The sequence below is a fragment of the Artibeus jamaicensis genome, unplaced genomic scaffold (assembly GCF_021234435.1).
Source record: "Artibeus jamaicensis isolate MK-2021 breed Jamaican fruit bat unplaced genomic scaffold, CSHL_Jam_final contig_525, whole genome shotgun sequence".
NCBI classification, from domain to species: domain Eukaryota; kingdom Metazoa; phylum Chordata; class Mammalia; order Chiroptera; family Phyllostomidae; genus Artibeus; species Artibeus jamaicensis.
In genome coordinates this window covers 328,960-396,910 of record NW_026521874.1, presented here as the reverse complement: position 1 = coordinate 396,910, position 67,951 = coordinate 328,960, and the positions used below count along the sequence as shown (strand labels likewise).

Genomic DNA, 67,951 nt, shown 5'->3' with positions numbered 1-67,951 from the left:
CTGACCCTTCTTCCCCAGTCACCAAAGCAGGAACTAGGCAACACCAGGAACTGACCTTTAAAAACTCAAGTTTCACTGGCCAAAACAGGTCATATGACCAAGCCCAGCCTCAGGGGAGCAGGAAGCTGAGCTGACCACGTGTCTGGGAAGGGAGACTGGTGATTCATGTACATCAAATGACCTCTGTGGTCTGCCTTCCAGCCAGTGAATTCTGCCCACTCCCCTTCATGTGTCCACTGGAGAAATGAGCCCACATTCTAGCTGGGGACTCTGAGCGATGCCCAGGGAGGCCCGTACCAGGTGCACACAGGTGCCTCTGCACCTGAAGAATTTTGGTTTTATCATCTAAAAAGATAAATCATTTCCTCCCATGTGCTGAATATTTGATGGACAGGACAGGACAATCACAGAAAAGATAGGAAGGGAGGGAGGTGCAAAGCCAACATTGCTGGACAGACATGCTGAGCCCACCTGCTCACAACGGTGGCGTTTCTCACAACATCCAGATTTGGAGGCTGCCCAGAGCAGCGTAGAGTGAGTTTCCCAGACAACTTTGAAGTCAGATTGGTGGGTAGGAAGTGGGAACTTCTGCCATTCATCACAGTCACAGGCTCCGCCCACTCTATAGGGGAGGGGTCACACCAGGGAGTGACCACCAACAGGTGGGGATCTTGGAGCATCTGGAGGTGCCCACACAGAGGGCAGGAGCAGAGCTGGAGAGCGGTTGGGGGCTGCTGCACCAGCCACCCCCGGGCACTGGTGGTGGCCTCTGTGCTGGGCCCAGTGGCTGACTGAGTTAATTGCCCTCTGAAAGGGGAGTGCGAGATGCCTTGGAGGCCCCCCCCCAGCTCCTAAACCAGCTAACCCTCCCACTTAATCCTCTTTAAGGACAAAGGCAGTGGTAATCAGTTTTTAAGCTTCCAGAGGACAGCCCACTCCAGCGGTTGCCCAGGGCAACCTGCAGCTGAGCCAGGCCTGAGATTGGGTGACTCCTGAGGACGGTTCGCCTGCTCCTGCTGGGGCTGTGCTGTCGGTGTGTGGACGCAGCAAGAATTGATGTGGGGAGAATGCGCACGATGACAGGAATAACCTCTGCCCTTGTCAGCTTCCTCATGTACCTTTCCGTTCAATGTACGCCCCCAAACTGCTGGTCTCTGATAAGGATCTCCCCAGGGGCACCCTCACGGCACCTCTCCCAGGGAAGACAGGGTCCCCCGGGTAACCCGTTCTCCAGGGAAGAAATTTGAGGCCTGAGAAGACATAAACCTCCCCCAGAGTTCCAGGCTCCGAGGACTGAAAACCCCCGGGGGCATTGAGGCCCCCTACCTGTCTCCTCGACCCTGCCTCAGGGCCTTTGCACCTGCTGGTCCCATCCCACCTTTCTGTGTCTCACTCCTGGGTCCTCGTTCCCAGACCTCTGCTTTCACATCACCTGCTCAGCCTGTCTTCCTAGACCACCCTGCTGTGGTGGCCCCCAGTCACTCTCCTGCACCTCAGGACACTTGTCACATCCTGAAATGGATTCCTCGCCTAGGCCCCAGCTCTGTCCCCAGACTGGAAGCCCCAGAAGTGGCCCTGTCCTCAGCACTGGATCTGACAGCCCATGGGAGCCGGAGCCCAGTGGCCAGACATGTGGGGGCACCCCCCACAGGACGCCTGTGCAGACTCAGTCCATCCCACCTCCACCCAGCTTCAACACCCCAACCCCGCCCTGCCGTCTGTCCCAAGCTGGCGGGGAGGGGAGGGGGGAGGCAGGGGCCTGCGCCTGGATGGAGGGCAGGTGCTGAAGGGTCAGGCCTCACAGGAGCTGACCGGCTTTCAGCAGAAGGTGCCTCCCATCAGGGGACGCCCTCTTTGTTGCAGGCAAAGGGTCAAGACGCCTCCAGCCCGTGCTCTGGACGTTCTGAATTCTTCCCAACAAGTCCAGTGCAGGTGAGGCAGAGGTGAGGGAGGCTGCGGGATGGGTGCCAGGTGGGGCCAAGCCTGTGACTCCGGAGACGCCCCAAGGGCTGGGCTCCGGGCAGGGACCACTCCTGGGTCCACATCCTGGGCCTGCTGGACCAGGTATAGGAATGTCCCTGTGCTGGGCCAGTGACCACCAGGTGGCAGTGTGGGAACATCCCACCTGGGGCCCAGGGCCTGTGCCCCAGCTGGGCGGGGACAGGCTGGGTGGGTGGCCAAGGGCTGAGGAAGCTCCCCTTCCCTCTGCTTCCTGGGCAGGTGGTCCTAAGGCATTAATGGACCTGCCACACTAGACCTCAGGCAGCAGGAGTCCAGGGTATGACCTGCTGAAGTACCTGCAGCCCTCAGCCTGGCACCGGCACACCTGTACATACACCTGAGCACGCCTGCTGACCTCCTCACTCGCAGCCTCCCTGTCCACATGGGTGTGGGCTCCACCCCTGTGTCTCCATGTTGCCGGGAACAAATTCAAATTACCTAACCTCTCGGTGCCTCGGTTTCCTCTTCTGTAAAATGGGGTAATAACAGTGCTGAGGGTGAAGCGAGATTGTGTGTGTCTCAGGGACACTGCTCATCCGGTGCCCGAAGGGCAGTTCCTGTGGTCATTCCACGGCCCCCACACCTACAGCTTACAGCCTGCCCCAGGGTGCCCAGCCTGAAGGCAGCCATGCCACCCGAGGGCAGTAGGGAGGGGTGGGGACAGGGAGTCAGGGCAGGAGCCCACGGAGCTGCCCACTCATGGCCATGCCTCCTGGTCTTTCTGGAGAAACTGGAAGCTGGAGTCTGGGGCACAGACCCCAGCCACCGGAACATCTTGCTGGGCCAAAGCAGATGTGTCTGCGGGTTGGACGTTTCTCAAGAGGCCCTGCAACGTGACATCTGTTCAGGGTCCAGGTGGCCTTTCTGCATGTGCACGGATCAGATCGCATCCTGATCACAGAGCACCGTTGGCCAGCAGGCCTGCTCACAGCTGCTCCACGTTCTTACCCTCCCCGCCAGGAGGCAGCTGCAGGGTGAGGATGATGGTCCAGGAGGAGCAAACCAATTCGTGTCTGCGAGCACGGGCCCTGCACCCAGAAGCCTAGGTTTGGAGCTCACATCTTTTCCCAGGTCGTAGGTAGTGTGAAAAATAGTCAAAGGAAATCCGTTAAAGCAGAGCCTTGGGCCACAAGGGGGCGCCTTTGCGCACGAAGGTGTTGATTGCAGACCCAGGCAGCCTGGGACCCAGGAAGGGACACGCCGTGCAGGTGGATACAACTTCACCGCTGCTACAGCCGCTCAGCCGGGAACATCCACGCCTCCCTGAGCTCTGCTCTCCCACAAGCACTTTTGTTCAGAACAGCCCCCGCAATTTTCCCCTTTTTCTCTGTAAAGTAACATTCTTTCCCCTTTGCTTCTTCCACTGGTCTGCAGTTTTAGTCGGGAATTGCAACTTCTCTGTCCTTTCTGAATAAACTCATTTTGCTGGTAAGATATCTGGCTGTTTTATTTTTTAGGTCAACAGTAGATTGAATGGAAAAGGGCCAACCCACAATTTTTCAGCCACACGTGCTGCTCCTAAACCTTGCCACCCCCACCCCTGGCACTGAACCAAGAGGTGGAGCTCAGTCGCCACCCTCTGAAACCAGATGGGCAGGCTGGGTGGCCTGCGTGGAGGCGGCGCACCTGCTGAGGCTCGGTGGCCCAGGTCAGAGTGCCCGCCCGGCTCTGTCTCTGCTCCAAGGCAGCATGTGCACCCGGAACCAGCCACTGTGCCGTGAGGAAGCCCCAGCCGTGCCGACAGGGCCGAGTCTGGCTAAGGTCTCAGCTGGCCCGTCACACCTGGGAGACGACCGCCGCCCCGGCACCTGCCAAGTGGAGAGGCGACCAGCTGTTCCCACCAGCCCCTGCCAAACTTGCAGACTCATGACAGAAATGAATGCTGCTAGTTGCCACCACCACATTTCAGGCGGTTTCTTGTGCAACAACTGACAACTGGAAAGAGTCTTCTGAACCTCTCTATGCGAGTCCCCGTGCCCGTGGTGAGAGGCAGTGCGGCGCCAGCTCACGGGACTGTGGAGAGGACCAAAGGCCCGTGTCCCACTGAGTTGAACAGAGTCCCCAACGAGACAGTGTCCCCAGTGTGATGCTATTTGAAAACAGGGTCTTTGCAGATGCAACTGGGCGAGATGGGGCCACACACCCTGAGTGACAGCGGGCCCGGATCCAGTGGCTGGCGCCCTCCTAGGGAGCCAGAAGTCCAGAGACGAGAGCCTTGTGAAGGTGGAGGCCAAGGCTGGAGTGACACAGCACCAAGGACCCCCCCCAACCCCCCAGAGCTGGGGGCGGGGCTGAAGGGCGGTCCTGGAGCTGAGGCTCTGGAGGTCTGTGGAGGACACGCCTGTGTCTGCGCGTCCAGAGTGCAGTGACTCGTCGTGAGGCTGGGCCGCTCACACCTGCGTGAAGGACCAGGAAGGCGCTGGCCAGGGTGGAAACATTAACTCTAACACGATAAAGAAACCCCACTTCCTGCAGGCCCGTGGCTGCTAGCAGGACTCCAGTGGTGGAATCGTCTAAAAAGCACACTCCTCCTTGGTGTGGATGCTACCACCAAACTCAAGGGGTCTGCTGTGTGTGTGTGTGGGGGGGGGTGTTTATTGGAGAGCGAGGCACGGCTGAGCTTCACTTGCGGCAGGGGGAGGAGGCGGGACTCACATCCGGAGCTCAGTCCCCAGGAAAGGGAGGCTGCACCACGTGCCCGGGGAGTTCCTGTCAGGTCCACCCTGTTCACAGCTGCATCTATAAATACTGAGCCCCATTTTGACGTTTAGCAAGAATAGCATTTGGTGATGACATTTAGAGCTGCCCAGACCTGAGACCCTTGTCCTGTCCATCAGTGGGACTGTTCTGGTGTTTGTGGAATGTGGGCGTGGCGGGCACTGCGGGCCACAGAGGATACTGAGGCCCCCCCACCAGCCTGGGGGGCGCCCTGCCACTGCCAGGGGCCGGTCTGCCACGCCCACCACCACCACGGAGCCCAGGGCCCTGCCTGCTGGGAAGCTCGGCTGCTCCGCTGGGCGCTGCTCCAGAGCCCCCACCGCGCCCTGGGGGGCCTGGGACCTGCTTCCTGGGCTCCCGGGGGGCCTCACACTTGCAGCCCCTTAGGCAGCACGTTTCTTTCAGAAACCCCAAAGCAGAGCCTGCAGCTGCTGGAGGCGGTGGGTGGGGTGGACTGGGCGGGGCTGCAGCCGCTGGGGCCTCTCCCTCCGCACCCTCCCTTCTCAGCTCTGGGGTCGTGCCAAAGGCATTTAACCCATGAGCTCTGCCCCACCCCCGCCTCCAGAACAGAGCAGTTGTTCCATCCACTGGGGCGCGAAGGCGGCAGAGCCGAGGCCAGGCCCCGTCGTTCTCGGGTCTGTGTGTGCAGCCTGTCTGTGCGGACGTGAGCGTGCTGCGCAGATGCACGTGGGGGCACCGCGTGTGGCCCGTGTGAACACATGCAAGGAGAGGCTGTGTTTCTGCTTGTGCACGCTGGGGTGCACGTGTCTGCGGGTTCACATGTGTGTGTGCTCTGCTTCCAGACACAGAGGCCCATGTGTGTACAAGGTTCCCTCCTGTTTGTCCACAGGGGCTGGAGTTAAATCTGAATGTGAATCTGGGCACCCATGTGTGTGCGTACAGGAGTCTAGGAATGAGTGCCCGGGCCTGGGTGGATGTGTGTGTGCACATGTGTGCGAGTGTGGATGTGTGTGATTGAGTGCACGTGTGCATGCCCGCTCACACTTACCTTGGCATGTTTCTACCTTTGACGAGCGTGTGTCTCCAGTCCCACATACACACGTGTGTGCTCGAGGTCTGTGCAGGAAGCGGGTGCACCTGCCTGGGGCGCGTCCTGCAGGGCCAGAGGCTGCCCTGGGCTGCCACCGGGAGTGGACTGGGCACAGACTCTCCTGTCCTGCTTGCCCTGAGGACCCACAGGCGGACGTTTCCCCAGTGGGTGTGCGGGTGGGGTGGGAAGGTGGTCCCAACCAGGGCGGCCACAGGGGGCTCACAGCCCCGAGACCTTCCCTGACCCCCACTGGGTGTCCGTCTCTCTCTGTCCCCGAAGCTCAGGCTGCAGAGAAAGAACACAGAAGACCCTCAGAGGTCCTGCCTGCCCTGCCTGCCCCAGGCCACTGCCAGGCCAGGTCCCAGACACAAGGCTGTCAGCTGACTCCCCTTCCAGGCAGTTGATGTCTTAAAGCCGCTGCTGCGGGACCACAGGGTTTTGCTGTCTCCTCGGAGCTGTGGCCTTGAGGCTTGAGGAGGGGCTGGGGTGTTATAGGAAAATGAAGCAACCAGACACCGAGGGATTCTGGAGTACGAGGTTTATTATTAACGTGCACGGGCTCAGAGGAGTCAGTCTCCAAATTCTGAGCCCCGAACAAAGGATTCTTGGGGGTTATATAGCCTAGGGGTCTTCCTGTCTTACCTGGCAAACCGGGATACAGAAGCGGAATGCGGTAATTAGTTCTATCTTCGGGGCAGAAGCAGAGTACAAAGGCTAAATGTGAAAATTGGTTCTATCTGCGGGGGTGCTAGCCCCAGTCCTAGCGACTATCTGGCTATTTGCTTTTCCCAGACGGCCTTATCGTTCTCCTAAGGCGCCTGGGGTCTTGGGTGAGCAAAGGTCTCCTAGGGCTTCTCCCTTCAGCGGGGCTGAGTCAGAGATGCAGAAAAACAATAGAACGATGAGTGGTTAGCATCTCAATGCCTGCTGATCCTGTGTGATTACCTGTCCTCAGGGTTTGGGGGGTGGAAGACCCGGGCCAGGGCCATCTGCCTGAGCTCTGAGGGGGCCTTGCCCTCGACCTGTAGGGCATCTGATGGGGGGCTGTGGGGGGGACTTCTGGAAGCTGGATTTGAGATCATGGGGACGCTTCTGTTGATGTCTATCTAAGTAACCACACCTTGTCCCCCAAAGGTGCAGGGAAGCCACCCTGTGGCTGGGGTTCGAGGTCTCTTTCCGCCATGTTCTCCCCGAGAAGCCGCAGGCCCTGCGGGGGCTCGAATGTCTCCTGGGGTTGGGGACTCGGTCCACGCAGAACCTGCCCCACAGCCCGACCCTGCCCCTGAGCAGCAGCACCTCCCAGGCCCCCCCGCCCCCGGCCCCTGCCCTGGCCCCCAGCATGTACAGGACTCCGGCAGGACGTGCTCGCTGCCCTGTTACTTTAAGACAAGCAAGGTCCCCGGGCACATCAGCACGTGGCCTTGGCCGCGCGTCTGCAAGTCCTCTGTGGGCAGGGCAGTCGCAGACCCAGCGGGGCTGCACGGGCTCCACCACGGCCCTGAGCCTGGACCCCACAGACCCAGAGGGGAGGGGTCCCCACTCAGGGCCTTGTCCTAGAGACCGAGCGGACGTCCCCATCCCCTCACCACTGCCACCGGTGTCCCCTCGCCGCTGATGTCAGCGCTGCCGTGCTGTCCCTGCGGTGCCTCACCTCCTGCTCCAACCTCACCCTCCCAGGGAGACCTTCCCAGGTCACCGTGGGGAAAGGGCCACCTTCCTGGTGCCCCCTGGGCCCCTAAGGAGGCGCTGGCTGTCCTGTGATGAGGCCAAGACCGCAGGGCCCTGTCTTCTCTGCTGCCCCGCCCGGAGGGGGTGTGTTCCGTGGCCCAGGGGCAGCCACGCCCACAGCCTGGCTCCCTGTGACCTCTCCACGTACCCAGCCGCAGAGGACGGCTGCGCTGAGTCCCCGGAGCCCCGAGAAGAGCCAGGAAATTGACACCTGCAGCAGGTGGGGCTGAGCGGAGCCCGCGGGCACCTGGGCCTTGTCACTCACCCACCAGATGCGAGCGCTGATCGGAGCCTGGAGACCAGGGGCCTGGCTGGGCTGCGGTTCACCACCCGGCCCCGGGCAGCTGGGCTGCGGGGACAGCTGGACGGCGGGCATGGGCACCCCCAGGCCCCACCCCAGCCTGCAGGCCCCAAGGATGAGGGGAGCGTCCAGCCAGCCCTGGCTGGTCTCTCTGGCTAATCCTCAGCCCGAGAGCAGAGGGTCACGGAAACATCTGGCCTGCTATTTAGTTATTCCAAGTTCATCTAAGGGGCTTCCCGGGAGACGCATCTGCCGATTGGCAGGTGGAGCCGGAACAAGGCTTGGTCCGTAGGGGGACGGAGACCACCAGGCAGAGGGGTCGGAGCCCCAGGCGAAGCCCAGGGCAGCGCCAGGCTGGCTCCTCCGAGATGCCGGGCAGGGGGGCAGGGTGCTCGGCCTCCAGCCGGCAGCAGGCAGAGTCCTCGGGCAGAGCCAAGGCCTGAGGAGGCCACCTGGCCAGAGCCACATGACTGGGCCAGGGGGCCGTTGACAAGGACTTTGGCTTTTATTCTGGCAGGTGGCGCGCTGGGTCAGTGGGGTCCCCAGAGCCGCCCGATTCTCTGACACCCAGCTGCCCCAGGCGCCCAGGGCCTCCTGGGCAGGTCTGGGCTTCTTTTGGAGGAAGGGGGAGGGGCCTGAGGCAGAGGTACACCTTTGCAGGGACAGTGGGGGCGCCAAGGCCCCCCAGAGCCTCACCCCCCAGTCTAGACACCTGAACAGGGCCCAGCTGTCTGTGGACGGGGTCAGGAGCCAGGGTGTCAGTCCGGGGCCAACCAGAGGCGTTGGTGCCCTTGTGAGAGCAGAGGCTGCTGGTGGGGGGCAGGGGTCTGGGCGGCGCCACCCAAGGGAGCAAGCTGTGCAGAAAATGGGGGGCAGCAGACCGGGGAGCCCCCAGTTTCCAAGAAACCCAGGACTGCTCAGAGAAGAGGGCAGGCTGCCAACCAGTACGGGGTCCCACCTCTTCCCAGCTCAGAGGCCCAGGGCAGGGGGCGGGGATGTCTCGGGGTCGGCCCCGGGCATGGCGGGCGGCAGGAGCAGCCTGAGGGGCCGGCTGCCCTGGCACAGCTCTGACAGGTGGCCTGTGGGCAGGAGGACCATTTATTTGGAAGAAAAATGTGTGTCCAGGGCTTTAGGGGGTTACAGTTTTACAAAAAACATTCCGAGTCTGTGTGTGGTATGTGCACGTGAGCGCCTGCGAATGCTGGTGTGTGTGGACGTGTGCACACGAGTTTGAGTGTGTGGCATTCACTGCGTGTGCGTGTGCACACCCACGGGACCCAGCTAACACAGTGGTGTGTTTGGCAGACCCTTCCCGAAGGCCAGGGCGCCAGGCCAAGCAAACGGCTGCTGAGGGCCAGGCGAGGGTGCGGCTGGCTGGCGCCTGGGTGCTGGTGGGCGGTTGCCAAGGCAACTAGGATGCTCCTGCCCTCATGCCCCACCCAGTGCGACTCTGCTGTCTTCCCAATGGCACAAGGGATCTCCATCCCCACCCCTCCAAACCAGGGCCAGCCTGTGTCCTGCCTTGGCTGTTGAGTCAGGGGTGAGTCGTGTGAGTTCGGGGCCGACCTCAGGGGCAGCCGTGGGGAGCCAGGGGGCAAGAGGCTCCCAGACAGACAGTGGCCACAACCAAGGACCTGGGGGGCTCACAGCCACCACACTGGGGGGTCCCTTCCCAGCCAGGCAGCTGAGGGCGTAGTGCCCCTCAGCGGGGACGTGGTGGCTCCGTGACATGCCACCCACAGAGCAGAGTGCTGACAGCTGACACGCTCATCCCAGGACTGGTTACGGGTTGGAGTGTCCCCGTCACCCCAGGGCCCGTGAACACGACCTTGTTTGGGAAAAGCCTTTGCTGGTGTAACTGAGTCAAAATGGGGTCTCGTGCCCGGAACCTGTGGACATATTAGGTCACATGGCAGGGGGAGTAAGGTCACAGGTGGAATTAAACTTGCTAATCAGCGACCTTAAAATGAGATTATCCTAGATTATCCGGTGGGCCCCGGTGTTCACTGGGGCCCTTAACTGGGAAAGGGACCCAGGGCCAGACAGACGGAGCTGAGAGAGGCATCAGCCCTGCCCAGTGTGACAATCAAACACCTCACCAGACGGCAGATGCCCTGGGGGCAAAGTTGCCTCCCCTGAAACCTGCCCTGGTCCGAGCGCTGGATGGATGAGTGGATGGATGGATGACGGATGGATGGATGGATGGATGGATGGATGGATGGATGGATGATGGATGGTGGATGGATGATGGATGGATGGTGGATGAGTGAATGACGGCATCAGCCACTGCTCAGGCTCTCTCCTACTGCACCGGCACCTTGTGCTGTCCCTCGTACCACCCTGTGCTGTCCCCACACCCCAAACATGCCCGTGTCCCTTTCCCGCATGTCAACTATGCTTCCTGTGGAACTTTCTCCCAGGACGCCTGGAGTTTGTGGCCCACACGCACCAGGAAGCCGAGTCCACTCTCACTACCACTGCGGGCAGGGCGGGCGCCTCACCCGGACTGGCTGGCCCGCCCTCCAGAGCAGGGTTGGGGTCTTCGCCTGCCCAAGGACAGTGACCTCGCCCGACACATTGGGGCTGGTGTCATTTGGAAACTGTTATCTGTTCCATCGGCCAAAACTAAGACAGATTTTCTTCTGCCTTCATTTACCCCTGCTCTGCCCTCTTCCCTTCCTGAGCCCCGAGTCCGGAGCCTCCAACCTGCGCGGCTCCCTCCACCTGACCTTCCTCTGGAGGCAGGTTTCCTGGTGCCTGTGTCTCATTTTCAAAGTGTCCCGTCAGGGTGTGGACTGATTCCGTCTTGTTTAAGCTCAGGACTCCAGCAACCCCAAGGCATGGGTGCCGCTCTTCCCATGCTACAGATGAGGAAACTGAGGCCCAGACTGCTGTGTGAACTCAGGAAGCGCTGAGTCACGGGGGGCGTCCTCACCGCAGTGACAAGTCCCCTCCCAACCCGCCCGACCCGGCTCCCTTCCTTAACCGGTCGCAGGATGAGGCCTCTCCTGCTGGGAGTGGCTCCTGAAGTGGCTGCTGAGCTTGTGCTGGCCCGGTTGTTGCCACGGAAACGGCCAAAGCGTGGGTGCCTCCTGGCGGCCTGACCACCTGCTCCCCAGGGGCCCCCAGCCGGACCGTGGCCCAGCACGCAGGTCAGATAGAACAGGGCACCTGCGCCTGGAGCCTCTGGAGAAAAGCCGGAGGCCTTCCCCGGGAGGGCGGACGGCACAGGGCCCAGCAGTAGCCCCTTTGCACAGAGAGGGGCTCTTCCCACCTGCCTCCCCCCGCCCAGTGCCAACAGCACCTCAGCCTGATTCGAGGGGCACCTGCCCCCTCACTTGCAGGGGGCCCGCCCTCACCCGGTCAAACCTGGCCGAGACGCGACCGGGTCTGACCAGCCAGTGGCTGCCCATCTCCCTCCCCTGCCCATGACAGAGGCTGGTTCAGGACCGGGAAGTAGCCCGAGTCCTGGGGCTCCCTGGCTGCACCAGCGCTTGGCAAAGGCACACGGCTGAGCTGACCCGGGCGTGCGGGCCACACCTGACGGCAGCCTCCCTGGTGTCTCCGCCAGCCACAGGAGCACGGCTCCGTTTTCATCCACACCTCCTTGGATGGGTTTGTGTCACTGACGCCCTTTGGCTCCTGGAAAAATCCTGGCAGGTTGGCTGTGTCCTGGCCCCACCCTGACAACCCCCGCTCCCCGGGGCATTGGTCTGTTCGTGTCCTGGGGACAGGTGCTCACCAAAGACCTCGCTCTGGCATCCTCCACTTCGGTGCCTTTGGGACCCCAAAGGCCTTGTTGATAGCAGTCACCTTCCCACCTGCAGGCCGGTGCTGGGACGCAGGAAACCCAGACAGGCTGAGCGAGTCTCTGAACAAGTTTGTGCCTCCTGGGCTGGAAAGGCCCTGTGTGCACAGCCAGCCAGATGTCCGCTCCGCGTCCATCCTGTGTCCTTTGTCCTGGGACTCATTCCTTGCCCAGTCCTGCCTGCAGGCATGGCCTCTGGGCTGGCTTCTGCCCAGACTGGCCAGCCGGGCCTCCGTGGGGAGCCTGTGGGCCCGTCCCCCTGGGTGGAAGCACCTGCCCCCGGGCAATTCCGCCAAGGCGCCGGCGTGGCATCCACAGTGAGGCTGGAGGGCCTGGGAGGCGTCCCAGCACCGGGGACCCTGCCCCGCTGGGAGAACTCTATGACCCACCCCCCTGCCTGTGGACCACGTCCTGTGTGGCAGCCCCTCCCATCCCATCCAGTGAGACCTGAGGTGTGCAGTCCGTACAGCCGTGCCCTCCCTTTCCAGCTACGTGAGTGCCAAGTCCTTTCCTCCCACCGAAGCCAGAGGGGCTGGGCTTGGATCTTCCCTGAGGAACCGGGCCCACTGGGCCCTGAGGGCAGGCGGGAAGGAGGTGCCCAGCACCTGAGAGCGAGGCAGCTGGGAGAGGAGCCCCGGCCCTGGGGTGGCGGCAAGTGCCCGGTCCCCTCCCGACTGCGGTCACCCCCCACACAGGCTGTGCATGCTGGGCTCTGGGAGGTGCCAGCGTCCGGCACGGAGACTTTGCAGCCCGTGCCTGGAATGACAGCTTTCAGCCTGAGTCTGTCAAGGTCAGCTCAGGTCAGGCTGAGTTGTCATTTGGGAGATTCTGTGGACGCACCTGAAACGAGGCCTGAAGCGTAACCTGACCTGGGAGGTAAGGAAATCCAGGTGCCACTGATACCTGTGGAGACTGTAGGGATGGGCAGGTGACAGGTCAGTGAAGCCCGGGCGTGGGAGGGGGTCAGGGGTGGTGGGGACTGTGGCAGGGGGAGGGGTCTTGCCTGCCTGAAGGTAGTCGGCTGCCTTGACGCGTGACCACCCACCTGCCAAACAGGTGAGCCCACGGCAGGGTTCGGATCGGGTTTGGGATCTTGAAACAGAGACTCTGTGCCTGAAGCAGCAACGGTGTCACGTCTCTGACGGTGAGCCCGGTGCAGGCAGCTGTGCAGGGACGCCGTCCCGGATTAACCCACGGCGCGCGCTCTCGTGTGGCCTCGGAAGGTCTGGAAAACGGCCCGTCTGAGTCTCAGAGTCGCAGCCTGCGAAGATGACAACGTCCAGACACGCCCTGCACTGCCTGGGTCCCTGCCTGACCATGTGGGCGGAGTCTCTTGCCCACCCTCGTGTCTCAAATGAGTGGTCTGTTGCTGGGCGGTCACTGCACCCCCTGAGCCCACCGTCACAGTGCTGGCAGCGTCCACAGGGACGGGCGGGTCCTCATGGGTGGGATGAGGTGGCGATTGAGAGCTGGGCTGGCCCCAGGGCCCGGGAGGGGGTGAGTTGGGGGGCCCAGGACTAGGGGGCAGTCAGAAGGGGCAGGACATAGAGGTCATCGAGAGCCAGGCTCCAAGGGTAAGGATCTTGTGGGGAGTGGGGGCAAGGACCCAGGAGCGGTTCTCGGGGACACTGGTGGCTCCCCTGGAACAAGACCTCCAAGCCCCTCTGTGCTGGGTGCTGTTCGGTTCGTAAACCTGTGCTTCCCAAACTGGTCCCCAGACCGGCAGCTTCAGCTGAGGGGAAGCGCTAATTCTCGAGCCCCAGGTCGGACTGGGGCGGGCCCTGCAAGGTGTGTGAGTGACCCAGCGGCCCCCGCGCGCCTCCAGCCCCTTCTGGGTTGGAGAACTCAAGGAGCCTTTGGACCACCTAGTGCGGGGAGCACCCCATCACCTAGGGAGGGGATGATGGAGGCAGAGGAATTAAACAACTCGCCCCGTCTGACCCGTCAGGAGTGAGGTGGGAGCCCGGGCTGCCTGCTTCTGGAACAGCCCTGCCCAGCGTGGTAGCCACTGGCCACCCGGGGCTAGTTCGTTTCAGGTTAACGTTAATACGTAAAAGGGACAATTCAGTTCTTTAGTTGCACAAGCCACATTTCGAGGGCTGAAGGGCCTTGCACGGCCCCTGGACTGGACGTCCTGGAGCTAGCAGGTTCAGTCACCAGCGCTGGGCTCGGAGCTGTCCCTTAACCACTGCGGCCTCCACGGCCCGAAGGCCCCTCTGGGAGGAAGGGGGCGAATGGGTGCGCAAGCAAAAGAGTGAAAGCAAGCAGCTCAGCACCCTGCTACCCGTGGACTGTCGTGCACCTGCAACACCTGGGACTCCTAATGAAAGGGGCAAGGAGCCCAGAGAGGAGAACCCACCAGGCGCTTGCAGGAGCCTCCGTGTCCTTCACCTGGAACAGCCAGAAACGCATCCGGCGTCTGTGAGGCCAGGTGATCAAAGATACGGTCCTTTCTGTGCTTGGCGTTTCCCAGGCCGCATCCTGGGCCTTCCCAAGCTTTGTCCCTGGAGGGGGATCGACCCCGTGGGGCCCACCGAGACCCTGGAAGCATGGAGCCTGGAGGCGGCCAATGAGGGGGCCTGAGGGCCTGTATCCAGCTGAAATATTGTCCCTGGGACCCCGCAACACCCACGTTTTCTGGCCTTCTGTCCTCAGAGAGAGTCGGGTTACAGGAGCGTAGAGAAATGGTCCAGGTTCCATTTCCCGTCTTCCTAACAAGGGCCTTGAAATCAAAAGGGATGATGCTGGGGGCGGTCAAAAAGTTTTCATGACAAAACTGGACTGAGAAGAAGGCTCAGGGGACCCCGGCCCCCCCCGGGGGAGGGTGGGAGAGGGTGCAGGCAGTGCTGGAGTAGACAGCCAGACTAGATAGAGGGGATTGCCAGCTTGGGGAGCCAAGCGCCCCACCCGTGTCAGGAAGCTTGGAAAGTCACCTTCCCAACTGTGCCCAGGGACAGCCTGGGACGCCCAGACCACAGCTCCCTGCCCTGCCCACACTGTGGCCCCAGGCCCTGCAAGGGTCAGGGGATGTGGACCGAAAAGCCCTAGGGACCAGCCCCCACCCACTTAGCGTTGCCCATCAAGGAGAAGCCCCCGGAGCTTTGCTGTCACTCAGCTCACTGCCTCAGGGCCTTTGCCTGGCTGTGTTTTCTGCAGGAAACAGGGTTTCCTCTTTTTCAAATCCTCACCTGAGGATATGTTTACTGATTTTAGAGAAAGAGGCAGGGAGGCGGGGGTGGGGCAGGAGGGCGGGGAGAGAGAAACATTGATGGGTTGCCTCCTGTCCACTCCCTGACCCAGAATTGAACCCGAAACCTTAGGTGTGTGTGCCCAGCTGGGGATTGAACCCATGAGATTCCGGTGTACAGGATGGCGCTCAAATCCCCTTAGCCACTTGGCCAGGGCAGTGCCTTCTCCTTTGCCGGGGCTGCTGCTCATCTCCTGATAGGTCTCAGCTCAAACCATCACCCCTCAGAGGCCTCGGGGGCCACGCGGTGCCCACTCTGTGCCAGCTCCCTGTTCAGCATTCTCCGAGTCACCCCTTGATGTTACTTGGCTCTGGGGCCAAGGTCTCCCCCACCCCCACAAGGGCCATCTGAGGCGCCTCACCAACACCCTGCGCACAGGGCCTCTGAAAAATGTCAATGAATTAATGACCTGGGGATCTGGGGAAGACAGCTGGCCCCTTCACAAGAGGAGGTTTGCCTCGAGATCTAGTGTTCTTTAAATTTATTGATTTTCGAGGAGGGGTGGCATGGATTTGTTTCCACTTATCTGTGCATTCATTGTATGTGCTCTGACCCACAACCTTGATCTATCGGGTCACCAACAGAGCTGCCCAGCCAGGGCCCAATCTAGCTTTCAACTCTCCAGCCGACCCTTGGCAAGGGTTCCTGGTTCCTGCCCTGCTGGCCCTGGGTGGGGAGCAGCCTCTGTGCCCAAACCGCTGTCTCTGTGCAAACCAGGGCCTCCCATCCAGAAGAGCAAAGGGGTTCTCACAGGGAGCATGCTGGGAGCGGGACTCTGGCCTTGGTGCAGCTGCCTGATCATAAAAACCTGGGAACCAGGTGCCGGGGAAGGGGGCCACTTCAAACTTGAACAGGGGGCTGACCAAGCAGGGGACAGGGAGAGCGCGCAGAGCCGGGTTTCTAGGGTCTGGAGAACCAACCCCAGCATCAGAAGCGGGGATAAGGACGCCTCATCCATGCCCCGTATCCGTGTCCCCCCTAGAGGTAGTGGCAGCGTGGATGTCCCATCCATGGCCCCCCATCAAGAGTGGGGACGAGGACTCCCCATCCTTCACATCCCACTGCAACCCCCACCTCGAGGGTGACAGTGAGCGTGACTCTGCGTCCACGTGTCTGGCTTGGCTGAGAGGCCGCCACTTCCGTGCTCACGTGCTCTCAAGTAAACATTTTTCGGGAGAGAGACCCTTTTCCCCCCCGCACCCAGGCCCCCAGACCGGCCCTGTCAAGGGGCGCGGCGCCCCGCTTCCCTCCCCCCGGGGGGCGGGGCTTACGGGGAGTGGGATGGACTTGGCTGAGCGGAGAGCGGGTGGGCCGGGGCCTGAAGGGGTGGGGCCTCGCCAGCCGGAGGCGGAGCGACTAAGAACGGCTGGCGTGCGCGCGCGCGCGGATGGGGGCCTGGGCGTGGCGCGGCCGCAGGAACCAAGCGGGGCCGGGGCGGGGCCGGGGCGGGGCAAGGGCGTGGTCTGGCGCGCGCTGGACTCTGCTGGAGCGCTCACTTCCTCTGGCGCTGGCTGCCGGGCGGAAGTACGTCAGTTGTTATCTGCTTTGGTTCCCGTCGCTGCCGTCGCCGCCTTACCATCCCAGGCGCCTCAACCCAGTCTGCGCTCAGACCGCCCACCCGGCCCGCCGCCTGCTTCCCGCGGCACATGGGACGCGGTCCCGAGGAGGCGGCCTGGAGCCGCTAAGCGCTGGCCGCCCCGCCGATGCGCGCGGCCGCCCGCGCCGGGGCTCTAAGGCCGCGCCGGGCCCGGGTTTGAGGGCTCCCCGCGCGGTATGCCCGGCCCGGCCCGCTGCCCGCCGCCGCCCAGCGACCTAGACCGCGCGGCCCGCACTGAGCCCGGCGGCCACGCGTAGCGCAGCGGCAGCGGGAACCCGACGGCGCGGCAGCAAGGTCACCGAGCGCCATGGAGGCCAAGGTCCGCCAGAGCCGGCGCTCGCGCGCGCAGCGGGACCGCGGCCGGCGCCGAGAGGCAGCCCGCGACGCCCGCGACCGGAGCGCCTCGTCGGGCGACGAGCCCGAGCCCGGGCCCGGCAAGGAGAACGCCGGGCTGCCCCGCGCGCCCCCGCCCCGCGCCGCTACCGCCGCGCGTCCCCAGCGCCGTCGCCGCCGCGAGTCCAGCTCGCAGGAGGAGGAGGTCATCGACGGCTTTGCCATCGCCAGCTTCAGCACGCTGGAGGCCTTGGAGGTAGGTGGGGCGGCCGGGCGGGGCTCCCCTGGAAACGCCAGCCCTTGGGCGTAGGCACACACACCCCTTAGGGCTCCCGGGCCGCATCCTGCGCCCCAGGCGGGTCGCTGCCGGAGGTCTCAGCAACCAGCAGCGGGTGCAGGGGTGTCTGGGGTGTTTGCATCGAACTGCAGAGGAGAAAAATCTCTTTAAGTTACATTACCCAAAGGGGGTCCGCGGCTGCACAGTCTTCCCAACTGTGTTTTTGCCAAAGTATCACTTTATTGGGCTCAGGATGTGCTAGGGAGGTGTGCGCCGCTGGACTTGGTGGAGGCGGTGATAAAATAGTTACATTGAGGTTCTTCCTGTTCTCTCTTTCCCCTGAGGTTTCTGTTTAGACTGCTGCTTGCAGCATGGTTAATAGGATGACAACAAATATTGCTTGTCTGGCTGACTTATCATGGACAGTATTTGCTGAGCAAATACAGCCCTGCTTGCCTGGGTCCCCGGGAGTGGAGAGGGAAACGAATAGAGTTGGCAAGTGGGGTGAGTGGGAAGTTGGCCTGAGCGAAACTGCTGACCAGCCCCTGGGGTCCTGGGAGCCTCCACCCTTAAGGGGCCCGGTGCAGCACTTATTTTGAGGGGCCAGCATCTGCGCTGCTTGGGGTCCCAGAGATCACTCAGTTAACAGCTCCCTCTTTCTAACTGGGGCTTGGAGGCCATTGGCCTGTTACGCCTCCCCCATCTCAGAGTCTGAGCTTTGGGGTAGGAGAAGTGCCCACACCGCAGGTCCCTGCAGGGAGCCCTCTCCCTGTGATCTGCCCAGTCTGTGGAGAGCTCGGGGTCAGGTGCAGGCAGCCAGGGGGAGGCGGCTCAGAGGCAGGTTTGCTGCTTCTCGCCTGGGCAAGGCTGGTGCACAGGTGGGAGGGACACTGCCTTGGAGCTGGCGCACACCCCACAGCCCTGGGATCTTCTGTCTTGCACATTTGCGGGGCCTGAGATGGTTCCTGGGTCCAGGGGTTCCAGCTAAGACACTTCAGTGTGGTATGGTGGCGATGCCTCAGCTCTGTGTTGGGAAGGGGGGCCCCAGGGCTGAGTTTTTTGTCTTCCCACAAGCTGGACCCTTCCCTGCAGCCCCTGAGGGCAGTGACACCACCCTCCTTCCAGCTGGCCTCTTCCACCTGCATTGTCTGGAACAGCATTGCCGGCCCCTCTCAGCCTCAGTCCTGGCCTCTGCCTAGGTCATAGTTGGGCAACTTCAGGTCTGGAAGCAAATGGCAGGCATCCTTCCTTCCTCCGCTGTTGACCCTCTGTGGTATTTATTGCACACTTTCCTTCCCGCCTGGGACCTGCCCGCTCTCTGTTTGGTGGCCGTCCACACCACACTTGTGAGCTAGAAGTGTCTGGGCTCCACCTCTGTCTCGTGTGCCCGCTGTGGGGCCCAGTGTCCCGTGCCCCTCTGTGGAGTCAACAAGTGGATGAATGAGAGGGGAGGCCGGGGTTTTGGGAAGGCGAAGGGTAGTCAGCGAGCCCTGAGCCTGTGGGGTCCCCGTGGGGCTCCCGCCTCTGGGGTCCTGAAAGGGCAGCCTTGGTTGAGGGGAGTTCTGTGGGTTTCAAGGGGCCTCGGCTGGGTCACCAGGAGCCCAGCCTGCTCCCTGCTCAGTGCTCTGTCGCCCCAGGCTGCTCCGTGAGCCTTCCTCTGCCCTTCTGAGCCAGGAGGGGCCACCTGGTACGGAAAGTACTGGGCTTCTGCACAAGTCGTGACTTCTAGGTTCGCACTCTGGAGTGGCCTCACTTCTTGCTAAAGTGTAGTGGTTTCCCCCCCAGACGTTCATGGGGGCGGCTGGCGTGCAGTGAATTCCTGTCCGCCTGCACAGGTGGGTGCATTGAGGCCCAACGCGTGAGTCAAGGCCCCTCACCCCTGCAGCCGGAGCAGATTCCCTGTCCCCTTGCCCTGGGGTCTCTCCATGTCCTGGAGAGACCTCCCTACCCTCCTGCCCTCACCCCTACCCCAAGACAGGTCCTGACCCCCAACCACATGCACCTGTATCTGCCCCTGAGGCAGGATGAGCTCCTGCCCCTGGGGTGGCTCAGAGGCTCCCGGCCACTTCTACTGAGTCCTGCAGTCCCAGCAGGCAGTCCGGGATGTGTTGTGGCTGAGGAGGGGGCCCTGGGTGTGGCCTGGCTCAGAGTGTGGGTGTGTCTGAGGTCCCAGGGGACACTTGGCTGGGCACTGGCCCTGCCAGCCAGTGAGTAGTAGCTCATGCACATGTCAGTCCGCCTGTGGGGGCCTTGACCCACGGCCCACCCTACTCCTCCACGGAGGCTGAGACCACGTGGGGGTCAGGCTCAGTGAGGAGAGCCGGTCGTGGAAAAGCCTCTGTGCTAGGGCATGTCCCCCAGCCTGCCTCCTGCTCTTCAGATGGGGAAACTGAGGCCCAGAGAGGGCGGGCACTTTGCAGTCACAGGATGGGGTGGGGCACCAAGCCTGGGACCCTCAGCACAGCGTTGGGCTGCTCCCTCACCCTCTGAGGACCCACCGCTGTGCGAGCTGCTCCTCCAAGGGGCACCCCCCCAGCAGGAGAAAGCAGAGCCACTGCGGGCCTGGGAGGCCGATGTGGGTATCGCTGTTCCCTCCAGGGCAGCAACGGAATCACCGACCGTGGGGTAGGAGCGTGGGCTGGGGTCCCCACCCTGTCACCGACGGCCACAAGGACATGGTCCTTGCACTCTGGGCAAAAACGTGAGGCCCGAGGCGGGCTGTTCAGGACCCACTCCCTTTAGCCCCTTAGGTCTGTGAGGTCTCCCTGAACCGTGCTGCGTCTTCTGGACGCTCCTGGGAGGCACCTGAGCTGAGCGGAGTGTGTGGTCTGCAGACACAGTGGAGGTGCCCACACACCTGGGCCCGCTGCCCCTCTGAGCACCGTGGACGCCCACGCTGGTCTGCAGAGCCCACAGCCGCACAGTCTCGGGGCATCTGCAGTGTCTCCTTCCATCCCCACACGGCGCTGTGGGTGGTGGGGCCTTGGGGTGAGCGCTCACACGGTGTGGCCGGCTGTGGAGGTGCTGCGGCCCTGTGTTTGCCGGCCGGCTGGCTGACGCGTCCACCCCTGGGCACGTGTGGGTGGGCAGGGACTGTCTCCCGGGCTCTGTCACCGCAGCCTGCCTCTCTCCTTCACTGTGGCTGGATGTCATGTGCATAGTGCTGTGGCCTCTGGGCCTCAGTTTCCCTGTCTGCCGCTCACATGGCACCGCGGCACCTGCTGGCAGGGAGGGGGCAGATCTGGCTGTCTCCCCACCTCCTCCCGAGCACCTGGGGGCAGCAGTGCCCAGGGAGGGGGCAGTGCCGGGAGGCCCAGCGTCGCTGAGAGTGGGGTCCCGTGGGCACGGCCCCCCTTTCCTCTGTCTCTGCTCCTGGTTTCTGGGTGGCGCTGCCAGTCCACGGCCTGCGTATTTGTGTGCTGTGTGTGTGCACGTGTCTTTGTATGTGTGTGGGCGTTGGGGCCCTGCCTCGGCATGTGGGCAACCACGTTGGGACCTTTGTGGGTCCCAGCACCTCTCCCTCCGGTCTTTGTCTTCCACGTGTCCCCTCTGTGCTCCTGGCCCTGACCCGCCCTGTCCTTGCAGACACCGTGGGCCCCTTGGCTGGTGTCGGTGGCCTGTGGAGGGCAGGCTCACACCTTGTCCCTCAGCCACACTTGGCAGAGCTGCTCCCTGGAGCCCCCAGGAGGGCCCAACTGCCTTTGTCCATGTCGCAGACCAGCTGCAGCACAGGCAGGTGGTCACTCCTACTGTCCCAGCCCAGGGGCAGCAGTGCTCCGGAGCTCCCCGAGCTGGCCTTGCCTGTGTCCCTCCAGCTCTGAGCTTCCCACTCAGTGACTGTGTGCTGTCATGGCCCCCCTGGGTGCCCACCCAGCCCTCCCCCGGGACCCCTGCAGCTGCTCGGCCCTCTCTCAGGAGGTTCTCTCCCTGAGTGTCGAGCGCTGAGGGCCGGGGCGGCTTACTCTCTCCTCCCCCCCAGGCAGGGATCAGACTCTCCCTGGCCCCTGGCGGACGCTTGTAACCCCTGCATCTGGGCCCCGAGGGACCCTCCTAGCTGGTCCTCTGGGCCCTGGTCCTCGGCAGGTCAGGCTCCGTCCTTGGTCTCCGTGAGGACCCTGGTGGTGTCAGGCTGCGCACAGGTACCTCTCCCGACCCTGGGCCTTGTCGTACCTGTGATGATTTTCTGACAGAAACTCCCAGATCAGGGGTGTCCATGTGCCATTTTTGTGGGGTGGGGAGGCGGTCACCCTTCTGAGTGATGGTGCCAGGGCTTTTCCCACTGAAGGTCTGTGTGTTCCGCTGCCCATCCGACACCGGAGTGTTCCACTCTGTCCTGGTTGGTTGCTGCTCCACCTTGGTTATGCCTGGGCAGCGGGTGGTCTTCCCTGCCCCCGGGGTCCCTCCTTTAATGTTCCGTGGCCCCCACGTGGGTGCCCAGCCCCTCCGGTGAGGCTCTTCTACTCCCCTCAACTTGGGGTGCGCACCTCTTCACGCGGACGCTCTCCTTCCCAGGAGGCGGCTGAGCTGGCCTCACAGGCGGTGGTATCAGGCTGTCCCTGGCTCCCAGGACCAACCCTGCCAGCCGTGTGGCAGTGTCCCTTCAGGATGCCTGGCTGGAACTGTAGCTGGGTTCGGGCCCCGAGTTTCTCAGTGTCGGTGGTCTGCATGGTCTCGCCTGGCTGGTCGTGCTGCATCTCTGCCTGTGCCCTGGAGCCATCAGGGCCGGAGGGAGCCATCAGCCCTCGACACAGGAAGAGCTTCGGGCCCTGTGTCCAGCCCCTGCTCGCTGGTGCCCAGTTGGAGACCCCAGTCAGCTCTGTTTGCAGGGGGAGGCAGGTGGTGAGAAAGGAACGGCGGGACCAGCAGCACAGACCCTCCCTCCCTCCCTCCCTCCGCCCGTGGCTGCGCTTCTCCCCTGACTGCTCTGCTGCTCGCTCTTTGGGGCCCGTGTGTGTCGGTGGCCCTGGTCGGTGGCCCTGGGGCAGGCCGTGCTGACGTGTGGTGTTGCTGGGTCTGGGGAAGGGACCACTGGCCGGCAGGCTCACTCTGTTCTCCCTCCAGAATCCCTGAGTTTTTACTGAGCACTGACAGGCGGGCCTGGTGCCTCTGCGGCTGTTTAGGCCGAGGAGGCAGACGAGTTGCTCGACCGGCAAGTGCTGGTCAGAGGTGGCGGCTGTCCTGACAGCCCTGGGGGGCCCCGGGGAGGCTTTGGCTGGGGCCATCGGAGGAGGGTGGTGGCGTCCTGTGGGGGGTTCAGGTTGGCCGGCCCGGAGCGGGGCCACGGGGCACTGCTGGCGCTTGCTTCCTCTGGGGCTGGGATCGGAGACCCCGGGCAAGCGTGGGTCCTGGTTCCAGCTCCGTGTGGCGGTGGTTCTGGTGCCCTGGTGGGCCCGAGTCATTTTAACCCCGTTCCGCTCCTTGGGCTCTGGGCCGGGCTCTGTCTGAAGGCGCCTGTCAGGGACAGCTGGTCCCAAACCCTGGTGCGCAGCCCCGGCCTCACCTCTCAGGAGCAGTGCGTGTGCTCTTGGGGGTGTGCACGCATGTGTGCCTGTGTGGGTGTGAGTGTGCCTGTGTCAGGGGCATGTGTGCTTGTACGTGGAGTGGACCCCCTGGCAGAAAGCGGAGGCTGGCCCGGCAGCCCCGGAGCGCACCCCCGCACCCCCGCCCTCCCCCCAGACCCCGGCCTGGTGAGCCGTCTCCCAGGCCCGGCTCCGCCTCCTCCCTGGAACAGCACTTTGGGCAGGTGCTGCTGCCTGGGCCCTGCACAGGTGGTGGGCGCAGAGCCGCACACACTGCCCTGTGGGCCCAGACAAGGCAGGGCCCCCTGTTCTTGTGAGCAGTGGGGAAACCGCTTACCTGTTGGGCGAGACCTATATCCGGGAAGGAGCGGGGGTGGGGCCGCCAGGTGTGGCTGATGCCCAGAGTCATGGAATTGGAAACAAGGCGTCAGGGTCAAGGTCAGGGCATATGTGTGGTGTCTCTACACCAGGTGAGGTGTTAGCTGACCTCATCCTCCCAGCAGCTCCTGCAGCGGGAGTTGTGCTGTTCCCGTAGTTTAGACAAGGAAACTGAGGCACGGGTGTGAGGCTCCTTTCTGTCTGTACAGCTGACTGATGGCCAAGCAGGACAGGAACCAAGCGTGGGGCGTGGTCTGTGCTGCACCTGGGCCTGGGCTCAGAGGCCGTGGGGGCCCAGAGCAGGGGGGCAAGGCCCACCCACCCCGCGTCAGGCTGTGGGCGGCTGGCCTTCCTGGCCTTCCAGGTGACCTTCCAGCTGCATGCCAGCTGGATACTTGGCCCCGTGGGCACAGAGTGCCCCGCCTGGCCGGGGCTGCCCTTCCCCGAGGCGGCCCTCCTCCGGGCCGCTTAGTTCCGTGGTTGCCTTCCGTCTGTCCCCACCCAGGGCGGCCCCGTTGACCCCTGCACGTGGCAGCTGAGCAGCTGCTGTGCGGCTCCTTGCACGCGGGGGAGCAGGGACACGTGGCCTGGATGTCGGGGGCTGAGCTGCCGGCCCAGTGTTGGGGCGAGAGGCTGGGAGGGGCAGGGACTGACTTCACAACCTGTTGGGACAGTGGTGGGACTGTCCCATCCTGGGCGAGTGTGCGCCAGAGGGCAGCCTGGGCGGTCAGCGCAGGCTCACAGTGAGGGTCCCCGAGGGGGAGTGGGGAGCCAGCAGGAGGTGACCCGTAGGGACCAGGCTGAAGTGAGGCAGGACCCAGAAGCTTCCAGGACAGCTGAGGGGTCAGCAAGTTCTCTGGGGCAGTGTGACAGCCACACGCCGGTGGGGGAGGAAGGGGCCTCTTGGGCAGGAGGTCTTACCTGGGGGTCGGCACACTCCAGGCCTCTTCAGGGGGTGGGCGGAAGGAAGGTGGGAGCGTGGCCATGTGTGGGCACCAGCTGTCCTGCCCCCGAAGGGCAGTTGGAGGGCCACCACACAGTGTCCCCACGCCAGGGCACGGGTGTCAGCACCTGGTAGGGGGGCCTTCCTGGTCCTGGGCTGGGAGTTGGGCCAGGCAGAGGGGATCCTCCACCCCATCTTGGCTTCTGGCACGTGGGACCAGGAGGGACTCCTGATTTTAGCTCTCTCAGTTCCTTGTCTGGGAACCTCAGTCTAGGCAAGCAGTCCTGAGGGTGGGGTGAGCCCTCTCGGGAGAGGCCCTGGGGAGGGAGTCCTTGTAGGGTGCTCCGTGCCCCAGGGCAGCTCTCGGAAGGTGGGCCGGGGCTAGGGTGCTGCAGTTGGCGGGGAGGTTTGAGCCCAGCCTTACAGGTTAGGGTGGTGGGCCTCAGGGGCGTCGGCGCGGAGGGGACCGTGGTCACACTATCCCCTCTCCTTGCACAGGGCCCGCACGGTCACCCTTGGCTGCAGCCTGGGGCTGGCAGCCCCCCCACCCCCACCCCCCGCCTCTGTCGTTTGCTGGAGCTCCTGCCCTGGGGCCTCACCTGCCGCTGTAGCCAGGACACATGTGACTGGGTCAGACCAGAGATCCAGGCACTGATGCCTCAGGCCCGCGATGCTCTCGTGGTTTCTGGTTCACAAAAGAGGAGATGGGTTGGGACAGGTGCATCCTCTCGGCCACAGTGGGGCTGGACGTGTCTGGAGAGGTGGGCCCTGAGGCCCTTCGGCTGCAGGGTGTGTCTGGGCGGTTTCTTTTTCACAGGTGCTCGTTAGAAAGTGGACCCCTGCCCGGCCACCTGTCCCGAGGGTTGGACACATCCAGACACACATCCATTCGTGCGCTCACCTCCTGACAGACTCAGGGGTGGCCCCACCCTCATCCCAGGCTCAGGCCCAGGGCTGCCCTGGGCTGGCAGCTGAGGCTTGGTTCTTGCTCTAGAAGCACGGGATTCCTGCTCTTTTCTTGGAATGGGCGGCTTCCTGTAAGAAGGGGCCTGCCCCTCTGGGGCTCGGGAATGTGTGTGCGTTGAGGGTCAGGTCCAGACAGGGTGGTCCAGGAAGACGCAGAGAGGACTCAAGGCTTCGTCAGCACTGGGTGCTCCGGGCAGCGCCTCGCACCTGCCTGGAGCCCCTCACGCCTCGGGGCCTCTGCGCACTCCGCCCTGCTCCTGCCCGGCAGCTCCAAGGGGCCATGTCCCTCTGCTTCCCCACGGGCAGTACTCTCTCGTACACGTGGGTGTTGTGAGAACTTGCCTGATGGGCCCGCTCCCTTCCGGGTCGGTCTCTGGTCTCCAGTGCCGGGAGCTGAGTGGGCGCACAGCTGGTGCTCACTTCCAGTTTGATGCTGCAGGCGGGGGGCGTGGGGGCCAGGGCGCAGGGAGAGAGGCCTCCCAGGGTGGAGGCGGGCTGTGCCCCGTGTGCGGGTACCTGTGGGTGCCCTGGGGCCGAGTGCAGGGATGATGTGCTGTGCATGCAAGACGCTGGGCTCCTCCCGCTGCTTCTGGCTGCGTGGCGCAGGCGACAGGGTCACCCCTGAGGACTGACCAAATTGCAGGCCGGGGTGTGAGCTTCCTCGTGGGGAGGTTTCCAGCCTTGCCGATCGGCCCGGTCGAGTGCCTGCCTGGGCCCTCACAGGACTGACCCTCAGGCCTCCGTCTGGCTGGCCCACCTTCTCGGGTGGGTGTGTGGAGGGAGCAGGGATGCAGGATGAGCCCCCCACGCAGGGTGGTGCGTCCACCAGACCTCAATGTGGGCCAGAGAGGTTGGGCAAGTGTTCCAGTGCCCTTGCCAGACCTGGGTCCATGTGGCCGTGGGTCGTGCCTCTGCGAGAGGTGCAGGGTTTGTGGGCCCCACATGCAGGGCCGGGGAGGGGGGGTCAGTCACCCTGCGGTTGGGCACGGGCTCACAGGGTGGTGGGCAGTGGTGGGGGTCCTCTGCCTGGAGGATTAGTCGGGCAGCCTTGTGGCCCCTCTGAGAGCAGATGGAGGGGCGTGGGGGGCGTCTTGGGGCAGCTGCTGGAGCTGTGTCAGAGGACCCGAGTCAGCAAGCGCAGCGCACTTCTGCCCCCGCTTCCAAGCCAGAGACCCCAACAGACGAGGGCAGAGGCAGCTCCGGGAGAGGCTGCCACTGGCACTGCCGGCCACGCCGGCCAGGTCCCGACGTCCTCAGGACACACTTCCTGTGGGGGTGTGAGGGCATCACTTGGATGTGCCATCACCATCCTTCACCTTCCTCTTCTGCAGCCCAGGAGCGGACTCCTCCCGCCCCCCAGCCCATGGACCCAAGCGGGAGACTGGCGGGTGGCACTGCCAGCAGTCCGAGGCGCCATGGGGCTCTGAGCATGGTGCAGGGGGTGGGGGGCAGCCAGGACCAGCTCTGCACATGGTGGCGCGAGGGAGGCTTTAGCATGGCCCGCGTCGGTGCACCGGTACCTGTTAAACTCCCGCTGTGTGTCAGTTCCTGCCCTGGGCACCGGGTGCTGCAGTGAGCAAGGCAGACACAGGTTCCTGCCCGGGGAAGGGGCCTGGGGTCCTCACAGACGGGCACACCTGGCTGAGACGGGCCGCGTTCTGAGCCAGGCCTCTGTGTCAACAGGATGCCAGGCTTTGTGGCATTGGGTGGGTGAACCCACACGGGCGGCTCAGGACCAGGGACTGTCCCTGCTTGTGGCCAGCTGTGCAGGGATGGCCCCCTCCCAGGAACCCAGGGGGCGCCCCTGGGAAGGGCCGGGCCTCAGCAGGGTCAGCCTGGGCACCTGCTTCCTGCTGAGCTTGGGCCGGTCCCGCGCAGGCCGAGGGGCTCCTTGGGGAAATCTTGCCCCTCCTTCACCAACTTTGTTCAGCGTCACTCTCCCGAGCCCCAGTCCTGCCCACGCCCACCTGACCCCTTTGCCCGTCACCTCCCCCCTCCCGTATGGCCCTCCCAGCAGGTGGTGCTGCATGCCTGGGACTCAGGCGTGTCACTGGTGGGACAGTGTGTGCGGCTGTGTGTCGCTGTCCACTCACCGGCTCTGTCCTGCTGCCTCCACAGAAGGACATGGCCCTGAAGCCACACGAGCGGAAGGAGAAGTGGGAACGCCACCTCGCCAAGAAGCCCCGAGAGGCAGAAACCTGTCCGTCTGCAGAGCCGAGTGAGAACGGCCGGCCCCTGGGGGCAGGCAGCCCCGAGCAGGACCTGGAGCCCCCCTGCGAGCAGGGGAGGAAGGCCCCGCTGCAGCCCGCTCAGCAGGTGAGCGCTGGGCACCCCCTGCACCCTTGGTGCTCTAACACCTGGACACCACCCGTTGGCACCTGGGCCTGCTGGGCGACGCATCCCATCACTGTCGGGCCAGGGGTGTGGGGAATGTGTGGCCTGGGGTCGGCAGCGCCCACCGTGAGCCCGGGTCCTGGGCACAGGCAGGAGACCTGCTGGGGGGGGGTTGTGCTCAGCAGGGCCCCAGGCACCGCCACAGGCTGGCCCCGCCTCCCGTCGCGTCTGTCAGGCTCCGCCAACCCTGGGCGCCCAGTGTGTCCGCCGCTCGCAGGAGCAGGCTCGTCGCTGGGGCTCTGCCTGCTGAACTGAAGCACAGTGCGGGGGCAGGGGGTGTGGGCCGGTGGTCTGGGCACAGGAGCATCCCTACCCCCGCCTGGGAGCTTCCAGCTGGTGGGAGGGGCCGTCCTCCTGGATCCGAGCGCGGGCAGGGCTCTGTCCGGGCGCCACGGGCTCCGCACAGCGGCTGCTCTTCCCTTCGGGGCTGGTTTGCGCCTTCTCTCAGGGAGGGTCCCCTCCGTGTCTCACGTTCCCCTTCCGCCCACCGGGGGCTGGGCTGCTGGTGCGGGGCAGCATGTCTGGGCCGGGCTGGACGGGGGGTCTGCAGGCACACTGGCCCAGGTGGACACGTGCTCTCTCTTCCATGCAGGTGTGCTCCCCCGAAGGGGGGCCTCTCCCAGCCAACCCCTGGGACCAGACCGGCCCAGCCCAGCGCCCGCAGCAGCTCCAGCCCAGCCAGCCCCAGGGGTCACTCCCAGCCCCGTGTCAGCGCTGCCAGCCCGGCCGGGCGGTCCCGGACCCCGGGCAGCCCTGCCAGCCCCAGCAGCCACTCCCGGGTCAGCGCGGCACGCCCCGGCGGTCTCTTCTGGGCCCAGGTCAGCCCTGCCGGCCCCGGCGGTCACTTCTGGGCCCGGGTCAGCCCTGTCGACCCCAGCGGCTGCTTCCGGCCCCAGATCAGCACGGCCGGCCCCAACGGTCGCTCCTGGCTCAGCCCTACAGGCCACAGTGGGCGCTCCTAGGTCCCAGGCAGCACTGTCGTCCCCTGCGCTCCCTCCCAGCCCCCTGCCACCTGTGTCGTCCCTTGCGCTCCCTGCTGGCCCTCTGGCACCACTGCTGGCCCACGTGGTCCTGCGTGGCCCCGTGTCTGCACAGCCAGCCCAGCAGGGCATCCTCTGGAGAGCGCTGTGGGCCCCTGCAGGCCCTGCCCGCCCACTGCCCCCGCTGCCAACCCCCTCGATCACTCCTCACGCTGCGTCCCCGCCGCCAGCCCTGCAGCTCCCTCTCAGGCCAGTGCTGCTGCCCCCGGCAGGCACTCCCAGCCCCGTGCCAGACCCGAAGGTCCCTCCTGGGCCAACCCAGTCACCCTCAGCGGTCCCTGCTGGGCCTCCGTCAGCCCCAGCAACTAGTTGAGGCCCCAGAGAAGAATGGCCCCCCCAAACCTTCACTGCTGAGCTCCACACAGCCGCGCCACCAGAAGCAGCCACTCATGGGACCCGAACAGCCTCACCCACCCAAGCGGCCACTCCTGGGCCCAGAACAGGACTGCCGACGAAAGCGGCCCCTCCTGCACCCCAAACAGCCCTGCCAGCTCTCGCAGTCACTTCTGGGCCCGAGCCCGCCCTGCAAGCCCCAGCCTTTGATCCCCATTCCCAAGCGCCCCTCGCTGCTGGGACAGCCCGCCCCGCCCCGCCGGCCGCTCCTGGGGCCCCTGAGCCAGCCGCGGCGGCGGTCCCTCCTGGACCTGGTTCAGGGCCGTCAGCCCCAGCCCTCGCTCCCGGGCCTGGGCCGTCCCTGCTGGCCCCTGAGGTCACGGCGGACTCGATCCTCCACCCCCTCGGTGGCCCGCCAGGCCCCCTATGTGAGCCCGGGAGCCTGATGCCTGCCACCCAGACCACCCGCCTGTGGCTGCACGGGGCAGGCCTGGCCTGGCCGTCACCCTGTGGCCTGAGCTGTGTGGCCACCTGGTCGGTCTTCTCCGGGCAGGCCAGGCTGCGTGCACTTGGGAACCGAGGCTCTGCAGAGACGGGAGCCCCGGCCGGGCCGCCGTCAGTAAGAGAGCAGAGGACCCCGTGCCTCCCGCCTCCCCTGCCCCGCTCCCGTGCCCGCCGCTTTGTGGCGTGCACACCCCAAGGGGAGGGGCTGCTGGGGTCCCTCTGTGTCTGTGCCTCTGAAGTGCCACATGTCCTTGTACGTTGGCATCTGTGCATGCTGGCCTCAGGTGTGCAAGTGGGTGTGTGCGTGGGTGTGGTGTGAGCTGTGTGTGAGCTGTAGACTGCTGTGGGCCCCTCCCCCTCTGGTCAGTGTGGTGTGTGTTCTTCACCCCCAGGCAGAACCAGGGCCCTGTCAGCCTTCCCTCCACCTCCAGGGTCTGGTGGCCGTGGGGAGGGGCACTCAGGACTCCTGTGGTCAAGTAGAAGCTCCTGGTAGCAAGGAGTGTCTTCCCCAGGACTCCCCAGCACCCTGTAGCCAAGCACTGGAGCCTGTGGGGCCCTGCCGCTCCGCTCTGCACCCAGAGTCTGCAGGGCCTGGGCCTCTGCAGCCCTCCCACTGTTGGCCTCACTGCCCCCGGACGTCCCCTGTTGGGACAGACCTCACACTACAGAGTCCCCTGGCCCCTGCCTCGGCACAGAGCAGGCCTGCCCCCAGAGCCCCAGGCAGGAGGCGGAGCTTAGCTCGGAATGACCACATTGTGGGGGCCACGGCCCCTTTCGGAGTAGCTTTGCCACCTGGGCTGTCCTGGCCAGGCTGCTGTCGGGCCCCTGAACACCTGTGTCTCTGGCTGTGCTTGCCATCCAGAGCCGACCCTGCCCACAGGGGCCCCCGTCCGCCCTCCCTCGTGAAGACCTGGCCCTGTGGCAGTCGCCACCCTCACCGGGTGGCGTCGACCCTGCCACCCGACGCCCTGGGCCTCCCCCAGGACCTCCCAGGGACGTGGGGCCTATTTTTCTGATTAAAGAGAATAAAAAGTGCCATGCCATTATTTTTACAACTGTATCAGTGTTTGTGATTTACAGACGGGGGTGTGCGCGCGGCGATTCTCTCCGACCAGTGACTGCACCTGGGCTCGGCTCGCCCGAGCTGCCCTGGGAGGGGACCCCGGCTGCGCGTGTCCTGCCCTGAACCCGCCCGGCCTGTGGGCGGTGTGAGGATCTCCATGTTGGGTGCCACCCAAGAACAGGCATGGAGGCTGCGACTCTGCCTTTCTTTTCTTAAAAAGGCTTTGTTTTTAGAGGGGGAGGGAGGGAGACACACTTCAGTGTGAGAAACCCTGACTCTCGCCTCTCGTGTGTCCCCCACTCGGGCCAGGCCCGGCCTGGAACCCAGGTGTGCTCCTGGACTGGCAGCTGAACCGTCAACCTTTTGCTTTGCAGGATGACGAGACACTGGCCAGGGCTCCCTAGTGCCATTTAGTCGGGGTTAGGGTGAGGAGGGGCAGAGCCCGTAGCTGGGGCCTGGGCCACCCGCTTCATCCGCATCCGGGACGCCCCTGTGTGAGCCTGAGCGGGTGACTCCTGGGCCTTCATTGCTCCCTGTGCGATGATGGCTGGCTGAGTTCCCCCCTGAGAGCAGAAGGGCTGCCCCCATGACCAAACTGCCGCAGGCTCTCGGTGCCGGGGCCCTGCAGGCAGTGACCAGGGGCAGGCGCCTGCTTGCCGTGGGGAGACCGCAGGACTCTGCCCTGGGGTGCCGTGCTGGTGGGGGGCACGGGCATGGGTGGCCCCTGGTGGGTCAGCAGCTCCTGGTCCTCAAGGCGAGTCTGTGCCCCACACCTGGTGCTGCCCACGCCGCCCAGGCCAGGCTGGTGGGATTCCTGGGAGCAGCCCATCTGCCTCCTGGGCGTGGGGCTGCTCTGGGGGCCTGGCCTCCAGCGCCTGTCCAGTCCCTCTGGACAGGTCCTGCCCTTCCATGTAGTAAACACTTGGGCGAGATGAGCCCCTTGACAGCTGCCGAGGAGTTTGCCATGAGAGCCACCGCCGCCAGGCAGTTCCTGGCCCTGAGTGGGTGTCCTGAGCAAAGCTGGTGCCCTGGCCAGCGGGGCCCCTGTTTAAGCAGCAGACAGAATGTGGTTCAGTCGCTCGGTGTGGGAAGAGGCATGTGTGTGGCTGCCAGGCCAGGACACTGGCTGGGCCCCTCCCTGATGGGGAGACATGGTCACCCACAGGCACCCTGGCAGGTGCCCACAGCCAGGCAGTTGTGAGGAAGACGGCCGGCCACCACCCTTTCCCGGGGGCGTTGGCAAGAAGTGTGCCCCAGGCCTGCGGGGAGCAGGGGGGGGCCCCGGGCTGAGGCCAGGGCTCTGCTTAGCAGCCAGCCTGAGGCTCCGACCTGCAGGGGGAGCAGAGAGCCCTGTGTGAGGCTTGGGGCTCGGCAGCCACGCAGCTGTGGGCGCTCCAGGGGCCACATAAAACAAAAAGGGAGTTTCATCTGATTTCTTCTTTTTTAAAGATTTTATTTATTTGTTTGTTTGTTTTACTTATGTTTTATTTGTTTATTTTTAGAGAGAAGACAGGGAGGGAGAAAGAGGGAGAGGAACATCCATATGTGGTTGCCTCTCACACGCCCCCTACTGGGGACCCAGGCATGTGCCCTGACCGGGAATCCAACTAGCGACCATTTGGTTTGCAGCCTGCGCTCCGTCCACTGAGCCGCATCAGCTGGGATGAGAGAGATTTATCTCCGTGTTGTGTTTCAACTCCCCAGACTGAGAATGGTGGCAGTGAACCCGTGCACAGGGGACCTCACTGGTGGGATGTGGACTTGTTCTGTGTCTGGTCTCCAGGAGGCCTGAGGGCCATGGCCCTTCTTGGTCTTGAGGGACCTGTGTCTGTAGCGACACTGACCTGGTACTGGCCCGCACTGTCTTGCCCCCAGCCCTCCGTGGCTCCCGCGCTTGTCCCCGGGAGGGGCTTGCGACAGACGCCTCGTTTGTCAGATGAGGATCCGGAAGCAGCTCGGGAACTTGCCTGAGGCCGGCCTCTACGCCAGGCAGCTCGGGTCCAGAGTCTGTGGCTGTGGCCTTGACCCTTCCCTCCGGGGACACAGCGCCGTGGCAACTGCCGGCCTCTCATCTCCTGCTTCCCTGCCCACGTGCCACAAGTCTCCTCTGAGTGGCCCATTTGTTCTGGAAGGTCCCTTCCACCCTCAGTCCTGAGTCCGGGACGTGCCCCACAAGGTCCTCGGGGCCTGACCCCTGCTCCCCCAGCCTGGGTGGTGGTCGTCAGCCCGTGTCCCACCTGCGCCCCTCCAGGCCTGTAGCCCCAGCTGGGCCGAGAGGCCAAGACGGAGAGTCCGGGGAGCTCCGGAAGTGCGTGTGTTGGCCGTCTGTGCTGCCTGCCACGTCTGTCTGCCCACCCAGCTCGTCCACCACGTTCGGGGTGTCATCGCTCAGGAGGCAGATGGCAGATGGGCTGGCAGAACCTTCCAGAAGGGTCCCATCCCCCGGCAGGCACACGTCTGGCCAGGAAGCAGTCGAGCTGTGGACTGGCTGTGGCCGTGCGGGCCACCCTCCTGCAGCGCATTTGGGGTTAGTGAGTTGGGTGGAGTCCAGTCTTCGAGCCACACTGGGACCCACAGCGTGTCAAAATCTGGTCGCTACGAATGGGAACGGTGCCTGTCCCCAACTCCTCCTCACGCCCGGGCTGTGGCCAAGGGCTGCAATGGGACTCCCAAGGGTCCCCCCTGCTGTACCCTGCCTCCTGTCCCCACCATGGGCCCCACCCGTGGGCTCGGCCGCTCGTGTCTGTCCCAGATCCTCTGCTGTGGGGGTGGTAGTGACACCGCACATGGGCCCAGGTCCCCCGTGGGGCGGCTGTCCCGGCAGGGCCTCCACCCACAGCACTCAGACACTCAGTGTGTCTGATCTCCCCGGCGCCTGGGGCCTGCAGTCGTGGGCAGCAGCGGGCTTGGTGGTGGGGTGCTTGGGGGAGGCTGCCCACGGTCCTGAGCTTCTTCCCCGTGTGGCCTGGACAGGGAGCACAGCGTGGGGGCACCCGCCCGGCCCGCCCTTCGGGGCCGGCTGCCACAGCGGATGGGACAGGCGGCAGTCCCAGCCCACGAGAAGCTCAGCTGCCTGGGGGACTCGAAGTGACAGCAGGCCTCCTGGGGAGGGGGCGGGTGCCCGGTGCGTGCAAGGGTGTGGGGCGGGACCCTGGGGCCGGTCGTAGTGCGGTGTCCCTGCCTGGGGACCACTGCGGAGTTTGGAGCAGCACAGTGGTTGAGCTGAGGCATCGTTTGCGAAAACTCGTGCTGGGCGAGGGCTGGGCTCGGGGCTGTGTGGGGGGCTGTGGGACGGAGGTGCTGGGGGCTCGGACCAGGTCACTGGGCCTTTGGGCAGGTGGGGTAGGCCGGCGGCCCTGCCGAAACCCGACAGAGGATGGAGCCCAGAAGGCCTGCTCTGGCGGCCCGGGGCCTCTGGTCCCCTCTGGGGGAGGACCTGCTGCCACCCCGGCCCTACGTCTGCTCACCCATCTGTCCACCTGTCCGAATCTCAGTGGAAACTTGAGTAATGGAGGGGTGGCCAGCCTCAGAGGGCAGTAGCTTGCTCCCTGACATGGTACTGGCCATGGGGACACGTGGGCGTCCCTGCACACGGCCAGGCCCCAGCCACCAGGCCCCCGCAGCCTAACGCAGGGGACGGAGGCACTTCACTCCGGGGCCTGGGAGCGGGAAGGGCCCTTGGTCCAGCCTGGTGGATGCTGGAGTGGAGGGCACCTGGGAGCAACTTCTGGAAGGAGCTGGGCACACATTTGCACACATTTGCACCTCTGTGCACGCCCCCCATCCCCGACGCCCAGGGCCTGTCCCTCGGCTGGTCTGCGGGGGTCTGTGGGTGGCCTCAGTCAGGGCTCCCTTCTCAGGACTCCCAGGCCCCCCCGCCATCCTGGAGGCCTGACGCCCGCCCCCTCCTGGCATGCGCACTTCCCGCTGCCCCAGGCCTTTCTGTGCCTGCCTGTGCTCCCAAGGGCTCCGCGCTCCAGGCTCGTCTGAGGGTGAGACTTTGCCGGACATCCCCCAGGGCTGAGGAGAGTGAGGGGTACGGGCAGCTCCTTGCATGGCCCCGTTTTCCTGACGCCCACAGCCTGGGGGCTGCCCGAGGCACCTCTGAGCTCTGCCCTTCTCAGCAGGGCCCCTGAACTGGCCGCCATCCACCCCGACCTACGCTAGGGCCCTGCGGGTAGAGGCACGGAGGGTCTCACTGTTCCTGCCCCCACGCTCAGGACCCCAGGTGACCGACGTCCCTCACCCCGAGGGTCTGGTGGCCATGCTGCAGCCACGCTTGTGAGTCTGAGGGAGGGTGGTCCTCTGCCCGCCTTCCGGGGCACCTTCTGGTGACGTACCACCTTGCAGGAGCCCAGGGCCACTGCTGGGAATTTCGAGAGCCTCTTGTCAACGGTCAGTGGCTGCGACCAGCTGGGCTGCGTTTGCACCACAGCAAACCCAGGTGCCAGATGTGGTTGGGGCTCCCCTCTCCAGCCAGCCCCCTCACCCCACCTCACGGCCCACCTCCCCACTCTCGAACCCAGAACCAGTCCTTCTCCCTTGCTGGTCCTTCCTTAGCACCTGGGCCATCTGCTGGCCAGAGATTCTTTGCAGGCATTTTGCTCACTGCCCAGGATGGAGAGAGCTCGTGGGCGCTCTGTGAGGTCTGGACCTAAGTCTGGGCGCCCTGTGGTCCTGGGTGTAGACTTGCAGGCACCTGGATACTGATCTGTCTTTTGCTCTTTCTGGGGACTGAGGCGTGGCCAGCATGGCTCCTGAGCAGCTGGGAAGCAGGCAGGGCCCCAGGACAGCCAGACCGTTTGGGCTCTGGCCTGGCCGGAGACAGAAGTCAGGGCTTCGCCACCCCTGCACACTGGGGGTTGGGGCCGCCTGCAGGCCTTGCCTCCCCAGGGCCCAGGCTGTGGGCAGATGCTGCTCTGTCTTGTGCTTCATGGTTTGCTAGTTACACAGTGCAGGGCCTGCAGCTTTTCTGAGTCCTGCAAACCCATCTCAGGGTCCGAGGGGACCCTGGGGAGCAGGGGCTCTGAGGGGCTTCTGGCGGAGCTTGCTGCTGGGCCTGCAGGAGGGGCTCTGCCACCAGGGGCTCCCAGGACCCGAGAATGGCATTCTGGAGCACCACCAGTGCCCCTGCCGACCCTCGCTGAGCACCCTTGGGTGTCCCCCTGCCGGTCCTGTGGGGCAGGGGACACCTGGGACAGGGGTCACAGGGTGCTGGGCTGGCTGAGAGCCACAGCCCTGGTCTCTCCCAAGGAGGCGTCAGACTGGCAGAGGGAGGCCCGGCGTAAGCGTCCGCCCAGACCTCACCGTGGGGCAGAGGTCGTGGGGCTCCCTGGGGGAGGGGTGGGGCCTGGACTCCAGAGGGCGAGAGCTGGGCCGGGCTGGGTGTGCGCCCCCTGCAGCTTTGCGAGGTCGGCGTCACCTCCAAGTAGAAAGGAAAGGGCATGCGGCACCTGGGTCCACTGCCCTCTGTCGGCTCCTCCTGCGGCAGCGGCAACCCAGTGTCTGGTGCGGCTTCCGTGCGAGGAGCAAAGAGCTGCTCAGTGGGGGACAGCAGGTGACCAGACTGAGGCACAGCGGGGCCCTCGGTCCCACGGGGTCCCATGGTTGTCCATATCCCGGCCTGTGGTTGAAGACAGGGCTGAGGGGGGCGCTGCCACCGGCCTCCCTGGCGTCCAGTGACTGCCTCCATTCCTGGTGTGGCTCAGGGCGGGGCAGCCCTGGGGATCCTTGAAGTCACCCACGGGGCAGAGGAGGGGCCCAGAGTGGCTGCAGACCCCCGCCCTTGGGCCCCGTGGGGGCTGGGTGGTCTCTGGTGTGTCTCCTTCCCCTGAGCAGCGCCCCCTCCCTGCGCCTGCCCTGGGTTCAGCCCCTTCGGGTGGGGCTGGGAACCTGACCCGGGCCGTGCCCCCGCCCGGGTGCACGTGGGGGACTCAGTCTTCGTGCTGAGCCGCCTGTCCTGTCCCCAGATGAAGGCCACTGTGTCCAGAGGGGCTGACTGCAACAGTGAGGACGACAACGTCCTTGAAGCCACCAGCTCCCGGCAGAGCACCTCCCGGGACCAGCTCAGTGACGTGAGTACCCCAGGCACATCGAGTCCGGGGCCAGCCTTCCGCAGACACCACCAGGTGCTATTAAACAGTTTCTCACTAATGGGGACTCCCCGTTGGGAGGGATTTAGAGGAGGAGCAAGGTTTGAGCTTTGAAGGGGCAGGAGCCCTCCAAGGCTGCGCAGGGGGTGGGGGGAGGCGGGCGCCAGGTGGGTGGACCTGTGCCGTGCAGCAGGCACCCTCTGAGCCTGGGACTGCGGGTGGAGAGTGCAAGCCAGGCCCTCCACCCCCTTCTCTTGCCCCCGGGACAGCGGGCGGTGGGCACCCTGGGTGCTGAGGTTTCCAGAGTCTGGGGACGCACCTTCGGTGTCCCGAAGATGGATCTGTGAGCTCAGGTCCCTGGAGGTGGCCTGGGTCCCAGTGTGGGGTCAACCCAGGATTTGGCCAGTGGTGGGGGAACTTGGTGGCCCTCACCACGGGGGTCCGCGACCCCGAGCTTGGAGAAAGGGGGTGGGTGGGCGCAGGCAGGGGTAGAGTGGAGGAGGGGCCCCTGGACCGGGCCTTAGTCTGCTTGACCCCGGGCTGCAGGAGAGCCCCACAGAGACCTGGCTGTCCTCATTATCATTTAAATAGGGGGCGGGGGAGGGGCGAAGGCCAGGGGGAGGGGCGAAGGCCACGGGGAGGCCTAATTGCCCGGCTCAGTCTTGTTGCCACAAGACGGGAAAATAGGCCAGTGATTGTCTGGGGCCTCGGGGCCCTACTTCCAGCTGCCCTGATGTTGTCCCCCCGACGAACACAGGGGATTCTGAGCAGGGCAGGGTACCCCAGGCTGGGCGGCCAGGTGAGCTCTGCCCTGAGGAGACCCCCAGGAGCCGACTGAGGGCCTTGCAAGAGTCTGCCGGGGTCCCTCGAGGAAGGGAGCGGCCGGCACCTGGCCCAGGACCGCAGTGCAGTGCTGCCTGCTCCCTCTTGCAGCCCCCTCCCCAGCCTGTGCCTTGGGGATCAGCTGGGTGACCGTCCCCAGCCCTCTCCCTGGGAGGCGGTGGGCGTGCGCCACCTCCTTCCCAAATGCTTCCTCCAATCAGATCCCAACCGCCAGCTGAGGCAGAGGGAGGCCCGTCCAGGCCACAGCCCCCTGACATATGAGGCCCGAGTGTCCCTGTCCAGCTCCTCCTCCAGAAGGCCTTCCCCGAGGTGCCCCCTTCCTGGGACCCTGGGAGGGTGTGGGGGGGCCAGGAGCAGGCTAGCAGGGGCACAGGGGCTCGGTCCCCCAAGGCCCAGTGCCCCCGGAGTGTCAGCAATGTGTGGGCAGAACGCTGTGCGAAGCACAGGTGCTCCCAGGCTCCTGGCTGAGGGCCGAGCCCACCCCTGAGGGAGGTGAGGGCTTTTTGGGCCTCCGTGTCGGGGGGAAGGCTGGTCCGAACGTGGGGTGTCAGCGGAAGCCGTCGGGTTGAGATGCCGGGCTGGGTCCTCTCTGCGGCTTCAGTCCCGACCCCCCGCCGTAGTTCCCGCCAAGGCTCCGGGAGGGGTCTCCGTCGTGTCTGTGCCCAGGGACCTCGGAGCCTGGGCCCGGGCTGGACCTCAAGGCTCGGGGCCTTCGGGGCCACAGCCCGCTGACGAATGGCTCTCTTCCTTCCTGCAGAGCTCGGCGCAAGCGGTCTCAGGCAGAGGCTACTCCGTAAGTGCCCCGCCCCGCCCGCCTGCGCGTCCTGTCCCGTCCAGAGCCCTCAGAGTGGCCCTGGCTGGGAGCAGCTGGCCAGGAGGGGGGCTGCCCAGGGCTGGGGCCGAAGTGGGCGGACGCTCAGAGGGAGTGGGGTCCTGGCCGTGGAACAGCCGCTCCCCCCTCCGCGCCCTGGCCCCGCCCCCGCTGTCCTGGCCCCGCCCTCGCTGTCCTGGCCCCACCCCCTCGCTCGGCTTGTCGGCGAGGCCTGGCCCCAGGTGTGCGGCCTGCGGTGGGGGCCGCCCTCGGCCCCGGCTCGTCCCCAGGGAGCAGCCCTGCCTCCTTTGGGGACTCTGTTTCCGAGAAACACTGATGGCGCCGTCAGCCCGGGGCTCCGGGGGGCCTGGGCTCCACCCACCTCTTCCAGCTCCCGGTTTACTGTGAGTTCCAGAGCTGCGGGGCCTGCCGGCCTCTCTGAATCACGGGCGCCCTTTATGGCACGTGCGGCTGACCCACCGCCTCCGCCCCAGGCTGCCCAGGCTTAGGGGGCTGCACTCTCTGGACAGTGGCCCCCTGCTGCCCCGCTAGTCCATCCTCACAGTCATGGTTGGTGGTTAGTCCCCACCTGGGCTGACTGTTGGCCGAGCAGCACTGGTCAGACCCAGGGTCTGGCGGGAACAGGGCAGGCGGACATGCTGCGTGATGTGGGCCGGGAAGGGGAGAGCCAGGACAATGTGGGGGTCCGGGTGCCGCCAATTGGCAGGTTGAGGGGCCTGCGTGGGTCCTGGGGGGCCGGTGTGTCCGAGGCCCTGCAGGACGGGGGCAGCCTGGCTCGTGAGCCCTCTTGCCTGGGTGACGGGGTGGGCGGGTTGGTGCAGGCAGGAGCCTGGCATTCTCAGAAGTGAAGCCAGGGGAGGCCAAGCCTGCTCAGTGGGAGGGGTGGGTTGGGACTGCGGCTTGGGTCCTTCAAGGAGCCAGCTCGGGCCAGGGCCCCTCTGTGTGTGTACCCCCCTCATGTTGGCACATCTGTCACATTTTCGTCTCCGCGGGCCCCTGGTGGGGTCGTGGGCACCTGCCCCCCAGGCGTTTCACTTCTCAATGGCCGTCTGTGTGCGTCTGGGCCTCTCACGCGTGTTCATCGGTGCCTGTGTATCTGGCTCCAGCAGGTGTGTGTGCGTGCCATCTAGGGGGCTGTGGGGTGCACCTTGGCTCTGTGGACGCAGGCGAAGGCCTGGGGGCTTCCTGTGCACCGAGGAGCGGGGTCTGACACTGCTGAGGCCGGGGGGCAGGGCAGCGGCCCCATTCGAAGTGTGGTGACCTCGGAGCAGTGAGGGGCCGGCTAGGCAGGTCTCGCCCGGTGCCTTAGCTCCTCCCATTCCCAAAGCCACGCTCCACACTCCACGGTGGACACTGTCACCAGTGATGGCCCCATGACCTCCAGATGGTGCCACAGAGGCACCACCACCAGGAGGGGCCCCACTCGGGGCCTTGCTCCCAGCCGAGACCTGGGTGAGCAGACGGCCCCCCTCTGGTGTCCCAGCACCTCCCTCCTCAGACCCCTCACCCCTACAGGAGGGAGCCTAGCCCTCCACCGCCCTGCACCCCGTGGTGCCCGTCCGCCCCGCAGCCGCCCCGCTCCGCCTGTCTTCTTAGAGGACCGGCTCCCCTTCCCAGGTGCAGGTCTGGCCATCAAAGTGCGTGAAACACAGGTTGTTCTTATTCCCTCCTCCTCCGTGCAGCACTTACTGGGTGCCTGCGCTGCACCTGTTGCAGCTGCTGGGCAGGAACCGAGCGGCCCACAGCCCTGCCGGGGGCGGGGTGGGGGCTCCTGGCCTGAAGGAGAAGATGGCGAGTGAGGCCCGGAAGGGCCAGGCGAGCTGCAGGCAGCAGGAGTCTCCCAGGACTTGGACTCTGGGCTGGGCAGGGCCCCCCAGGCGTGGGCTTGGCCGGGTGGAGCCCACTGCGGGCCCCAGCAGAGCAGCTGTGTGGTTCGGGCTTGGGCGGGGGCCTCAGTCCCCCGACGTGTCCCTGTGTGGGCTGCTGGGCCCCTCGCAGCGGTGGCGGTAGGTTCCAGGGCCCCAGGGGAGGATGAAGCACCGTCTGCCCCTCAGATGCGTGTGCTGTGGGCCCCGCCTGCCGGGCGGTGTTGGAGCTTTGTGAGCAGGGCACGGGCCTGGGCAGCCGCAGGGGAGCAGGCTAGGGTGCCCACAGTGGGTGGACACCTTCCCTCTTCATGGGACTGGCGGGCAGGTGGGCTCAGCCCCGCAGCTGCCGGAGGGCAGAGCCTCCCTCCCGAGTGCTCCCTGGTGGGGGCCTGGCCGCAGCCCTGCCGCTGGGGCTCGTCTTTACGAGGCGGGTTTACGGCTTTCATTACCCAGCTCCTCGAGCCACTTCCGAGCGACCATAATTCATACGAAAGCAATAGAAGCCTGCCGGCCTATCCCTGGAGCAGGAGGAGCAGCTTCCCCCCAACTTCTCGGCACCGGGCGGGCCTGAAGCTGGCTGTTGGGCAGGGAGCGCGTGGCCGCACCTGCACGTGTGTGGCTGGGGCCCGTGTGGCAGGCCCTCTGGGTGTGTGCGTGGGGTTGGGGCGTCTCCGCCTCCTCGCAGTGACAGCCCAGGCCTGGCTGCCCTCCTGTCCGGCCGCCTGCCCATCAGGCACCGGGTGCATCCATGGCTCCCGCTCACCCCACCCTTCCCTGTGTCCCCTGCCCTTGTTGTCCAGCACCTCTCCTGGGTGGCCGGGGTCAGCCCCAGCCCTTTTGGAGCCTTGGACGTGTCTGTGGTTAAACCCTCAGGGATGCCAACCCTGATGTGGAGGTCAGTGTGGGGGTCCCTCCACTGTGGCCCTGGGCCAGTGGCTGTGGCACCAGGGGGTGGGGGTGGGCTTGGGGGCCTTTGTCCAGAGCTCCCTGAGGGCGGTGCTGCTGGCCGCTCCCTGGCAGCTGGGCAGCTGGCTCTTCCTGATGGAGGCCTGGGTGGGCATCACTGTGCACCCTCAGACAGAGCAGAGATGGAGCAGAGGACAGACCGGCCACCTGCATGGTGCCCGAGTGGAGACCAGTGAGCCCGGCAGAGGGGGTGCCGGCGGTGGCTGCTGGTGCCCGGGAGACGCAGCACAACAGGTCTCGGGGTGGCTGTCCTGGGCAGGAGGGATGGGGAGACCGGCAACTGGTGCCTCTGGACTGTGATGCTGCCAGGGCACCTGTGCCAGTGGTTGGGGTGAGGTCCCTGGAGGAGCCAGAGGGCGTGACAAGCTGAGGTGAGTGGGGTGGGGGCACCAGAGGCTGAGAGGAGGGAGGAAGGGGTCCCGAAGCCTGAACACCCGGCCGAGCCGGGCTCCTCCAGGTGGGCCTTCGCCGGAGCTCACCGCGCTGCCGGCGGGGGGGGGGGGGGGGCGGTGGGGGGGAGGTTTCGGGAGGCGGAGCGCTGCGGGCCTGGGGTGGAGCAGCTCGGCAAGGGCTGGGTGTCCTGGCAGGAGGGCGTTTGCCAGTGAGAAAGCCGCGTCTCGTTGACCTCTTCCAACCGTCTTTAAAAGCCCCCCTTTGCCCCCCTCCTGTTTAACTTCGACCTGGGAACAGGCCTGTGAAGGAGGCCTCCCGGCGGCACGGGACCAGGTGTTGGGCCGGCCATGGATTTGGGCCCCGTCATTGCAGGGACTCCAGCTGGAGCCACCCACACGCCCACCCCCTGCAGGTGCTGCCAGTCCGGGCTGCTGCGTCTCGCTGCCTGCAGGCTCAGCTCAGGGCAGTTCTCCCGCACCCATGGGTCTCCTTTGGGTCGTGGGACAGCTCAGAGGGGCACCCAGAGGCCAAGGCCGCTGTGGGTCTGACCGGGGCCCCCCGCGGTGGTGTGGGTCCAGCACTGCTGGGGGGCCCCTGGCCCGCCCTGGAGGCGGCACAGATGCCGGGACACCCCGCCGAGTCCCCTGGAGGTCTTGACGTGCCCAGCGGGAGCCGCAGCGGAGGGCAGAGCAGGCCGGGGAGCGCCGGTGGCTGCTGGGAGCTGAGATTCAATTACGTGGGGCAGGCCGGGCGCTGGGACTCACGGGCAGGAATTACTGTGAACAGTGTTCCGTTAAGACTTTTTGTGTTGATAAATAATTCATAAGGCAGTTAGCGCTTTGAGTCTGACAACAGGAGAATATATTAATACAGTCGACTCCGCAAAAGGTCAGCGTGTGCGGCGGGGCCGGGGGCCATGTTTTATTCATTCTGTGACACAGGCTCGTTAATTATTCAGGCCCTGGGAGGGCTGCGTGGGAAGAGACACTGATGAGAATAAGAGACGTGGGTTTGCTGTCAGACCCGCCCTGGGGGGGGGGCCTGGCCCCGAGGGAGCAGGTGGGCCGGGCTGGGAAGCCACTCGAGGGGCGCCAGGGTCCGGCCTGTGCTCATTGCCCGCTGCCGCCCAGGCCCGAGGTAGAAGTTGAGGAAAAGCCCAGAAATGTCCTCTGGTGGGGCCGTGGAGGGAGGGGCACAGGGTGCCGGGCAGGAGTGTGCGGGCGAGCCCTGGGCACCCATGTCTGTTCCTGCGGTCAGTGGTCCTGGGGGCAGCGATGGGGGTGGAGGGCCAGGGTGGCCCTTCCAGGGACAGTGGACGTGCCTGAGGGCCGGGTGGGCTGCACCAGCACCGGAGGGACTGTGGGGTCCCAGTGAGGTGGCCCCCCGGCACCTGGGACAGGCTGGGGGGCTGCACATGTGACACCGCCGGTGTCCCTGCCAACTGGGTCTCACGTGCTGTCCACTCTGGAGGCGTCTGCCCCCCACCCCCACGGCTATTAGGCTGCAGTAACTTACTCGTTAATTGGGTAATTAGTGCCCTGTTTTGCTTTAAAGCGTAAACACTCCTGGAAAGTGAATTAGCGGAGCACACAAGAGCAGCTCTCAGGGCCGACCGCCCCGGACTCGCCTGATCTGTTAGGTGCAGCAGTGACCCCCGTGCAGGGGGCCCCCGACCCCCGGGCACAGCACTGGGGCCTCTGTGTGGTGTCTGGCCACTTGGCCTCAGTTTCCCGTTTGTACGTCAGCTGGTCAGTCTGTGGTGGGTTTCCCGACGGCAGGACCTCAGGGGTCCCCGCTCCTGGTGGTCTCACAGTGCTGCTGTCGGGCGGAGCCCAGGCCCAGGAGGAGACTGGCCTGGCCACACCCCCCCCTCCGGCTGTTCCTGGCCCGCCACCCACTGAGTCGCAGGGTTGGCTCTGTCCTGTATCCCGATGGGGCCTTTGCCCGGAAAAGGGAGGCGACCACCTTAGTCGGGGGCTCCCCGGCCAGCGGTGGGTGCTCTGCCCCTCCCCCCCGTCCTTGTGAGCCGCAGGGAGTTGGGTGAGTGAGAGGCCACTGGCCGCCGGGACGCCCTGCTGTCCGTGCAGCCTGCGCTTCCAGCCACACGCTTGGGGCGCCCGAGTGCACAGGCTCCGTGTGTGCACACGGGGACACCGGCCGGGACACTGTGGGGTGGTGCACCCACTGGGCGGGGTGCCCAGGTGCCCAGGTGGGAGAGGCCTGGGCACGGCCTGGGACAGGCATGCACACGCTCTGCCCGCGTGGAGGACTCCTGCGGCCTGGAGCCCCCGGCTCCCCCAGGCCCTGGAATGCGTGTGTGCCTGCCTCGGGCCGCGGCGGTGCTGCCCCAGTTGTGGGGTCTGGCCGCCTCCCCTCCACGCCCAGGCCGGCGGAGCAGAGCTGCTTCCGCCTCCACTCCTGCTTGGGCCCAGGGCCCTGTGGTATTTGCGGTTGCAGCCCCCCAGCTCTCTGACCCCTGAAGTGAGGCGGGGTCGCCCGAGGGGGTGCTGGGGGCAGGCAGAGGCCGAGCTGCGGGTGTTTTTCAGCAGTGCCCTCCGGGCGGCCCGGACCAGCCCCCGGGACGGCCTGTCTCCGCTCTGCTGCCCCTCCGTGCTGCCCTCGCCATGGGCCGTCTGCGGCCAGACCCTGCAGCGAGTGGCGTGAGCCCGGGGCTCACAGCAAGGTCTTCCCACCCGTGAACTTTTCATGCCTCTGTTTGCGACTCGGGAGACAGGCAGCCTCTCGGAGCTCCGCTGCTGAGCAGTGATCAAGGTCCACCCCAGGGGAGGCAGGTGCTGCTGCCGGGCACCCCCGCCCGCGAGGCAGTGGGCGGACCCAGGCGGGCCCCGCCCCCGGCCAGCAGGGCGGGGCCTGTGGGCGGAGTCTGCGCCCACACCCCTGGGCCTCAGGTGCCTCCCAGGGCTGGGCTGGCGTGAGGGAGGAGCCAGGGCCAAGGGTGACGGTGATGAGGTGACGAGGACACTGATGATGAGCTGGTGGTGAAGGTGACGATGGTGACGGCGGTGCTAATGGCAGTGGGGACCCTGCCAGTGCCAGTGACGATGGTGACGACAGCAGGCCGCACCTGTGGAGCCCTCTGCCCGCCCAGCTCGCGTGACCGGAGCTGCCCTGGTGGGAGGCCCTGCCTCGCCGGCTAACAGGGAGACCGCGGCTCGAGGAGGTGGGGGTGGCCAGAGCCACCGGGCACTGAGGAAGCAAGACGTGACCCCTGGTGCAGCCGCAGGACCCGAGTGGGGTTGATTCCCAGCATGTGATGGGCAGGCAGGGCTCGGGCCCCGGGAGGCCAGGAGAGGCCGGACGGGGGTGCGGCAGAGCTTTCCCGGGGACTCGGGGCTCCCTCTCCGCGGTGAGGTGCAGGCTTGGGCGTTCATGAGAGCGCTCCAGGACTTTTGTTGTTTTATTTTTTCAACAGTACTCTTGTTTTGCTTTTCACATTTACTTTTAGAGAGAGAGGAAGGGAGAGAGAATGAGATGGAAACATCACTGTGTGTTTGCCTCTTGTGTGCCCCCTACTGGGGACCTGGCCCACAACCCAGGCATGTGCCCTGACTGGGAATTGAACTGGCGACCCTCAGAACTCTCCAGATTTTAAAACGTCGGCTTCAAATAAAAGAATTAGGCTGAACCAGGCCCATGTGCAGTCCTGCCCATGACCCACCCACGGGTGGGGACCTGGGAAGGCTGTCCATGGGCCTGGGTGGTCCGTGTGTTCCGTGTCACACCCGTGATCGTGTAATGGGTGACACACAGACCCTTGGGTGTTCCTACCTCACATCTGTCAATGTGGGTAACACACGGTGACCCTGGGCGTGGAGGAGCGGAGACTGGGGGCTCTGGGGTTTGCAGCTGTGGGCCCTCACTGGCCTCTGGCCTCCCACCCGCCGAGTGGCCGCACCTGCCCAGTGGAGGGCCTTGCTCAGGCCGTCAGGGCCAAAGGGCTGCCTGCCCCTGGGGTGCACGGCCCTGGGTGATCGGGAGGTGCCCTACCCAGTGGTGCGGAGCCTCTCCCACCTCTGTCTCCGGTCCCCTGGGGTCCTGGCGATGCCGTTGTGTGCTCAGAACTGTGACCCTCAGGTCCAACTGAGGATGGACAGTGTCGGACAAGAGGCCAGGAGGAGCGGCCAGGCCTATCTCGGGGTGCGCTGCCGGGCATGCACTCAGGACGGGCAGGGCCGTTCGCTGGCGCTGGGGCTGGCTCACCTTTGGGCCACAGCACTCGGGGACCTGGGCTGAGAGACGCCCCGTGGAAGCTCCCAGCTCGTGTGTTCAGCCCCCGGCAGGGAGCCGCTCAAGCTCAGCGTATTGGGAGACAGTGAGAACAGAGGCGGTGGTGGTGGGGATGGCGGTGACGTGATGACGACGCTGGCGGTGCCATCGCGCTGCCCCGTGCGAGACACGCCCGGCGCTGTCCTAGCCTTTGCCTGTGTCCCGTCGTCAACACAGCAGGACCACCCTGGGGGGGGGGGGGCTGCTGGCTTTGGTTCCCAGACACACAGACTGAGGTGCAGAGATGGCAGGCCGCTGCCCGAGGCTGCACAGCATCAGTGTGGGCAGCTGCTCCCCTCCAGACCCAACACGCTCCAGTGGGGTCTGGGCTCTGCCCTTCCTCGTGACTCCCACCGGGACGCCCCCGCCCCCACCTCTCTGAGGGGGCGCCCCCAGGGCTGCCCCACGCAGCCCGACCCGGGAAGGTCACCTGGCACAAGATGGATGCGGCTCTTCCCTCCTCGCCCTGATTAATGGCCTCGGTGGGTTCCAGCTCCGCTGCAGTCAGGCATCAGTTCTGCAGGACTTAATGACTGGCGTCATCGGCGCGGCGGCTGACAGGCCTGTGCCCTGCAGTTAATTATGGGGTCTGCGCATTCCCTGGGGAGCACCCGCAGTCTTTCGTGCTGTCACATCGTCAAGCTCTCAGGGTGACACCAACCAGAGCAGCGGGGGGGTGGGGGGAGCGACAGGAAACAGCCTGGGGCGGTTCTGGGCACCAGGCGGGGGGCGTGTGCACACCGGCCTGACCCTGGCGGTTCGATGGGTGTGTGGTTCCCCTCGGGCTCAGAGCTACTGGTCAGGCAGGAGGCCCACAGGGGTTCCTGGCAGCCCACTGGCCGTGACCCTGCGCCCTCACCCCTGCCCTGGCACAGGGCCACCCCAGTGCCCGTCAGTGCCCTGGCTTCCCCTTGGCTCCGTGGTCGGAGTCAGCCCCAGCTCGTGGGCAGCGACCCTTTGCTCGCCCCTCCAGCCCCCTCTCCCAGGCCCCCCTCCACCCCCAGCTCTCAGCCCCCACACTCCCCCCGCCCCGTGTGGCCCTGTGGAAGGGGGCCCGCACCTCTGGGGCGGTGTCTGGTGGCAGGCTCAGAGAGGCGTGCTCCGGAAACTCGGCCCACTGGGTGGGAATGTGTCCTGATCGTTGCTGGGCACAGGTGTCTTTCTTCACGTTCTCTGATGGGGAGTTGCCGTGATTTCAAGTGCTGCCCTTCTGGTCGGTTTGTGCGATTATCCGGATCTTCCCTTCCCCAGTGGCACTGATGCGGATTGGTTTCCATCGGTGCTGTGTTAGGGATAAGCGGGCGGCCCCTCGGGCCCCAGCCTGTCCTGAGCCCTCACCTTCCCCAGCGGTCTCAGCGAGTCTGCCCCTGGCCCTCCCTGCTGGCCCTGGGCTGAAGAGGGGCTCTGACCGGCTGGGGCAGGGGGCTCCGCGACTGACCCACCCTCTGTCTGCTCCGGGTGGGTGGGTCTGCCCGTCAGGGGGCTCCGGCCTGTGCCGTGCCCACCCTGCCGACACCCCTTGGCCTCACTGGGGCCCCTGGGCCCACTGGCTGAGGACGCCCCCACTGCAGGCCTGGGGTTGGGTTTGGCGGAGCCGCCTCCCCTGTCCCTCCCACACTCCTGCTCGCTGCTCCGGGCCCCCTGTGGCCTCCAGTGCAGCCCGCCGGCCTGTGCAGGTTGCTGTGTGTGCTGACCCCCCTCTCTCTCCCCACAGTGTGACAGCGAGAGCGATGGGGACGACAAGGTAAGCCCCCTCCGCTGACCTCTGCCCCCTGGCGCCCCAACTTCCTCCTTCTCTGGCGCTTGCCAGGTGAGGCAGCCCACTGTTCCTGGGGAGGCCGGTCCAGGCAGGGAGGCCCAGTGTCCTCCCAGTGTGTCCCCGGCTGTGAGTGTGAGAACCTGGGTGCGTCCATCAGCGTCACTTGCGGCAGCGCCTGCCCTCGCCTGGAGCCTGGTGGCCAGCGGACACTGGGGTGGCCACCGGCAGCTCCTCGGCCTCCCTGCCCCTCACTCTGCCCCCGGGAGCCTTTGCTCTACAGAGTTGCATCCGGCTCAGCTTGTCACATGCTTGATGCTCATCACACGCTTGACGCTCATCACACGCTTGACGCCCGTCGGACCAGAAACAGCAGTGGGCAGACACCTGGGATGTTCTGGGCGCAGGGACCCGGGGCAGCTGCGCTTGTGGGCTGGGTCCTCTGCGGGGACCCGCAACTGCTGGTTTTGGTGGGAGTGGGGTGGCAGAAAGACCTGGGCTCCGTGCCTCTGGCCAGTTTGCGTCTCCCCCACCTGCCAGAGTCTGAGGTCCCCTCTGCAGCCAGCAGTGGCCCTGGAGGCTGGCAGGCTCCAGCCACCTGCGGCCCCTCTATGAGACGGCAGCTGGTGTCTGGCTGCTGCTTCACTGGACAAACGTGGGGCGAAGAGTTACGAGGGGTGTGTCGGGTGGCTGCTGGGCCCCACTTGGCCAAGCGGCCCAGTCAGGTGGTGGGCTGTCTGTGGCCACAGCCCTCTCTCAAGGGCGTCCATCTGGTCTCCCTGCCAGGCCCCTGCTCCCAGCACCTCCTGGGCTACGGGAGGGGGGTCCGGGTGGGGCTGGACTGGACGGCAGCACAGCACAGGGCTCAACCGGGCCTCCAACCGGCTGTGCTCCCACTGCTGACCCTCCACCCTCAGGGCCTCAGCCACTTTGCTAGACAAGGTGACGATAGTGCCGGGGGCGGTGGCTGCCAGGATGAGCCGAGCAGGGACCTGCCTCCTCTGAGGGGGGGAGCTGCCTGTGTTTCTTCCCTGCGTCATGTGCACTCGCTCACTCACCTGTGTGTGCACACATGGCACACACACACCTGCGTGCACACTTATGCACGCTGTTCCTCAGAAAGCCCTGTGGCGCTCACACGCTTCACTGGACTCGGGGGCCGGGGCCGGGGGGTAAACCCCAGGGGCTCGGCCCGTCCGGTCTCTGGAGGCCAGGCTGGGCTCCCTCTGGAGGCTCCAGGGGCAGGTCCCTGCCGCCTCCAGCTTCAGTCTGTCTTCCGTCCTCATGGACCTCGTCCCTGGTGTCTGTGTCTCTGCTCTTCTGAGATGGACGTGCAGTCCGGAGGCCAGAAGTCCCCCAGGGCCTCACTGGCCGTCCCACTGCTGGCCTGGCTGCTCGCCATGGGCCGCGCTCTCGGGTTCACAGTTGCCCAGGAGGTGGTGCTGTCCGTCAGGGACAGCCCCCGCCCGAGGCACTGCCCCCCTGCTGCCGCCCCCACCGCAGCCCTGGGTGTGCCCCCACCGGAACCCGAGTCCCAGCTTCTGTCTTTGTCCTTGAAGCCCAGGGGTACCCCCGCACCGGACTGCTGGGGTCACACCCCAGCCCTGACATGTGCCAGCTGCACGACCTAGGTCAGGGCAGTGGGGGTGACAGTGGTGTCCTCACACGACAGGCCTGACTCAGGGCCGGGCCGAGTGTTTGCTGCTCTTGTGGCAGGAAACAGCAGAGCGAAGGGGGTGGTGTGGGGCAGGGGCTGAAGGGAACACGCGGGTTCAGTAAGTAGTCCAGACAGAACAGAGGGGCACTGCAGCCTGTTTGCTGGTGGGAGGGTCTCAGTGAGTGCGCCAGGGCGCAGGTTCACGTGGGTTTGACCGGTGTCCGAACAGGACAGCGCAGGCTCTGCAGCTGGTTCCCACAACGTGGGGGCTGCCGCTGCCCCACCCCCCGGGGGCGGGTCTCTGCAGGTCCTGCACCTGGGCTCCCGCACATCCCTGCAGAGCCGCCTGGTGCCCCCCACCCCCCGCAGCTGAGGGGTGGGCACCTCCCACCCGGCGAGCTGCGTGGTGTCCTCATGTCACTCTCCCGGGGCAGCCCGGGTGGGTGTCCCACGTACACTCAGTGAACCCGTGGGGCGGTGGTTCCTCCCGGGTCTGAATTTGGCTTCTGCCCACCGGGTGGCCCACAGGCTCCTGGGCTGAGCAGGGCAGCCACGCTGCCCGTGGGGTGACAGATTCCAAGACAGTGACGCTGAGGTTCAGGGCAGGCACAGCACAGGTCGGACAGCTGTAGGGGGTCTGTCGTCCTTGGAGTCCAGCTCCTCGGCCTCGCTGCTGTGACTCAGTTTCCCCCTCGCACAGGAGTTGTCCATACTCGTTTCTCTGAGCCCAGGAGGAGTGGGGCTCGCAAACCATTCCTGGGCACTGTGCGCCCTGACCAGGTAGCGGGGACAAGACGGCGACCGCTCGGAGCCCCAAGTGGGCAGATCCGCGCCTCGGGGCTGGATTAGTCGGGCCTGCCCGCGCCCCGCCTCCTCGCCGCCAGCCCAGCCCGCGCTCACTGGCCGCTGCCCGCGCGCCCGCCAGCAGTGCGCCCTTCAGCACCCAGCCCCTCGCCGCGCCGGAGGGCACTGGGGGCCCAGAGGTCCCGAAGGCCCCCCGCGTGCCGAGCCGGCAGGGCGGACATGCACATCCCCAGCCAGGGCTCCAGCTAGGCGGGGCGCGCTGGGAGAGGGGCCATCTCCAGGGGCCCAGGCCGGCGGGGGCCCACGCTCCGCTGCCTGCGTCCATGCCGCGGGGCTGGGGCTCTGGCCGGAGGATTAGCTCCTATCGCCTGCAGAGCGTGCCTAACTCGGGGCGCCCTGACGGTGAGTGCCCGCTGGTGGCTTCCTTCGGGGAGAGACCCAGGACTTTGGGGGCCGGGGTCCAGAGAGCATCCGTCCCTCTTGAGTAGCGAGGCGCGGGAGACGTCCCCAGCATGGTGTTGGCCCCGTCCCGCCTCAGAGCCGTGCGCGGGAAGATCCAACGACCTGCTGGCTGCGCCCCCGGGGTGCACGTGGCGACAGGCGGGCGAGGATGCTGTCGGGCAGAGCTTCCCGGGCTCGGCCAGGGCGCTGGGGGGCCTGCGGCGGAGGCAGGGCGGGTGTCGCGGGGGGGGGGGGGCGTCTTTGTCTGTGAACTGCACGGGCTGGTTCCCCGGGTTCCCACGCCAGTGGCCACTGCGCTCACCTGCTCCGGAGTTGGAGTTCTTTGCCTGGGGCGGGGCGCAGCCAGAAGGGGCTGCTCCGCTGGTCAGGTCTTCGCAGACAAAGCGCGGTGACCGCCGCCCCAGCGCCTCGGGGATTATGCAACTCAAGAAACTCAGTACCGGGCCCCCAACGCCTGCCCCCCCCCCTTCCCCGCACAGCCCTCACCCGGGACCCTGACCCTGCAGCACCGGGACCTCCCGCCTGTACTTTGCCCTGGGGTGACCCCTTCCCCAACCCCCAAACCCGCCAGAGGTGGCTGTGGGCTTCCACAGTCCATAATCTTCCACAAGTGACTGTCACGGGTCTGGTGACAGCTCTGGGGCTGCCACCCTTGTGAGTTGGCTGCCCCGCTGCGGGTCCTCCCCGAACAGGAAGAACTGGACGCAGAGGCTTCTCAGCACCCGGCCTCGTACCTGTGCTGGGAGAGGCCCCGCCCCCAGTGGGTGTGTCTGAGCGTGGCCAGGACCCCTTCCTGGGGGAAGTCAGATCCCGCCACTTCCCAGAGCAAACTTGAACTGTGGTGCAGCAGGTTTAGGGCCAGTGGGCCAAGGAGAGGGGCCTGTGCCAGGGTCTGAAGGTCGGGCTTTCCTTCCCAGCCCCTGCCCCTCGGGGCTCCCCCTCCCCGTGTCTGAGGCACTGCCTCCTGGCCCTGCGATCTGGTGCCTGGGCTAGGGCCTTGAACCGCACCAGAGAGGCGGACAGACCTGTGGCCTTGGACGAACTTGCCCCACCCAGGCTCCGCCCAACAGGAGTCGGGCCCACAACGCGTGTTCTGGGCCGAGCGGTCACAGCTTTCTTTCCTGTGACCGGGACTTGCTGGTTCTGTGATGCTCAGTCAGAGCTGGTGCCGCGGCCCCGCCTTGGGTGCTGAGACCCAAAATTGCTGGCTTCCCCCTCCCCACCCACCCGAGACCCCACAGACCAGGCCTCAGCCCCCTCCCTCCTGTGCCTCCCCACCCAGGGCCCAGCCTGCCCACCAAGTTGGGGCCCCTCAGCAGTGTCTGTGGCTGGGGGCCCTGGAGGCTGCTGAGCCCCTGAGGGGCTGGCAGAGCAGTGGTATCGGTAGGGAGACCTGAAAGGGGCAGCTCCATTAGGGGGAGGGGTCAGGCCTCGGGCACCTGCGTGGGGGCCCACTGAGCCCACGTTGGGGGGGCTGCGTCCTGCCCCCCGGGGCGAGGAGGTCACGGGTGGCCGCCCACAGCCAGATGGGGGGTGCGGCCTTCTGTTGGGGACCTTCCTGCCTTTGTGGCTGACACTTGGCCACATCCCCGGCTGTCAGGGTCCCCGTCCCTGCCACCGTCTGTGCTTTCAGGACATTTGCCGCCGTTTTCTTCTTGGTTTGGGTTTTAGGGACGTGGTTGCTAGGGTTACCGTTCCAGAGCGACTGCGTGGGCTGCGGCGTGTGATAGTGGCTCGTGGGCCACCCTGATGTCAGCTGTCCGTCCGCAGTGGCTGCAACAGGAGGGGCAGCACCGGCCCCCCTTCTCGCAGTGCACCCCGCCACACCCCGTCTGTCTGGGTGCCCGTCTGTCTGGGTGATGGGCTTTCCCTGGGACCCCGCCCGGCGGCACTGTGCACCCGCGGCTGGGGCAGAGCATGCAGGCCCAACGCCTGCCAAGTGCCCGCGCCCCCCAGCGCCGGGGTCAGAGGGTATCTTCGTGGCCCCGACGGCTCCTGCACGCGGGCTTCTTCCGGGCTTGGCGTCCTGCAGCGCCCGCACCTGGGAGCACGCACCACCTTGCGTGCGTTTCAGGGCACGGCTTGGTGGCTGTGTGCACATCTGCCTGTGTCCCCCCTGCCTCGAGCCCTCGCCTCCCTCACTGAAGCTCTGTCCCCTCTCCGACGGCCCAGCTCTCAGCCCCTCACCGACACGGAGTCACTCCGCATCTGTCCCTCAGTGGCTGCCCCGTGTCACTGAGCCTTTTGTCCCCCAGGCTCACCCGAGTGGGACTGGGAGTCAGCACTCCCTTCCTCTGTGAGACGCGGCGAACTCCACCGAGTGGAGACCGCCTCTCGCCGGCCCGTCCAGGCGTCCCTGGACCCCGGGGTTTTCCCCGCCGGCAGCTGTGGCGAGGCTGCAGTGAGCGTGGCCCGTAGGTCCCTTCCAGCGCCCGCTCTCGGCTCCCGGGGGGACACACCCACGGGGGGTTGCTGAGTCAGAGGGTGATTCTTGTCTCTCGTTCCGAGGAACCCCACACTCTTCCCCACAGTGCTGCATCGTCCGTCGTACGTCCCCACCCAGACGACACGGGGCCCCAGTCTCGCCACAGCCACCGTCCTCTGGGTGTCAGTGGTGGCCCTCTGCACGGGGGCCCCTTTGGTTCTTCAGCCCCCCAACCCGGGCAGGGCCAGGCTGAGCCCCCTTTCACGGACTCCGTGTCCCGTGTGGCCACATGCTTGCAGCTGGGCCTGGGCATGGCCACCTTCCCTGTGGGGACTGCGGGTCAAAAGGGGCCTATGCAGACCTGGCCTGGGGACAGGCCCCCACGCTCTGACCCTCCTCTCTCTCCCAGGCGTCTGTGGGCTCCGAGAGGCTCTTCGCCCCAGCGGCTGATAGTGGTGAGTGCCTCCCGTGGCCTGGGCCTCAGCCTGTGGGAAGGGACAGGACACTCCTGTCGTGGGCTCAGTTCTGGGTGCAGGGCCTCAGGACTGAGGTGCTGTGACCAGGAGCCTTTTGGAGAGCTAGGCTGCGGTCAGCACCCTGTGGCCTGGCCTGGGCACCGACCGCCTACCAATGCTCCCAAAGCGGGGGTCCCCCGACACCTGTGGAGGCACCCCCCCCCCAGGTTGACCACCGCAGCAGGTGTTTGTTACTTGGACATGAAGCCGGCCAGGCTCCTCCGAGGCCTCCCTGCCCGGCCTGCAGCCCTGCCTGGGTGGGACAGGGGTGCGGCTTCCATGGCCCCCACAGTTCTCCTGGCCACTGCTGCTCTGTGGGGCATATGCTGGCACCTGGCTGTGCCCAGGAGGGGGTCACCAGGCTCAGCACGAAAAAAGGGCCCCTTTGCTCGGAAGGCTCCACCTGGATGTGCCCGGAGAGCACAGGAGTGTGGGCGGCGTCCACGGCAGTGGGCCCCACTGGCCTGGGCCCCGAAGCCGCAGGTGTTTGCAGGCCAGGAGCCTGGAATCACAGATTCGAGGAGCCGCTCCCTCCAAAGGCCCCAGGGGTCCACCCTACACCGCCTGCATCGCTTGTGCTGCCTGCAGACCTGGGCCTTGCTTGGGGTTGGCCCGCACCTTGGTCTTCCCGTCTGTACAATGGGCCCACAGCATCCCGGGCTGCGGTTGCAGCAACCACAGGCTGTGGCCGTGTCCGCCGCGCGCTCACTGGGGCCTCTCTCTGCAGGTGCCGCTCTGGGCAAGCAGACCGAGGCCAAGGCCAGGGCGGCGCCCAAGGTCTCGGGCCTGGAGCGCAGCCGCGAGCTGAGCACGGAGCTGCCCTTCCTGCCCTCGCTGCGCAGCCCTGCGCCCCCCACGGGCCCCACCAGCCCACCGGTCAAGAAGGAAGCTGCAGCGCTGCCCCGTCTCACCCCACAGCCACCGCCCTCGCTGCCCCGGGCCCCGCTCCCGACACACCTGCCTGTCCCCCTGGGCACCGGGCACAGCCAGGCTGCGCACACCCTCAGGTGGGCGCCTGTGCCAGGTGGGGGCGGCTGGGGGGGACCTGTGGCCACAGGCGCTGAGTCCCTGTCCCTGCAGCAGCGGCACCAGCCTCGGGCTTGTCAAGCACGCGTCCCTGTCGCCACACGGGCCCGGCGCCCACCTCACTACCTCACACCCGGCGCTGTGCTCCCAGGCCCGGCACCAGCACCACGCGGCAGCCATGTTCGCTGCCCACACGACGCTGCCCCCGCCCCCGGCGCTGCCGGCCCACAGCCTGGCCGTCCCAGGACACCATGCCGGTAGGTCCGGGTGCCCTTTGCCGGGGCCAGGGTCGCTGTTCCCTCTACACTGTGACTCTCAGTCCAGAGCAGGCTGCGGCCTCTCCTTGCCCCAGACCCGGTGCCATGTGGCCACAGAGCCCAGGGCACCAGTGGCCCCGGGAGGCCGCCTTTCCCGGGGGCAGAGTGGTCCTGCCAGGTGCAGGTGTGCCTGCTCCGTCCGAGCCCTGGTCAGGCAGCTGGTGCGGGGAGGGGGCGGGAGGGGGCCCCGGGCCTGCTGCATGCGCTCCTTCTGTCCCTCTTCCTCAGTGTGCAGGGAAGGGGCCCCAGGGGCCGGCGGTCAGGGCTGTCCAGGGTGCAGGCAGGGCCGAGTCGCCCAGTAGAGGGTTCTGCGGTGAACAGTGCCCCCCCCCCCCCGGCCTCCCCCTCCCCGCTTGGTTCTGGCAGGTGCCCCTCGTTCAGGATTTCCCCGTGTGTCTCCCGTCCCACTCTTTCTGACTCCTGAGTCAGCCTGGGCCAGGCCGGGGGCGCTCTGTGCCCCCGAAGGGGCCCAGACCCAGTCCGGGGGCCTGGCCAGGCAGGCTCCCCGCGCCGGTGGGTCTCGGGCTCACGGTCTTCTCTCTTGCCTTTAGATGCCAGCCTGCTGGTCTCACTCAGCCCGCCAATCATGTATTGCCAGCCTCATGCGGGGATTCTGATTGGTACTTGGTCACAGGCCCCTCTCTCACCTGCACCCTGGGGCCCGCACCTAGCGAGCAGCCACCGCGGCCCGGGCTGCTGCGCCCGGGAGTGCCAGGTGACTACCCGCCTCGCCCCCCCGGGAGCCCGCGGCCGACCCGCCTCTCCGTCTCTCTCTCTTCTCTCGTAGATCACGAGCTGCTCAGGCAAGAGCTGAACGCGCGCTTTCTGGTCCAGAGTGCCGGGCGGCCCGGGGCCCCGCCGGGCCCGGGGGCTCTGCTCCGGGCGGAGTTCCACCAGCACCAGCACACACACCGGCACACACACCGGCACACACACCAGCACCAACACACATTCGCCCCCTTCCCCGCGGGGCTGCCCCCGACGCCAGTGCTGCCGCCTGCCGCACCCCTGCCGGTGCGTAGGGCGGGACACGCAGCAGGCACACACTCGCTCCACCTGCACGCAGACTGGAACCGTGCCCGCTGTCCGTCTGTCTGTCTGTCCGGGCCCTCTGCCTCCCAGTCCTCCCGTGGCCCCGTTTGGGGTTGGGGCGGCGCCCCACGTTCGCACACGTGTGCCATGGGGCTTGTCAGTTTGCAGCAGGACAGCAGGTCCGGTGGCCGGGACTGGACCAAGGGGCCGGGCACACGGCCCCTCCCACGTCCCCAGGCTGCAGGGCCCCGGGCTGTGAGCCAGCCGCTCCGTGGGGTGGGGGCCGCTCCTGCGCCCTGGGCTCCGTGCCCCCAGCAGGGCCGCAGCCGCTTCCGGCCTCAGTTCACGGGCAGCAGGCCCCGCTGGGGGATGTGCACCGGCCCTGGGGCTTCAGAGAGCCTTGGGGACAGGTGGCTTCCAACCAGAAGCCCCAGGAGGCACAACGGCTGCTCAGGCCTCCGCAGGCTGGACCAGGTGGGTGGGCAGGGCCCTGGTGGGCGTTGGCCTGCAGTGTGGGCCTCACGCTTCGCCCTTTTCCCCTCCAGTTTGACAAGTACCTGCCCAAGCTGGACAGCCCCTACCTGCGACATTCCAGTGTGAGTGCCCCGCCTCTGGCCCCCACTGGTTTGCAGGGGTGTCGGGCTGGGGGACAAGGTGGGGTGCTTCCCAGTGCAGGGAGGTGACGGGGGCCGGAGGGCGGGGCTGGTGTCCCCCAGGCTGGAGTCCCGGCGGGAGCCCTCGAACGCCCTCCCTCCTCCTCTTGCAGTTTCTCCCGTCCTTCCCTCCTGCCGTCCCAGGACTGCCCGCCCTGCTCCCACACCCAGGCCCCTTTGGGTCCCTGCAGGGTGCTTTTCAGCCCAAGGTACCAGCTGCCCCTGGGAGGTGGGGTGGGAACAGAAGTGTCCCCAGGGGTTGGGGTGGCAGCCCCAGGGCAGATCGCCCCGGGGTCCGCGATAGTCCTGTGTCGTGCAGGACTCTCTGCCCCCTCAGCAGGGGCACACAAGGTTGGGGGGTAGCACAGGGGTGAGGTCTAGAGGCAGGAGGCCCCTGAGGCCGCAGGACCAGGGACTGGGCTCCCTCTGCTCACCTTCCCTGCAGCCCAGGTCCGTGGGCATCAAGGGCCTCGCCCGCCCCTGGGCTGAGGACGTGGAGGGCAGCCGGCCGGGCTGGGCGGCCTGGGGCCTCACAGCGTCTCGCGTCCTGCTCTGTCCCCTCAGACTTCAAGCCCCATCGAGGTGACAGGCCGGGCCAGCACTGTTCACACCCTACTCCAGAAGGGCCCCGGGGTAGGTGACAGCCCTGTGCACCGTCTCTCCCTCCCTGGGTGGTGTCCACCTCCCCGCCCCCCACCCACGTCCCAGGCTCCGCTGCTCGCACAGCCTGGACCTAACACTTGCTCTCCCGGTGGTGACAGGTGCCTGACCCTTACCGGACAGCGGTCAGGGTGAGCACATACGGGCGGGAGCCTCGGGGCTGGGGAGGACTCTGGGGACCTCCTGGGTGGGCCTGTGGTGCCCTGTGGCCCCAGGAGTCTGGGGGGTGACGGGGCGGGGTGTGGGGCAGTGCCCCTGGCCACTGAGCTGCTGCCCCCCCGCCACAGAAGCCGGGGAAGTGGTGTGCAGCCCACGTGCAGATCGCCTGGCGGACCTTCCACCATCAGCAGCGCATGAAGGTGAGCCACCGTCCCGCTGGCCTGGACACCGGCGTCAGGACCTGCGTGTTTGCCACGAGCCTCGCCTGGGCACTGGGCACCGCTGGGCTGTGAGGAGTTGGAGTTGGGGAGGAGGTCGCTCCCCACAGTGGCGGCCAGGTCACCAGGGTGACCCAGGCTGTGGCCCCCGTGCTGGGCCCAACCCCAGGGGCATTGCCCCACCGTCTCCCCCAGGCTGAGTGCGGGGACTGGACATGCTCTCGGGATGCTTGCCTGCTCTCGTGAGGGGCAGCAGGGTGGTGACAGGTGCCCCGGCCACGGTGGGAAAGGTTCCCTGAGTGACGCAGAAAGGAGGGAGACTGGGGGACACTCGGCCAGGCACAGGGGCCGAGGGAGGCCCCAGTGGGACCTCCAGGGCGGCAGACGGCCCCCACGTCCAGGAAGGTTCCTGACACCCTTGCGCTGCCGTCGTGATAACACACGATCTCTTCGTCCCCTCGTGTCCCAAACTGCTGTAAAGGCTGAGTTGACAAAGGGGTTTGTCACAAAACACCACGTTTCAAAGTGCAAGTGTGGGTGCAAGACCCCCAGAGGGCACCGAGGAGGGGCCAGTGTTCTCGAGGGCGGCACCGGGGGCACCGGGCTGTTGCTGCTGCCAGGACCCCTGGGGCCCAGGTGGGCCTTGGCCTCATGGGCAGAGCCAGGAAGGGCCGCAGCCCACGGCTCTCAGCTGCAGGCCCGCCCCCTGGCAGGGACACACAGGGACACACTCTGTCCCTCAGCAGGTGCAGCCGGACGCCCACAAGCTGGACTTGCTGAGCAGACCCCCGGTCCCCGGCCTGCTCACAGGATTCCAGTACGCGCAGGAGCTGGCCCAGCCCCTCTTCGCTGGCGCCGGTAAGGCCGCACCTTGGGGGTCCTCCTGTGAGTGGGAGGCAAGGGAAGCTGGGGCTCCCACCCTAGGAACGAGCCGGGCTGGAGGCCCTGGTGCTCTGGGCTCCACCACCTGTCCCCTCCAGGTGCCACCCATCTGGCCACCAGCCAGTTCGGACCCTCAGCACATCCCGGCAGCTTCCTGCCCCCTGGCCACCTGACAGGTGGGTGCCCTGAGGTCCTGTGACCTGGGAGGCCTCCGAAAACCCCGGGGCAGGGGGAGGTGGGCGGGCGAGGAGGCAGCCTGAGAACCAGGACCCCTCAGAGGGCAGAGTCGGCACCTGCTGGATCCTGGGGCCGTCGGGGTGGGTGCTGGGGGTGCCCAGCGAAAGCCACGCAAGCCCCTGAGCCCCGGCGGCCTCTGCAGACCCTTTCAGCAGACCGAGCACCTTCGGGGGCCTGGGCAGCACCGCCTTCGGGGGCCTGGGCGGCCACACGCTGAGTGAGTGACTTGCCCGCTCGCCTGCTGTGCCCCCACATGCACGTGTGACCCCCCCCCACCCTGCACTGCAGCCCCTCCCGTGTGTCCTGGGCTGCATCCGGCTGCCTGTCCCCCCTGATACCCCCTGGGACCCCCCACCACGGTGCTGGCCTGGAATCCGGGACCCCGTGCTCCTCCCCAGCAGCTATGGTTTTGCAGGGGACCCTGGGGGGGGCGCGGAGCCCCGGCCTCACATCCCCACCACCCCAGCTGCAGGCAGCAGCATCTTTGCCCCCAAGGAGGCCCCCACACTGCACAGCCTGCCCAGCCCCCACGAGGCCTGGGGCCGGCTGCACCGGGCACCGCCGTCCTTCCCCACGCCGCCCGCCTGGCCCAGGCCTGCGGGCACCGATCAGGTCTCAGCTCTGACCAACCACGACCGAGAGCCAGACAAAGGCCGGGAGGATAGAGAACGGTGAGTGGGGCCCCGAACTCGAGGTCTGGGGGCACCCTCAGAGCCGGGGCAGGAAGGACCCCTCACAGGGCCGGCAGCAGCCAACAGGCTGAGGGTCCAACCGGGGAGAGTGGTCTTGTCACCACAGAGGGGTGTTGGGGGGGCCCAGATCCCCAGGGCAGAGGATGCTGTGGAACCACCTGGGTCTGGGGGGGACACCTGTGGGGTCCCTGAACTCGGGGCTGGAAGTTAAGCTCTTCTGCCCTGGGGCGGGGGAGGGGTGTCAGCAGCAGTGTTGGGCCTAAGTGTCCCTGGGGAGTTGTGGGCTGCCCACGAGGACTGGGGCTGTGGGGGAGGGGGCACTGCCGTCCACTTTCCCCAGGGTCCTGAACTCGGGACATCACATTTCTGGGGGTGCACAGGGCAGAACTGAAGGAGAGCGAGGCGCTCTAGTAAACGCAGAAGCTTGGGTCTGGGGGACTTTGAGTCAGGCAGCCCAGGACAGGCCTCCGAGGGTGGAGGACCAGGGGCAGCTGCAGGCTCCTGAAGGACACGGAGCCGGCTCCCGGGTCTGCCGCACATCGGCTGACCCGGGCACCGCCCCCGCCAGACCCAGGGGGCACCTGTGTGGGCACTGGCCACAGTCACGGGTGGAGGTGTGGTCGACCCCAGCCAGGCTGCGCACCCGCGATGAGTCCCAGGACGACCCCCGCTCCCCTGGCCCTTGAGTGGGTTTGCTCCCCTGGCTCTCGCTGACCGGCGGTCCAGGTCCTGGGCACAGCAGTGTTTCTGCCACAGAGCTGGTTTCTGAGTGTTTACAGGACTGGGGAGCGGGTGTTGGGGACCATGGGGGGGGGCAGGCTTCTCGCTACCAGGTGCCCACCAGGGGGACCCTGAGGTCACAGTGGTGGGTGAGCCGTGGCCCCACTGCCCTGAGGGTGGGGGCTGGTGGCAGGCAGCTTGCTGAGGGGCACCTGGCACAGGCCGTCTGCCCTGCCTTGAAGCTGAGTGTCTCCCTCTAGGGACCTGGAGAAGCCGCGCCTGCTGAGCCACGCCTCGCCCGCAGCCCCCAGCGGGGGCCTTCTGCTCCGGGGCCAGGGGGAGCCACGCATCAAGGAGAGCCGCTCTCCAGCCAAGGAGGACGGCGCCCAGCTGGCAGCGCGCCCACAGTCCCCCTGCAGCAAAGCGGCCCTGGGCAGCAGCCTGCGCCTGGCCGGCCTCCTGAGCCGCGCCCCAGGGAAGCCACCTGAGGGCGACGTGAAGGTCAAAGAGGAGCGCGGGGAGGAGGGCGATGTGCCCGAGCCCGCGGGGGACGGCCTGCACCGAGCGCCGCCTGGGTCCCTGCAGCTTGGCCCGGGTTCTGTGGGCTGCCAGCGCCTGGGCTTCGCGTGGGAGCCGCTGCGCAACGCTTACCGCAGCCTGGAGCTGCCCCGCCGTGCCCTGCCCGCTGCTGCCCCCCTCGAGCCCCCCGAGCGCCCTTACCGAGACCGCGAGCCTCATGACTACAGCCCTGAGCGCCTGCGGGCAGTGCGCCGTGAGGAGCTGGAGCGCGTGCGGACGGCGCACCTGGGCGCCTCCGTGCACCTGCCCACCCCCACCCTGGACGGCGCTGCGCTACTGCCGGCGCTGGGCGCCCTGCACTACCCGCGTTTCGGGCCCGCGGCTGCCCCACTGCACAACGGACTCCTTGCACGGACCTCACCCGCCAACGCTGCGCTCGGTGCACCGCCCCCACTAGTGACCGCGGGCGGGCCGCCCACACCTTCTGGGCCGTCGCCAAGGAGCAGGACTACGCCACTCGGGACGCCCAGCGAGGCGCCCGACTACTCACCATCTCGAAACCCGCAGGAGGTGGAGGCGCGGTAGCCCTGCGGGCCGCCAGGCACAGACGCCCGTATCCGCGCGCTGACCCTCTGCCCGCGCGTCCAGGAGCTGAGCACAGGCCCTGGCCGCGCGGCGCCCCTCCCCCCACAGCCCGAGGTGCGGGTTTCACACTCGGCCTTTCTGGGGTGGTTTTCTGTGTTCTGGGCTCCAGATCAGGCTATTGGAAGAAAATTCATGTTTGTACACTTTTTCCCACAACTGAGAAGCGTTTATAATAGATTTGTATTTTTTTCAATTTTGTGCTCTGTAGACATTTAAAAAAAGTTTTGTTTTTTGACTTTTAGTTCCAATTTGCAGTTTAACAGCCTCAGATCCTGTTCCAGAGCCCCAGGGGTCTTTTTTGTCTTATTTATGGAGAAAAACGGTCATTTTGTCCCACACACTGTGAGGCCCCCGCGTGGGCCTGGCCCTGGCCCCTCTCGGTACTTGGAGCCCATTACAGACAGATATTAAAATGGTAATGTACAAAAGTGGTTTTTGCCTTATTATGCAAAAGTGTAACATTTCTTTTTCCAGTTTTTTTGTAAAAAGGAACAAGTGTACATAGTCTACTAATATAAATATATGTTATTAAATTCTTAACCTAGGTTCACTTTATAAAAGCGGTTTCTCGAGGTCCCCGTGTCTGTCTGTCTAACGCGGTCACACAGCCCACCTGCTGCGGGCAGGATGCAGAAGGCCCGTGGCTAAGGCCTGCGGCTACACGGGACCCGCAACCGCGTGTGGGCTCGGGGGCTGCGGGGAGACCGTTCCGCAGCTGCCCCGCCACACTTGGGCCCTGGCTTTGGCCTTGGCCACGTGGGCACATCCACGTGGCGGATGGTGCCGCAGCCTCGGAAACTCCCTGACGAGCGGTGCTCTAGAAGCGAGGAAGCTGATCACAAAAAACAGCTTTGCTTTCTGCGCGCTGGTCTCAGCCAGCATCTGCCCAATGCTGACCCCTGTTGGCCAGCACCCTGCCCAGGTCCTTTAGGGTTTTCGTTTTCGTCACCACACAAACGATGTGTGTCTCCCCTCAGCACGATTTTGCCTCCTGACGCCCGTCCCCATGGGCCCCACCACGTCCTGTGTGTCAGCACCGTGTCCCAGGTGGGCTCTGATTTCAACCATTCTGTCCACACGTCTGTGGATGAAGAAAAATACAGCCTCGATTTTGCATGAGAAAAGTGGTTGAGTGTGTTATGTGGCAGTGTGTCCCGAAGCGGTTTCTGGTCCCCGGTGGCCCACGCCCTCCAGGGCTGTTCCTGCTGGAGCCCCTTCCTCCAGGCCTTTGCCGGGCCCCCCCTTTCCTCCCGTCGACCCCGCCCTGTCACTGCTCAGCCCTGGCTGTGGCTCCGGGTGTCGGCTCCATGGGGCACACTGCAGAGGGTGGCCTTGCCCCACTGTCCCAGCCCCACGCAAGCCCAGTGACCTTTTTTTGGAGACGTGAGGGTTCCCAGAGAGAGTGTGCAGGGCAGAGAAGAGACCCGGGGCCCACACATGGGTGTAGTTGGAGGTGGATGCAATTCAGGGTCTTCCTTTGACCAAGATTCAACTGGCAGTTGAGGGGACTCACAGGAAGGAATGAAATAATTGCATTATAAGCTAAAGGACACATTCTGCCTGAAACCATAAAGACAGGCAACTCGGCCTGACTTTCAGCCTGTGTCCCCAGCAAGGTCCCCCAACACAGCACTGTCCACCCCGGAGCCATCCTGGTCACACCAGTGGCCGCGACGTAACGCAGCACCACCCTCCAAAGACACACCATCCACCCTAGGAAGCATCTTTGAAATTAAAAGAAGATTGTCAGGACTTCCACCAAGATGGAGGCATAGGTGAAGACATTGTGCCTTCTCGCACAACCAAGTTTAAAAGCAACAAAGTTTCAGCAACAAAAATGCAGCCAAACCACAGAAAATTGAACTATACTGACTCCGACAACAAGGAACCACTCAGCCAGACCAATAAGAGGGGCAGAGCCAGCAGCAGAGCAGGGTCCAGCAGGAAAGATCCACTGGACTGACCTGGGCACGCGACCCAGGCACGCCGGCAGCTGAGGACGAATCCCAGGTGTGGAGTAGCAGTGGGTAGACCCACTGAGGGCAAAGACAGCGGGCTGATCTTGGTCATACATTCGCGCATAGATAAACCAGTGAAAGAGGGAGCAGTGAGACAGATGTCGCAGGCCCCAGCAGCGGGAAGCAGCAGAGGGGACCGCTATTGTCCCCCTCTGACCCTGCCCCCACATACAGCATCACAACCCAGCCACCCGGGTGGCCCCACCCTGGTGAACACCTAAGGCTCCTCTCCTCATACGTAACAGGTGCAAACAGATCAAAACATGGCTCAAGAACAACTCAGAACCAATAAATTCGCCCAGAGCCAATAAATCTGAGCGAACAAGAAATTGCCAACCTATCAGATGCACAGTTCAAAACACTGGTGATCAGGATGCTCACAGAACTGGTTGATTTTAGTCACAAATTAGAGGAACATATGAAGGCTAAACTAATTGAAATGAAGGGAAATGCACAGGAAACCAATAGTAATGGAAAGGAAACTGGAACTCAAATCAAAGGAGTGTACCAGAAGGAAGAAAAAAATGACCACACAGAAAAATATGAAGAAACAAGAATTCAAAAAAAAATGAGACTTCCGCCAAGATGGAGGCATAGGTGGATGTGCCGTGCCTTCTCACACAACCAAGTTTAGAGACAACTAAATATTAGCAACAGAAAACACAGCCAGAACACGGAAAATTGAACTTTTTGGAAGTCCGTTAACAACAAATTCTTCAGCCTGACCGGTAAGGGGCGAAACCAGCGGCTGGTGATGCGGGGTAGCACAGGAAAACTCGGTCGGACGGACTCAAGCTCGCGGAATCCATACGCGCGCAGGGTTGGACCTAGTGAGCGACCAGGTGAGCGACCTTGGGGGGAGACAGCGGAGGAGCAGTGCTGCGTGTTGACTGTGGTCTCGCATTTGTGCGCGGGTGGACAGGCGAGGGAGTGGGCGGTTGGACCAGGGCCCAGTGGGTCCTGCAGCGGCAGGCGGCGGTGGAGGACGCCGCCATTTCCCCCACTCTGACCCCACCTCCACATGCAGCGTCATAACCCAGCGACTCTGAGTGGCCCCGCCCCGGTGAACAACCTAAGACTCTGCTCCTCACCCAGCTGTGAGAAACAGCAGAGGGGGTCGCCATTTTCCTGCTCTGACCACGCCCCCACATGCAACGTCACAACCCAGCGACCTGGGAGTCCAAGGCGCCACTTCTCACAGTTAAAGGGCCAGAACAGACCAAAAATGGCGCAAGAATATCTCAAAGCCCCCGAGTCTATAAATCTAAGCAATGAAGAAATAGCAAAACTCTCAGACGCACAGTTTAAAACACTGGTGATCAGGATCCTCACAGAACTGGTTGATTATAGCCACAAATTAGACAAATATATGAAGGCGAAACTAATTGAAATGAATGGAATTGCACAGGACACCAATAGCAATGAAAAGGAAACTGGGACTCAAATCAATGGAGTGGACCAGAAGAAAGCAAATAATGGCCAAACAGAAAAGAGTCAAGAAGCAAGAATTCAAAGAAATGAGGAGAGTCTTAGGAACCTCCAGGACATCTTTAAACGCTCCAACATCCGAATTCTAGGGGTACCAGAAGGGGGAAAGGCACAGCCACCAGTGGAAAACTTATTTGAACAAATAATAAAAGAGAACTTCCCCATTCTGGCAGAGAAAGTAGACTTCCAGGAAATCCAGGAAGCTCAGAGAGTCCCAAAGAAGTTGGACCCAAGAAGAAACACACCAAGGCACATCATCATTACATTAGCCAAGATTCAAATGAAGGAGAGAATCCTAGAAGCAGCAAGAGCTAAGGGGACAGTCACCTACAAAGGAGTCCCCATCAGACTGTCAGTGGATTTCTCAAAAGAGACCTTACAGGCAAGAAGGGGCTGGAAAGAGGTATTCCAAGTCATGAAATCCAAAGACCTACAACCAAGATTGCTCTATCCAGCAAAACTTTCATTTAGAATGGAAGGACAGATAAAGTGTTTCTCAGATAAAATCAAGTTCAAGGAGTTCATCATCACCAAGCCCTTATTATATGAAATGTTAAAGGGACTTATCTAAGAAAAAGAAGGTAAAGAAACATGAACAGTGAAAGGACAACAGACTCACAGTTATGAACAACCACACCTAAAACAAAAGCAAACTAAAAGGACAGCTAGATCAGGAGTGGAAACATAGAAATGAAGATCTCAAGGAGGGTTAGCAACAGGGGAGTGGGAGGAGGAGAAGGGGGGAGAAGGTACAGAAAATAAGTAGCACAGACAGTAGATAGAAAATAGATGGGGGGGGGCAAGAATAGCATGGGAAATATAGAATCTAAAGAACTTGAGACACGTGGTCATAAACTAAAGGGGAGAATGGTGGGGACGGGGGGTAGGGTGGAGGGGAATGAAGGGGGGAATAGAACAACTGTAACAGCATAATCAATAAAAAAATTAAAAAAAAGAACTTGAGACACATGGTCATAAACTAAAGGGGGGGTATGGACGGGAAGGGATGTGCAGGGTGGAGGGGAATGGGGGGAAATGGGACAACTGTAACAGCATAATCAATAAAAAAAAATGAAGAGAGGCTTAGGAGCCTCCAGGACATCTTTAAATGTTCCAACATCCTAATTATAGGGGTACCAGAAGGGGAAGAAGAACAGCCACAAGTGGTAAATTTATTTGAACAAATAATAAAGGAGAAGTTCCCCATTCTGGCAAAGGAAATAGACTTCTAGGAAATCCAGGAAGCTCAGAGAGTCCCAAAGAAGTTGGATCCAAGAAGGAACACACCAAGGCACATCATCATTACATTAGCCAAGATTCAAATGAAGGAGAGAATCCTAGAAGCAGCAAGAGCTAAGGGGACAGTCACCTACAAAGGAGTCCCCATCAGACTGTCAGTGGATTTCTCAAATGAGACCTTACAGGCAAGAAGGGGATGGAAAGAGGTATTCCAAGTCATGAAATCCAAAGACCTACATCCAAGATTGTTTTATCCAGCAAAGCTTTCATTTAGAATGGAAGGGCAGATAAAGTGCTTCTCAGATAAGATCAAATTCAAGGAGTTCACCATCACCAAGCCCTTATTAGATGCAATGTTAAAGGGACTTATCTAAGAAAAAGAAGATAAAAAAGATGAACAGTGAAAGGATAGCAAACTCACAGTTATTAACAACCACATCTAAAACAAAAGCAAACTAAGAGGACAGCTAGATCAGGAGCGGAACCATAGAAATGGAGGCCACATGGAGGGTTAGCAACAGGGGAGTGGGAGGAGGAGAAGGAGGGAAAAGGTACAGAGAATAAGTAGCATAGACGGTAGGTAGAAAATAGATAGGGGGGAGGGAAAGAATAGTAGGGGAAATATAGAATCTAAAGAACTTGAGACACGTGGTCATAAACTAAAGGGGGGAATGGTGGGGGAGCTGTGTGCAGGGTGGAGGGGAATGGGGGGAATGGGACAACTGTAATGGCATAATCAATAAAATATATATTAAAAATAAAAACAAATAAGATTGTCAAACAAAAAATGGGATAGCTAGCCCAGCTGGTGCAGCTCAGTGGATTGAGCACCAGCCTGCAAACCAAAGAGTTGCCAGTTTGATTCCCAATCAGGACCCCTGCCTGGGTTTCAGGCCAGATCCCCAGAATGGGGACTGTGAGAGGCAACCACACATTGATATTTCTCTCCTCTTCTCCTCTCTCTAAAAATAAATAAATATTAAAAAAATTTTTTTGATAAAAGCTAAAAGATGTAACATACAAAATTTATAAGCCCTGGAAAGCAGGTCGCCTGGCTTGTGTAGCTCAGCGGATGGAACACAGGCCTGCAAGCCAAATGATGGCAGGTTTGATTCCCAGTCGGGACACATGCCTGAGTTTCAGACCGGGTCCCCAGTAGGGGGCGCGCTACAGGCGACCACACATTGATGTCTCCCTCTCTTTGTCTCTTCCTTCCCCTCTCTCTAAAAATAACTAAGAATCTTTTTAAAAATGTATAAAATCTACTAAAAGGTAGAACTAGAGACAGTGAGGTGAAATAGGAGAAAGGTTAGAGCCTCAGGACATTTCCGGGGGAAAAAAGCTAAAACGGAGCCGGGACAAGGCTGCACGTGGTGCCTCTGCCTGAGGGACACCGCGACCCACGTGCCAGAGACCAGACTGAGGCTCAGACGCGATGATACGCGTCTCCCCGAAATTCCTAGAGTGCGCGTTCTCGGTCCTGGTTAGCAGCAGCCAGCGCGCAAGCTGCTGTTTTCTGCAGAAAAGGAGAAATGTCAGGGGCTGCGGAGGACCAGCTGACGGGTCCCCACCCCATCCCAACAGCACCTGGGGTTGTTACCTGGGGTCTCAGGGACCCGCCGAGGCCCGCGTCTTTACCTGGCGGCAGGGAATCGCACCCGGCCGAGCGGGCGTCTTCTTTCTTCCCCGAAACTTCCCTTCTGCGTCCTGGGCGCTCTGGGCGCTGCGGGCGCTGCGTGGGCAGAGCGCCTTCCACCTGCGGCCCGCGTCGCACGAGGCGCAATCAATCGAGTAAACTGGACGGCGTCTCAGAAGGCCCAACGCCCGAGAATACAAGAAGGCGGGGCGTTTTTATGTAGCTAGGGGAGTCTGGCCGAGAAAGTGAAATTTAGTAAAGACTTCGGGGTGGCGGCAGCTGGTGCACTTGGGGCACCGTGCGGCAGAGGGGGGAGGCCCCTGCAAAGGCCCCGAGACGGAGGGTCCGGGAGGGTCCAGGAGGCGGTGAGAGAGGACCAGACCTGACGGTGGGCGAGGCGGACGCAGGTGGGGAGGCCTCCCCCGCCTCCGCCCTTTTCTCGCCCGCAGGAGAGTAATTGAAGCCAGAGACAAACACGTGTGGTGGAAACGAGACAGTGAATTTATTTATGAAACGCACGAGCACAGGGCTGCAAGCCGGTGCTGGGCTACTCTACATGCCCCGCGTGCAGAGGAAAGAAAGTTAAGTTTGTTAGTGTGTTCCGTACACAGGAGCCGAGGCTACAAGTGGGTACTTAGCTCAGCTAAGGATGGCGACTCTTGGGGGTCATGGATGATACACCTCAGCTGGCTTCTAGGTTCCCCTCCT

General features: G+C 64.5%; 1 protein-coding gene across 10 annotated transcripts; it reads left to right on the top strand.

Moving 5' to 3' along the window:
- The first annotated feature begins 16,370 nt into the window (after positions 1-16,370).
- Positions 16,371-61,445, top strand: FBRSL1 (fibrosin like 1). 10 transcript variants are annotated; one of them, XM_053669694.1, is made up of 20 exons: positions 16,371-17,041; positions 26,987-27,184; positions 36,172-36,276; positions 37,895-37,930; positions 47,198-47,227; positions 52,997-53,042; positions 53,830-54,109; positions 54,183-54,385; positions 54,997-55,065; positions 55,233-55,459; positions 56,023-56,073; positions 56,244-56,339; positions 56,695-56,763; positions 56,892-56,921; positions 57,081-57,149; positions 57,911-58,025; positions 58,148-58,225; positions 58,429-58,503; positions 58,753-58,957; positions 59,959-61,445. In XM_053669694.1, exons 1-20 carry the CDS (start codon positions 16,760-16,762, stop codon positions 60,800-60,802), a joined length of 3,108 nt encoding a protein of 1,035 aa, XP_053525669.1. In that variant the 5' UTR covers positions 16,371-16,759; the 3' UTR covers positions 60,803-61,445. The 10 variants fall into 10 exon arrangements, with proteins under 10 accessions (XP_053525669.1, XP_053525668.1, XP_053525667.1 ...); XM_053669693.1 differs by having other exon boundaries at positions 57,078-57,149; positions 57,914-58,025; XM_053669692.1 differs by having other exon boundaries at positions 57,078-57,149.
- The last annotated feature ends 6,506 nt before the right edge of the window (positions 61,446-67,951 follow it).

What these genes read in the sequence shown, in the direction of transcription:
- FBRSL1 (XM_053669692.1), top strand. Translation starts at nt 16,760, where the DNA reads ATGGAGGCCAAGGTCCGCCAGAGCCGGCGCTCGCGCGCGCAGCGGGAC. An exon ending in AGAGCGATGGGGACGACAAG is followed by an intron (nt 47,228 to 52,996) that starts GTAAGCCCCCTC and finishes TCTCTCTCCCAG; the next exon opens with GCGTCTGTGGGCTCCGAGAG. An exon ending in CCTGGGCGGCCACACGCTGA is followed by an intron (nt 58,504 to 58,752) that starts GTGAGTGACTTG and finishes CCACCACCCCAG; the next exon opens with CTGCAGGCAGCAGCATCTTT.